We start from the raw sequence: 72,089 nt of genomic DNA on the forward strand, positions 1-72,089 counted from the left end.
TATACCTGATCACCGAAATACCATTTTTTCTTTCACGATATCAGCCAGAGGAGGATGTCAACCAGGACAGGAATGCAGTCAGCAAATACATGTACAACCAACCATATCAGAAACACAGAAAATGTAAGTTTTTTGTAACGTTCAAATATATCGAATTGGGAATCCAGAATCATGGAATTTCACTGGTATTGGTACTGACTGGTTCTGGTATAATGATATCCTTACCAGTAACTACTAGGCAACATGTCATAGGTTCTGACATTTACAGTTAAAATAAATGTCATTAATCAACAAATTCATTCTCCTGTGTCCTTTGGTTGTATTTTCAAAGACTGTCATATTACATACTGATAGATATAATCACCTCCATTTTGGTTTTAGTTCAATCTGAATTTCTTGGCAAAAAAATGCCCCGGGAAGACTAACTTGGAGAGGTGGATTCTGACTTGCTCTGGATTATTTCAAGTGGGTTTGCATGTCAGATGTGTTACAAGTAACATAGCCAAGTTTGGTGTAAAAGAGCCGACTGACAGTCTTCGTTTTATCAACTACTCTCTTGCCAGTGCTTTGCCAATGTCCCTTATGGAAAAACCAAAATGTTCCGAAACCGCTGATTATGATTTTTTTGAATAGCAGATATATGTATGAAATGTGCTACATAATGCTATTGAACTTCCATTGATTAGCCCACTATTCAAGAGTCAAATCGAAATAAAAATAATATCATTGGGATTACTTACACATTTACTTTAGTCGTGATATCATCCCTCATTCCTGATTCTTGCTTCACATGCCGATACACAGATAGCTGCGTACCAGTGCAGCAGATACAACATACACGCTGCTATGTACAGACAGCATTGTGCGCCGCAGATTACAGACCCAACCGCAAGTGTTAAGCTCACACCAGGACACTTGGGGACGTTCACCAAAATACGTTTATTTTGGAAAGCCAAATCGTGGTCCAAAGAACAAGAGGGGCCAAAACCGGGATCAGTCTGTGCTGTGCATCTAAGCAAGAATCAGGATCCAATAGGGTAGTTAGTAAACCGGGAGCAGGTTGGCCAGGAAGTCAGTCCAGGGATGCAGATGGGAGACACAGGGAGAAACCACGAGGAAGGATCATGGGTAGGTTGGACAGGAGCGGGACGGTTCTAGAGGCGCAGGAGGAGGAGGCAAAGAGAGTCGGGTGGTACGGAGCTGGAACGGATACAGAGGGTTAATTATAATGCTCGGAAATTCCATACTCACACGACGAATATGTGGCTGCGCCTTCGCCTGCCATGGCTTCTGTTCCCTCCTCCACTCCACCAGTGTCTCTTCGGCTCTCCATTTTCCCCTGCCCTTTGCCTCCTTGCCCCATGCCTTTGTGCCCCCCTGTGTTTGCTCCCCGTCCCTCTGTACCTTCTGGTCCCTTTGTGCCCCCTGGTGTTGTCCCTCTGTTGTCTCCTTTCATGTTCCTCTGTTTCCGTCTTTGGTGCTTCTGTGTCTGTCCGCACTTCCTATGGTTTGTCGGTTGTTTTTTGAGTTGTCCTCCTTGTGCCTGTTCTGTGTGTCCATGCTGTTCCCCTTGCTGCATTGATGTTCTTGTTTTTGTTTGCCCAGGTGCTGTCTCGTTATGCCCTGCGTCCCCTGTGTTGCCCCTCACTCCCCTTAGGCACACCCATAGTGTGTGCCTTTGTGGGGGGGTCCTGTCATGCCCCGCTCATTTGATCCTCCCATCTGCCCCGCCCCCCTCATTAACCGTGTTATCCCTCTGTTAATCCCTGTGTTCACATCAGTTTTTCGTTCTAGCCATGTCTACCGTAAAAAAAAATAAGGTATAGGAATGTTTAGTGTTGTTTGTGTTCCCAGAACATTATCCCACTTCTACAGCTACTACTACATCCATCCATTGTCCAAACCTCTTATCCTTCTGGGTCGAAACAGAGTCCAATATGAAGTACCACAACGCTATTGTTAAGCAATGGTGTCAAAGTTCATCATTATTATTATCGTTATTTTTATTATTAACAGATTGGGAGGTTCAAACATGCCAGAGAGAGGAAGCGCCTGCTTTACGCCTGTAATGTTTCATATGAAAAGACAGACATTCATAAAAGAAACATGGTACTACAACAAATTTCTATATCCTGGGCCAAATGCAGATGTTGTTCAGCAAATGATCCCACTATTAAGATCCCCCCCCCCCAATACATTAATGCATTAATGATAATCAGTTTAAAGCTAAATGCTGTTTCATCTCTTCAGGCATAGCCGTCGGTTGTAAATGACAGGCCCTTGCGGGGCTGGTATGTCTTCCTTTTTGGGAGAAGCAGGAATGTCTCTGCATGTGTTTTTTTCCTCACCATTGAAGGCATCATTCTGAACATTCTGGAATGATGAAAGGTGACATCTGAGATGATTGGTGCTGGGATCCATGGCGATAGAGAAGGGGCAGGAAGTGCTGACAGCTCGCGTAGGGGTGTACCAGACAACTGTCCAGTATCATTATCTGCTTAGAAGAGTAGACTGTGAGCACGCCCCTTCCCCCGTGACTCTATGGGATTCCATCATCAAAGTCACTGTGCCAGGGGCCCCGGGGCCATTTGGTTGCGAGTCAGAGAGGGCCTGTCCTATGAGGGGCTGCTCTCTGGGCCTGTCCACTGAGGGGGCGCTCTCTGGGCCTGTCCACTGAGGGGGGCGCTTTCTGGGCCTGTCCAATGAGGGGGCGCTCTCTGGGCCTATCCACTGAGGGGGCGCTCTCTGGGCCTATCCACTGAGGAGGCGCTCTCTGGGCCTTGTCCACTGAGGGGGGTGCTTTCTGGGCCTGTCCACTGAGGGGGTGCTCTCTGGGCCCGTCCACTGAGGGGGCGCTCTCTGGGCCTGTCCACTGAGGGGGTGCTCTCTGGGCCTGTCCACTGAGGGGGGCGCTTTCTGGGCCTGTCCACTGAGGGGGCGCTCTCTGGGCCTGTCCACTGAGGGGGCGCTCTCTGGGCCTGTCCACTGAGGGGGGCGCTTTCTGGGCCCGTCCACTGAGGGGGCGCTCTCTGGGCCTGTCCACTGAGGGGGGCGCTCTCTGGTCCTGCCCAATGAGGGGCTGCTCTCTGGGCCCATCCACTGAGGGGGCGCTCTCTGGTCCTGCCCAATGAGGGGCTGCTCTCTGGGCCTGTCCAGTGAGGGGGCGCTCTCTGGACCTGTCCACTGAGGGGGGCGCTCTCTGGTCCTGCCCAATGAGGGGCTGCTCTCTGGGCCCGTCCACTGAGGGGGCGCTCTCTGGTCCTGCCCAATGAGGGGCTGCTCTCTGGGTCTGTCCACTGAGGGGGCGCTCTCTGGTCCTGCCCAATGAGGGGCTGCTCTCTGGGTCTGTCCACTGAGGGGGCGCTCTCTGGTCCTGCCCAATGAGGGGCTGCTCTCTGGGCCTGTCCACTGAGGGGGCTCTCTCTAGTCCTGTCCAATGAGGGGGCGCTCTCTGGTCCTGCCCAATGAGGGGGTGCTCTCTGGGCCTGTCCAATGAGGGGGCACTCTCTGGGCCTATCCACTGAGGGGGCGCTCTCTGGGCCTATCTACTGAGGGGACGCTCTCTGGGCCTATCCACTGAGGGGACGCTCTCTGGGCCTATCCACTGAGAGGGCGCTCTCTGGGCCTGGCCACTGAGGGGGCGCTATCTGGTCCTGCCCAATGAGGGGGCGCTCTCTGGTCCTGCCCAATGAGGGGGTGCTCTCTGGGCCCATCCACTGGGTGGGCGCTCTCTGGTCCTGCCCACTGAGGGGGTGGTCTCTGGTCCCGTCCACTGAGGGGACACTCTCTGGGCCTGTCCACTGAGGGGGCGCTCTCTGGGCCTGTCCACTGAGGGGGCGCTCTCTGGTCCTGTCCAATGAGGGGGCACTCTCTGGGCCTGTCCACTGAGGGGGTGCTCTCTGGGCCTGTCCACTGAGGGGGCGCTCTCTGGTCCAGCCCAATAAGGGGGCGCTCTCTGGGCTTGTCCACTGAGGGGGCGCTCTCTGGTCCTGCCCAATGAGGGGGCACTCTCTGGGCCCATCCACTGGGTGGGCGCTCTCTGGTCCCGTACACTGAGGGGACGCTCTCTGGGCCTGTCCACTGAGGGGGCGCTCTCTGGGCCTGTCCACTGAGGGGGCGCTCTCTGGGCCTGTCCACTGAAGGGGTGCTCTCTGGGCCTATCCAATGAGGAGGCGCTCTCTGGGCCTATCCACTGAGGAGGCGCTCTCTGGGCCTATCCACTGAGGAGGCGCTCTCTGGGCCTGTCCACTGAGGGGGCGCTCTCTGAGCCTGTCCACTGAGGGGGTGCTCTCTGGGCCTGTCCACTGAGGGGGCGCTCTCTGGTCCAGCCCAATAAGGGGGTGCTCTCTGGGCTTGTCCACTGATGGGGCGCTCTCTGGTCCTGCCCAATGAGGGGGCACTCTCTGGGCCCATCCACTGGGTGGGCGCTCTCTGGTCCCGTACACTGAGGGGACGCTCTCTGGGCCTGTCCACTGAGGGGGCGCTCTCTGGGCCTGTCCACTGAGGGGGCGCTCTCTGGGCCTGTCCACTGAGGGGGCGCTCTCTGGTCCTGCCCAATGAGAGGGTGCTCTCTTGGCCTGTCTACTGACGGGGCGGTCTCTGGTCCTGTCCACCGAGGGTGTGCTCTCTGGGCCTATCCACTGAGGGGGTGCTCTCTGGGCCTGTCCAAGAAGGGGCACTCTCTGGACTTATTCACTGAGGGGGCACTCTCTGGGCAAATCCACTGAGGGGATGCTCTCTGGTCCCGTCCACTGAGGGGATGCTCTCTGGGCCTGTCCACTGGGGGGGCGCTCTCTAGTCCTGTCCAATGAGGGGGCGCTCTCTGGTCCTGCCCAATGAGGGGGTGCTCTCTGGGCCTGTCCAATGAGGGGGCACTCTCTGGGCCTATCCACTGAGAGGGCGCTCTCTGGGCCTATCTACTGAGGGGACGCTCTCTGGGCCTATCCACTGAGGGGACGCTCTCTGGGCCTATCCACTGAGAAGGCGCTCTCTGGGCCTGGCCACTGAGGGGGCGCTATCTGGTCCTGCCCAATGAGGGGGCGCTCTCTGGTCCTGCCCAATGAGGGGGTGCTCTCTGGGCCCATCCACTGGGTGGGCGCTCTCTGGTCCTGTCCACTGAGGGGGTGGTCTCTGGGCCTGTCCACTGAGGGGGCGCTCTCTGGGCCTGTCCACTGAGGGGGTGCTCTCTGGGCCTATCCAATGAGGAGGCGCTCTCTGGGCCTATCCACTGAGGAGGCGCTCTCTGGGCCTGTCCACTGAGGGGGCGCTCTCTGAGCCTGTCCACTGAGGGGGCGCTCTCTGGGCCTGTCCACTGAGGGGGCGCTCTCTGGTCCTGCCCAATGAGGGGGCACTCTCTGGGCCCATCCTCTGGGTGGGCGCTCTCTGGTCCCGTACACTGAGGGGACGCTCTCTGGGCCTGTCCACTGAGGGGGCGCTCTCTGGGCCTGTCCACTGAGGGGGTGCTCTCTGGGCCTATCCAATGAGGAGGCGCTCTCTGGGCCTATCCACTGAGGAGGCGCTCTCTGGGCCTGTCCACTGAGGGGGCGCTCTCTGAGCCTGTCCACTGAGGGGGCGCTCTCTGGGCCTGTCCACTGAGGGGGAGCTCTCTGGTCCTGCCCAATGAGGGGGCACTCTCTGGGCCCATCCTCTGGGTGGGCGCTCTCTGGTCCCGTACACTGAGGGGACGCTCTCTGGGCCTGTCCACTGAGGGGGCGCTCTCTGGGCCTGTCCACTGAGGGGGTGCTCTCTAGGCCTATCCAATGAGGAGGCGCTCTCTGGGCCTATCCAATGAGGGGGTGCTCTCTGGTCCTGCCCAATGAGAGGGTGCTCTCTTGGCCTGTCTACTGACGGGGCGGTCTCTGGGCCCGTCCACTGAGGGGGTGCTCTCTGGGGTTGCGAGGATACCTTGCTGCCAATAATAGGTTAAGAAATGTCATGACTTCCGTCTCTAAGGACAGTCTCTGACGAGAAAGCCAGAACCCCCAACCAACATCTGCACCAGGTTCAAGGATCTTGTAAGGTAGGGGGGGGCATAAAAGGGGCCATAATTTATAGGGGCTGACTTTATCATCAGTCAGTGATAGGTTTTGAATCGATGAGAGGTACTCCAGGACCATGATGGATCTGGGAGGGGGACGTCTTCCGGTATCCACTGAATTATGAGCGTGACCATATTGATAATCGTTATGATTATTCACAGCTGGTGCTTTGACAGGGGAGGGGGCAGCTATAGAGGGGGTCAATGAGGCGTGACACTTCATGTGGAACCTGGTGCAGTCCAAATGGAATGGTACTTTTAATAACTGTACTATGAATAACACTGCCGTACCTCCCTCCCCCCCCCCCAAACACACACACACCAGTGATTGTACTCAGGTATAGCTTTCAATATATTAACATACAATAGATGGATGGATAGAATTAATGGCTGGTGAGCCCCTGAATAGAGATTTTGGAACTGAAGAGCTGTCCATCTGACCATACAAGAAGATGTCAGTGACCTTTTGGAGGCCAGAAGAAACTCATTGTGTTATTGTTAATTTGAATATGTTGACATGTTCTAAGGTTAAATTGTGTTTTGTGTTGCATCTATTTATATTTCTATCTTGGGCGATCTATCTTTATAGAGTTTGGGTGATGTAGTTTCCCTGTCTGACTTTCAAGGTGAGTTCTGCTCATTGCCTTTTGAGAATCATGCTTTCCTTAAGGATCCCTGTGCTCTATGGTCACGCAGCCTTCCTGGATGCTTTTATTTGGGGTGACAACATTCTCTATTAGCATCGTAGCACATTGTTGGTGTGACTCATGCCACCTCACGCTTTCTCAGTTTCCTGTTGGCTGCAACAAATGTAAATAGTTCTCCACAGATCACAATCAGGGTGTCAGGTGAGAGATGCTGTCAAGAACAGTTTGGAAGGATGCGAGACGACGTTAATTTTAATGTGGCCTTCCAGATGTTTTCAACCATCAAGTAAGCATTCATAACACTAGGGCTACAAAGACACAGACCACATGTGTGAATCCTTCCCAACACAATCCAGTTAGCTAACCTCTTACTGTAACCTCTACTTTGTCTAATAAAAGTTTAAAAAAGTCACTCTACAGACTGATGATGCCTTTCGATGCCATTTTACTTTCCCTCTGTAATGTTCTTAATGATTGACCACACTCACACAAAGCTAAAGCCATTTTTTTTTCAGTTTCTCAACATATTCAACATATTTTTAAATCCCACGCATTTCATTCCTAGGGTTTTAGAGACACATCACCAATCAGAGCTGTAAATGTGAGACAGAGCTGTTTCAGGCTTTTATGACGGATAAAATATGAAAAGAAAAATAATGTATTGTACCCATGCCAAGAAAGACTAACTGAAGTAGTGTCATATCTCCTCCGGTCCTACAGGGGGAGCCAGAATTACAGTCATCATGCTATCCTGGGTGATGCACAGCTGACCTGAAAGTTCAGTTGACTAACGAGCTTTACTTATAGTCCAGCTGTAGAGCTTGGGGCTTTTTTGGGCTTTTTACTACCTGTTGTCAAATCTTGTCTCTCTGGTTCATGGTTTTGACACTGAAACCTGAATGATTTTTCTGCTGTTACCCTTTGGGTCCCACTTATTATATTTCTTGGTACCTGCAGCACTGTTCCGGGTGCCTTGTCCCAGTCCAGCGAAGCAAATTGGAAGCCTTCAGGCCATATTCTAATGCTGGGAAATAGAGCACACCCCTTACATTTTTCTCATAGGACTGCTTCTGATATCAGAATGTATGCAAATTCAGTATGTACTAAAAATTATGTATTATAAGAAAAATCTGGGAAAGGCAAGGCAGGCCAAGAAAGAGTTTGGCTGGCTCTGATATATCCACTATGTGTCGGGAAGGCTTGTACTTCGGTCAAGACTGACGCAGAAGCTTTCTGTCTGTGTTGTGCCTACAGTATAACCTTAACATGCCAGGAACTCTCAGGCTGTAATTTTCAAGGGTTTCTTTTTCTTTTTTTTAAGGAGGAGGATGTGTTAATCAGGTCCATAGCTCTTGGTTACACGAGAATCTAAATTTTTATTGATTGAATTTTTTTTTCCCACCGACGGATATCAGAATACACCTACTTCAAAAGCATCGGGAACACAGGAAGATATATTTTTTGAGAAATATTTAAACAACTGAGCAAGGATCAAATGTAAAGGAAATGCTTTTCACGTCTAAATTTTAAATTTTTTATGAACGTGGCCTGGAAAAAATTTCCAGAGGCAGGAGTGGAGCGATCTACACTCTTTTCCGAGCTAATAGTAGAACCCAAAGTTTAATATCGCCAATTTCATTTTTAATGAAGTCTGTAAAGTCACCTGGGCTAATATTAATCAGCATGCATGATGCAGATCTTGTGAAGATCAAATTCAAGCACATGTACTGTATGTTAAATAAACACGTGGACATTTCCCCTGGAGATTCTTGGTTCAAGTACTGGGCTAGTAGTTTCTGTTGTGCTTTTTCAGAAGGCAACTGTTCTGGTGGGCATTTTTTTGGCACCCGGGGGACCCTCGCACTGAAATGTATTTTTGTAGTGTTGTAAACATCCAGAAAAAGAATAAGAGTAACTAAAGTAGCATCATTTCTTCTCCTGGGGGGCTGACATTGCTGACATTGCAGATTCGTATGTCCTGTTTCCTTCATCCCATGTTTAACTTTGACTTACAAGGATGTTTCCAAGATAGACGTATGTGACAGATGAAAACTATTACAAAAAAACCTCCATCCAGCCATATGAACTGTAAACTAAACTGTGTCACGATGGATGAAAATGACACCATTATAAAGGCTGCTTGGCTGACAGGCTCAGAATCCTTGTTTTTCTATAAAAAGGGAGGAATGAAACAATATTTACATACTTCTTGCTGCAAATGTTTCCTCTATTGTGATTTACGATACGCTTGACAAAATCTAATTACACAGCAGGCCAACACCAGTTTAACAGAGGGGGCAAACATGCAGCAACGATGATGGTCACAGAAGCTCATTCCGATTGCAACGAGAGGAACCGCAAATGGAGGCTGGAATTGGCCTGGCAGAACATCTGATTACACTAAGGATAATTGAATTTAAGGTGTAGCGGACCATGGTCCAGGTCCACTAAGTGGTGGAGACAATGGACCACAGGACCTGTGCAGAATAATGACAGATGGGTACAGCCACCGCACTCATATAACGCTCATATGTTTGCTCATTCTGGTTTCCATCAAGGTGTAATTCGTTCACTCATGCTAATATGGCACCCCCGCAGACAGAACAAAATGGTACGTTCTGATTCATTAATCTCCCCCTGCACCGTGGCATTGTGCAGCCCCGGGCTCTACTATCTTCCTGTATCTGCCACCATCAATGTGCTCTCATCGCACCCTTCACTTTCACTTCTGTTTGTCTGGTGAGATAGGCCCTGCTCCCTCCCCCAAACACATGAATTTCTATTATAAATCAACCGATTTTTCATCCAGATTCCACACCCCTGCCCGTCTGCCGAAACTGCGGATAAAACAACCCGTTAGCGGGCTACACGAGAAATGTGAAGCCTTTGAGGAGGAAGCTCAAAGCCCCCAGATGTAGGGCAGGTGGTGGTGGGGGGGGGGGTCCTCCTTCAGCACGACACCCAGCCAGTCATGTGAAGAGACGCTGGCTCTCCACAAGCATGCTGGCATCACACGAGACCCTGAGAGGGGCACTGAGGTACAGATTTGGGGGGTTTCGGTATGTGGACAGCTCTGTCAGATCTCTGGGCTCTATGACTTATGACAGCAGTAAAATCATCCAAGTGGTCAGAAATGTAATGACTATAAAACGTGAATTAACCGCTCTGGACTTACTCCATGTTTGCTGGGTCACCATGACCTTAGAAGTATCAATTGTTATAGAAAATGGATGGATAACCCATCAGATTCCTCTGGTCAAATCGGAACCAGAACAAGGATGGTCTCCACTGTCCTGCACATGTGGTGTATTTGAATGTCACTAATAGTAAAAAAAATGAAATGTACTACAACATTCCGTTTGGTGGATGAAACTTCCGACAGACTCGACTGAGAGCAGAGTTTCCTTCAAGAACTTTAAAGTGATCTTCCTCTGGCTGGTCTGAAAGCAGAGCTGTCATCCTAGAGAGTTTAGTGACGTTTTTATACTGGAAAAAAGGAAATGGGCTCGTCACTCAGAACACACCTCCGTTCCTCATGTGAGTGGGGGATCATATGGAAGCTGCTGGAATGTGTCTGGGTATCATGGAAAGTGTCCTGGGGTTTTCAACGAGTTTCCCACCTGCCGATAGAAAAATCCTCATGACTTCAAACAAGGGCCTCAGGTCTGCTGGCAACAGAATGTCAGTCCTACTGCTTGACATGATGTGAGAATAAATTAATGATCAGTAATCCGATCAGATTTGATCTAAAACTGGAAATCGAACAAGTGAGATTTTCCTGAAGAAATTTACAGCATGTTTTAGGGTGAGAGTCAAAATTAACAGAAATAACACTGTGGGCGAATATAATTTGTACTTGTGGAATGCTGATGCAATGAATTCAGCTAATTGTCCCTCATGCTGTGGAAGAGAGACTTTCACATGTTACTCTCTCAAGGACACGTTTTGGTTTGGTTCCAGCATTGGTAGGGACCAAATCAGCCCCGAATCTCCCTCAACACACCTGGTACTCCTACTGTACCATCTATATCCAAATCTACGTTCTTGGTAAAACCATGCCGGTTTCCTTAGCATCCAACGCAAAATGTAAACAGGCCTTTCCAATGACTCGTGGCAAAAATAACATGCCATGCAGATGAGCTCCACCACAGGGCAGCGTAACCAGAAACAGCACGACAAAATATACAGTACTGACATTTATAACGGAAGTCTGAAGAAGGTCACTGTTATCTTTGGGGAACTGAAGGTCAACCAAGACGTATTTCATTAAGCGAATGAATAAGTAAATATTAGCGCTAACGATTTAATTAGCATAGTGTCATTTATGTGTGTTTTTTTTTTAATACTATTTGCTTACATTTGTTTTTATTTAATTTAAAGTTTATTCAGCTCTGGAAACTCATGATACATGTGTAAATGTCCTGGGAACATAAGGAAACATAAAATACGGTTCTTGCCCTCCTACCTCTTTAGCTTCCTGTGACGAATTATGGGAATTTTTTTTTGACTTCCTGTAAGGAAAACTTGAGGTGACAGAGAGAATTTTCAGGCAGAGGAAGCTTGCTTCAAATGTAGCTCTTTTCAAAACGGAGCTCTTTTCCCAAAATGGCTTCCTTAAAAGAATGCAGAAATAAAAGTGCGTTTCGTAAAAGTATATAATAAAGTACGATGATTCACAGTGTTGTGACCAGCTGCTTCTCTTAACAGAGACCATACAACTAGATATACATACATAAATCACCCATACTTAAATACACAAACAGACACACACACAAAACATTGCTTAAAATGAATACCAAAGTAGGCAAATAAAACAAATATGGCCTTTTTTTACAGGATCTGTGTGAAACAGGGTGAAAAGCCCCTTGTCATACAATATTCATTGGGATCCATAATGCATTTGGTGAGAGATTTTCCCTGCTGGTTATGGCTAATGGAGTCGGATGGGATCGAATCAAAGCGGGTCAGCGAATGCTTAAACAAAGTTCTGCGTGTGTGCGAGTGTCATCACGTGGGAAGGAACGCACTCCCGAAGGTGTGCTGAAGACGATCCGTGCTCCTGAGCGTGATGGCGGAGTGTCGGTGATGAGCGCTAGCATTAGCAATTAGTGTGGCATTTAGTGCAGATACTGTCGCTCGGTGGGGCTTTAACCAGCCAGGCTTCTCTTGTGCATGTTTTCCCCAAGTATTCTACTCACAATCCCTCATTCACCGGCTCTACCTGGGGGTCTCGGATCACCAGGGAGTGTCTGTATGGATGGTGAATGTCACCCCGCTGATCTGTGCCGGATGCTACCATTGAAGGATGAGGGATGCCTCATCTGTTTCGGGTCTGGAAACCACAAACCAGGAGTGGCCTGGGCCATATCTGTAACCACGGTGCGGAGTAATTAACCTCCAGGGAACACGGTAGCTGGGAGAAAAACAGCGCGGAAATTAATAGTTCACACAGTATTAGGACATGGTATCCCGGGCTGTCCCAGCAAGCTCATTAGCGTGTGAAAATCACCTCCAGGCCCGGTGTAAGTCATGGAGGATGTGGAGCTCGGTTGCACAAACACATTGGGGATGTATTGGCGCCCGTATGTGCAATAATTACTAGCTGTGGCAGCGTGGGTCTCCATGTTTTGTTGTGTTGTTGCTCTTCTGTGGCTTAATTACTGATTTTCACCGGTATACTGAGGCGGACCCTCAGTGGCAGAAAGTTCAACTGATGAAAGCTTCCAGCGCGGCTAAATTATTCATGGCGTTAGCGCCCCATCGGTGCCCCCTAGCCGCCACATCGGGCCACTGCGCCGTTCCTGTAATCGTACTCTGCTTCCCCCACCTCTCCTCTGTGTACCTAAAAAGACTGGATTAATGTGTTCGGACTGCAGGGGGGCTCCCTGCACACATGTGCCCCCCCCACTACCCTGCCTGGCCTTACACAGTGCAGTTTCTCCAGCTTCATACAACAGTCAATCTTTTGCTCTCTTTTTCTCTTTATCTCCTCCTTTAACCATGACCCGGTGGCTGTTTTCCCTTTCAGGGCTTCATCCCTCCATTCTCATGGAAATTCCGTTCCTTTGCTCAGCTCATCCATCTCTCTCTCTTTTCCTTGTCGTCTGGGAGACCTGACATCCACAAAACCTCAATCGCCCCACAAATCCGACAACGGTGGCTTTTGGAGCCAGGGAGAGAGGGAGGGCTCCCCTCCTTTCTTCTCTTCTCTATTCCTCCCTGGTCCCTTCTTACTCTCTCTCCTTTTCTTTTCTTCCTTCCTCCTCCTTCAGTCGGGAACTTGTGAATGGTGACCAATCAGGAGCCGCATACCCCTGGCTTCTGCCTCCCTGTCATCCTGAGCAAGGAGTGGGGAGAGAGGCTGGGGAGAAAGAGAGAGAGAGAGAGAGAGGGAGGGGTGAGAGAGGGGGGGAGAGAGAAGAGAGAGGGAGAAGAGGAGAAAGTGAAGGAGCGAGGGAGAGAGAGAGAAAGTGAAATAGAGAGAGGGAGTAAGAGAGCGAGAGGGAGGGAGAAACAGCAATAAGGAGAGGGAGTGAGAGAGAGCGAGGGAGAGGAGCAGCTGCACTCTCACACAGCAGCACAGTCAGTCCCGGAGTGTGACCACAGACGGGAGGCATAGCGGAGCGTGCCGTGCAGGAGGACACGGGACCAGTGCAGTAGCTGCCATGTTTCCAAACGGAGTATAGACTACAGGCGCACGGTAAGCTGACCGCCTTCTTCACTGCCATCCCTTCCCTCGTCTCCGTATATCTCAGAGGCAGAGGGTCTGTGAACAGCCATGTCCTTATCACCACGTCGAGGGGGGGGGGATGCAACTTTGCTCCCGCAGTGAACTCAAGTTGCTTGCAAGGGGTACTGCAGACAGGGACTGGTGTACACCCCCTCACCATGCTGATTTGAAAAGAAAATTGGATTACAGGATTTTTTTCTTTTCTTTAATGCAGCAGGGGGTGGGGGGGCAGCCGGAAGGGGGTCCAGCTGCGGCTGGCAGCCGGGAGTGGCGGCTCGTGTTTTGGCTCGTGGCGCGTGCTGGGACTTTATTGTCGGAGGATGTACAGATTGTCGGGGGTGGGGGGGGGGAGGCAGATACCACAGGTGCAAGACTTGTCTGAGAGTTTGGGTTTCGTGGGGCACGCATGTGGCTGGGTGAGCTGCCCTCCCTTTGGCGTCCCCCCCGCCATAGAGCAGAGAGATGGCAAGGAGAGGCGTTGATCAAACAGGCGCATCACGCTCTCCAGAAATCCCCCCCACATCCCCGGCCCCTCTGATAGGCCGGGAAAAGAATGTGAGTTAATCCTCATTTGCCCCATCCTGGCAGCTGGTTCTGCGGCGAATCTGTGGACCGTACCAGCTGGCTAACGATATGGTGATGACTGGGCACGGGGCCAGGGAGTTTGCACAGGCAGTTGCCGTACTTCAAAAGTTTAATCTGACCTGGGAGTGTGGCCATGTATCTGTGGAGGGACCACCGGGGGGCGCCGTGTGGTCTTAGGGTGGATTCTCGCGCCTTTTTTTGGAACATCCAAGCGGGCACTGGCGCTTGAGGGTGGGGGGTTGGATTGTGATGTGCCAGCGCTGGGTGGTGCAGAGTGAAAACTCGTCTCGGGAAAATGCTGGTGGATATCCTGCTTTTCTGGCTCAGAGCTTTGATGCTGCTCCTTGTACGAGCTCTCCATCAAAATCTAAGGTCTGTGCTCGTTCTGATCCTCAGTGCCACTTTCACAGCAAGCTCAGTACCTGTAAATCCAGCTAAATCGCTTGGCAAAGTTGGGGAAACACACACAGACACACATACACACACACACCCAGGGTGTAATTATATCTTTGAGGGGACTCCCCATTCATTTCTATGGGGAAAACTCTTATCCCAACATGACGACCTCACCCCCTACCCAGCCCTACTGATAAACATAAGTAACAAAAGAAAATACTAGACTGGAATTTTTACCTTTTCGATTGCATTTACAGATCTTTCTAAGAACCTTAAAAATGGTCCTCACAATGTCTGGTTTTTACTACATTGTGGGACACATACAGAGAGAGAGAGAGAGAGGGGTTCTACTGTACCAGACAAATTCACGGCTTGTACCTGGATGTAAAGTCCTCCCTGACATTTAAATAGAAGGTAAAACATGTATAATCCAAATCAGGGCCATAGCCAGGATTTTTAAAGTACTGAGGGCAAAAGTGTTAACCCTTCCTAGGTGTGCCCCGTAATGGATTGTGGGTATTGGAGTTGCAAAAAAAATACTGACGACTTGACTTCGGTGTCACCAATGGAATGTGTGGGCATGAACCGAATAATTCCTGTTATGACCTTGAAATTCCAAAAAGCTGCTTTAACTCCATATGTTTGCAGGAACACCGGTAATAATTGCACGGTCCCCAGAAGTCAGGCTATGTGTGATCGTGATTCTAAGCCGTTCTGTGAATCATTACGTTAATATGTTTCATTCAGTGATGCCCGAACCTGTGTCTTGCCCATGCACAGCTGCACTGGTGGACACACCTCTGCATCTAAAGGTACGGGCAATGACAACAGGCTTGTGATCCGTGTCGACGTCCCTGCATTGCCCAGGCACTACATCAATACCGCGCACGCCGCGGGATGTGGTGTGCACGGCAGCGTGCGGACTGGAAAGCGACTTGTGCCATTTAGAAGGTCTTGGGCTCCTCCTAGTGGCAGATCATGGCTCTGCGTGCGCTCGCTCTGCAGCTGAGAACCCAGCTGGGGACATCTCCTCTTCTTAGAACTTTGCATTTGCCGATGGAACTTTCCTTTCAGCTAATCAGCTGCTTAATTAATGAGTCACCGTGGTTACAGCTTCACCTGCAGGGGCCCGTCAGATGAACGCGGCACGCACGCGCACGTTATACAGCCCCCGTTCAGAATCGCCGTAACGTTCTGCACAAAACAGCAAGTAATTAGCAGCTCTGCGGGTCTTCACTTTCGGGGTGTGGAGAATTAATGCCTATTCATGCTGGACGTCCCAGTGGGGGCTTTTTTTTCCAGAACACCTTCTCGCTTACCTCCGACACCGTTTCATCGACCTGCTTGGCATGGACGCAGGGCTGACTCAGATCATGTCATGTCGAGGTGCTAAATGGCCCGTGAGGGTGTTGATTCCCGGCACGTGACCCATCAGAGCATCTTCTAAATATAAAACTCATCCCCTATATTATCACGTTTAATTTTTCATTCGAAACACCCCTGAACGTCGACGTTGCAGCGCGGCAGAAATGTGTCAAATTTCGTCAGGGTCTGAATTGAAATTAGCGCCATTTAGTAGCAGGGCTCGGATTTTGCTTATTATGTGTTGTTATCATGCCTGAAGATGACAGCTGTCACTGTGTTTTGATGGCGAGTCTCTCTTTCCAAACGGCTAGTTGTGCTGGCTGCCTCATTATGCCGTAACTACAGGGCTTTATGGGGTTTATGGTAACGATCCCTAAACATTTCGTCGTTTCCGTATGCAGTGTGAGTGGTTCCTAACAACATATGTACATCGACTGGCAGCAGATTAATCACCTCAGGAATGTCACGGCTCTTGGCATTTATATCAAGTTTGACAAATGTTACCGACGATCCATGTTACAGTAAGTTATTAAAAAAAAAAAAAAAAACACACACATTTGTAGTGTGTCAGACCCACGTACCGGAGTGGAGTGGGGGGGGGAGGTGAGTTTTGGAGCAGCATTTATAATGTGGTAATAAAAAATCATGGTAAAAATGACCTACAAATAATTTAATGCAAACCGACAAAACTTCATCAATAAATGCATGAAATATATCCTTTTTTGTTTTAAATATCTGAGATTTGAAAAGCAAGTGGACATGATGTAATGCCCCTTCCCTCACTCCCCCACGCACACACACACACACACACACACACGCACACACACACACGCACACACACCAACCACCACCACTGCCCTCCTGTTCAGATGCATTTCGCATTTCACGGTCAGGTGACATACCTGTAGAGAGATCATACTTGATTAGTCGGAAATGTGAGCAGGTGAAGATATCCGCTGTTCAGTATCCTTAATAAGCTTTTTATCTTCCCCTGTGGAGCCCCGTGGCCCAGACTTAAAAGTCTCAGGGAGGTAGGCTGCAGGCAGGCACACGAGAATCATGCAGCATTGCGTCTGAACACCAGGGCGGCGCTCCGGGCTTCCCCCATGGTGTAGCTCACAGGCCAGGGCAGGACTGCTGCATCTGTGTGCGTCAATAGTGAGGTGTTGGCGAGCTGGACCCACGGCTGTAATCTCCTGTACGGTGTGGGTGGATCTCTAACGGGGAGACAGGCTGGTCCCCCCCCCCCCCCAATGGGTGTGGCCAGGTTTCTCTGATACCCCCAAAAACGAACAAGAGCGCCCAAATATAGGTTAAAGAAATCAGTAACTTGGGAAATAGACAATGCAGAATCTTCATAGTTTCTTTTTCAGTTCTTTTTATTTTAGGAATTTCAGAAAGTTCCCATGGATTAACAGGCATCCGGGAACATAACCAGTTAATAAGCAGCACATTATTTACATTAAAATGGTCACGTCGCTCGGCCGATTCTGGGATTTGAACCGGAAGCCTTCCGATCTCAGACACAGTTTCATAACCTGCTGAGCATTATCATAGTTTGGGCGGGATTGGATCATAAAAATGAGATAGGGGCAGTCGCAACAAACGGATCAGAACTCAATTTTCACATAGGTTTGGCTACGCGAGTAAGACTCACAGTGACCTCGCAGGGCAGGTCTGGACAACCCTATGTGTCAGTCTAAGAAAACACAGGAGGCTGCCCTGTGAATGCGCAGATTAAATAAATAAACTCCTACAGCCCACTGGTGGAACTGCCCTTGGAGTAATTTGTTAGCTTGGTGCAGCATTTCCACTCTGACACGGGACGGGAATCACCTATTGATCCTAAACAATGATATTTCTCTTCTACAGACGCCCTGTAACCCGGCTGCATCTTAAATTTTATTTCATGAGCCCATTTAGGAAAGAAAACAGAATAAACGCTATCCGTTTGTCAGCTTGGCTGCTGATTTTATTTAAAAGCACTTCATTGATTTTATGCCCTCCCTGTTATTTAAGCATATATTTCCCTGGCCTGTGTAACGCTATGGAATCCCATCCAGGGTGTACCAGTGCCATTGGCTCTTTAGCACCTGGGATAGGCTGCAGACTCCTCCCATGACCCTCTACTGGTTAAGCAGTTTGAAGACTCACGGAATATGTCAGATACCAGAGCGATCCGTTTTTGGTCTTAGGGTGTAACAGCAACGCTTCTCCGGGGGTTAAACCAGTAAACCTGGGATACAAAACCACCTAATTTGCCATCTGCAGAACTTCTGTTGGCTTATACCTGCTGTATGTTAATAACTGTGCTCATAAGGTCACCTGACATTTCAGTTGAGCTGAACCCATGAACTATCCGGTTACTGTTCCTTAACCACTGTGTTGCCGCTCTGGCCGTGAGTCCCGGTTTAAAGAAGCTGTCTTGGATTTGTGGTTATCTCTACCCTACACTGTGATTAAATCTGCCAGATTTATTTATTTAGGGTTTATTAATCTGCAGGGTTTTTGCCAGGCCCTGCATGACTGGGACTGTAGAGGTTTGCTTCATAAAATAGTAATAATAATGAAGAACAAGAGGCCCATGATACAATGGACAAGAGACAGGAGTTGGGGGGGGGGGCTCACCATTGATGTCACCATTGGGCACTTCAGCAGCGCCCCAATTATTCCAGGGACTGTTTGACTTTCTCAATTGTGTGTTACTTTGGATAAAAGCATCCGCTTTGGTGCTCAGGGTTGTTCAGCGTATGCATGGAGATGGTTTGGGTATGACGTGATTCTCGACGAGATTTGCGGTCAGATTTTCATGAGCGTGGCTATGATTTCGTACTCCATGTATTTACATCTTATTTGTCATTTCTGTACATGTCGAGGAGCCATTTAACCATGGACCCAGCTGGATGCTTGTTTGTTAGCCAGGGTGCATCTAGAAACCTCTCTTGGGAATGTGGCCACAGTTGCTTAGCACCTAGCCGGCTTTGCTAAGGAGTTACGGCAAGGTGGACGGTCCAATTATTTCGGCCCTTCTGTGACCTTAAGGAGTCTGTTTATAGTGTCGACAAAGCAGGCAGAGCTATTTATGAGTACTGACTCAATTAAGCGCATTATACAGCAGCTGGTAATAATGATTCTGATAATTGTTCTGGTTAGCATTCAGAGAATTGTCTTTGTGGACAGCTTAGGGAAATGCACACAAAACAATGCAATCGTATGGAGTGTGTTTTTGTTAAGGATCTGCGTGAAATTCTGTGTTTATGTGTAGGAATTGACCACGGATTTGGAGCCGGATGTGTGTGGGGTCTCAAACATGTACCTGAAGATAGAGGTTAGTGCAAGTTGGAGGGTAGATTCAGAGATACTCTTCCAAGGTCACTTTTGGGGTGTCAGTTGTGCTCTAACTCCAGGTGCAGAAATCTCTGGCTCCCCTTCTGTGCTGTACAAAGTTGGAATATTCAGTATGTAATAAATTGCTAAAAACATCATCAATTGAACCGTTTTCAGTCATCACACCTTTTACATCTTTTTTTTTTTTTTTTTTTAACCCTGTTGTGCAGGGTTAAAGATGTATCATAATTTGTGCATTTTAAATAACCGTAAATGTAATATGTATTAATACGTGCTAATTTGTGTTAACATAATGGCACTAATGTGTGTCAATGTAAAAATCAAATTCTAACATTTTAATGAAACAAAAAAATTTATTTTGTAATGTAATAGCCATTAAAGTAGCACAGTGGGCAATCCTGTCGCTTCACACATTAGGGTCGGTGCGGAGTTTGCATGTTCTCCCCAAATCACAAAGTCTACCAGATGTAGTCCAAGAGCATGTGGTTAGGGTAATAGATGTGTGCAGATTACCCATAGAGTGAGGCTGTGTGCAAATGTAGGCTGTAACAGACTGGCATCCCATCCAGGATGATGCCTGGGACAGGCTCCAGGTTTACTGACACCCTGCGTACGATAATCAGTGGAAGGATTTATGTATTAAAATCAATTTAAGCTATCTATATCAGTGTTTCCCAAAACGGCCCTTGGGGACCCGCCGGCAGTCCATGTTTTTGATCCCAAGAGCTTGGAGGGAGCAAAAACGCGGATCGACTGTGGGTCCCTAAAGCCCAGATTGGGAAATACTGATTTATATTATTAGCTAGTTGACCAACGGTTATTTTATTTCATGTCTGTTGTCAAAATAGAGCACAATGACTGATGTAGCTGATTATTTCTCCAGGAGCAGTGTTGAAAACCTCAAACACTTTACACTCCTGCTGCCCCAAAACGGTAAAAACATCAGACGAAATAAAAAAAAAAAAACAAAAACAAAAAACAATCCGTCAATAAATAGCGTCTGGATCCTGCTTCTTCACAGGCCAAAGCCCTGTCACTCCCACCATTTGATGAAGGAACCGCTGTTGCGTTGGATATTCAGTCCAAGTCGACAGAACCCAGCTACTTAAAGTTTCAATTGCTTGAGCGTTTTCATTTTTACGCTTGTTTCGCACGAGCAGCATCACAGCCTTACCGTGCGTGGCCTGTTCCCGTGGTAACGCGAGCGTTATCCCCTGCTCTTTGATGTTAATTGATGCTCCCATCTGTAGGGTGACTGTCGACTGTACCCCGCGGTATTCACTACACTAAGACGCTTAGCTGCCGACTCCAAAAACTGTTTTTTTTTTTCTTTAACCTCAAAGCTTTATCTTAAACCCCCAGTGCGCGATTCCGCTTCTGTGGCACATTTTCGGTACCTATACGGCTGCGGAAGGGCAACTGCCATTTGTCTTGAGGTGAAAGAGAATGAAGCAGCAGGAGACACGTTTATCTGGCAGCCTGCGGATGCCGTGTTTAGCGAGGGAGGCTGTGTCTGCTGTTAATGCCTCCGCAAATGAAAACACTAGTGACGCCACGACTCGTCGGAGCCTTTTAATTATGAAAACAGCTGAAACAAGTGAAGGAATGAACACCGCGGGTCAGAAACTCTGAGAGTCACGTGACTCTCCTGATATACCTAGTTAGAACACCATAGCTGTGGGCCCCGAGCTGAGCAGAGGCATCCCTTGTATTCGCTTCACCACCAGGTTTCAGCGTCAGCTGGCAAGTGATGAAACAGGCGGGTAAATGAGCTATCATGGGTGTCCACTCCGCAGCTAGAGCCCCAGCCATCAAAATGACACCCCAGGTTAACACTGGGACTTCAGTATTTCCCACCGATTCACCTCAGTGCCTAAATGTCGTGAATTTCATTTTTGTAATGGTAGATATATTATTACTGTAATATATAATATTCTCTTTTTCAAGCTTATGCGTCTGTACTGAGTAGATTCTCGTTTGCATTATGTGTCTTGTTTTGCATTTTTGCCTGTACTCTACATTCCTTGCTGCTGTTTTATTTGAGTCAAAAACAATATAATGTACAAATAATATTACTAAAACAACTTACATTACAATCCGTCTCACAGTTACATTACAAGCAACCTCACAAGAGGACAAGCCTCACAGGCTTTGTGTTGAGGCAAAGGAAACCATTTATTTGTGGGAGAACTGAATTTGACCTTTGACCTCCACCTTCCCGCTGCCGTGGTACTCTCAGGATGGAATCCACATCAGGTACACGCTGGGCCTTTCGGTCCTCTTCCCACAGTTCCCTCCAATGCAATTTCAATTATTCTTTTTTTCTTAGTCTCCCCCAAATTCGCTGAGTGAATAATTCATGTTTTTTTTTTCTTTTTTGTATCTCGTTAAGCAAATTGGTTGATTAGCATTTATAGCACGATGCTAATTTGCACCTCACCTCTCCAGATTCATCAGTCGAACTGTAATACTAATTTGTCCAAAGACACAACTTGCTCCCATTGTCCATTCAAAGGAAAAGGACCCACGTTGACAGTGTAATTCCCCTATAACCCCAAAATCTCATACTCGTCTGCCTGGTCTCTCCAGAGATGCGTAATGAATGGCTGTCAGAACAGCGTTGGCACTTTGGCCTTTAGACAAACCTTTCAGAAGACACGGCCCTTCGCGAAAAGGCCTAGAGCATTTATTGGGATTCTCTTTAGAGGACCCATGCATTATGCATACGCTGCTGAATTACCTATTAAGAGGGGTCTTCCAGGGTATAGGGGGCTTCAGCTGGCCACTGAGAAAACTCTAGTCAGCTTTGTCTGCCTGGGGGTGGACCTACCGCCTGTTCCATTGTTATCACGGTCTGCTACTTTTCATTTTTTAAAATGTATATATATTCTCTACTTTTACTTTCTGGGACATTTTAAACAGATGGGCACCCCATTTGTGAGGTGTGGATCATTTGGTCTGGTGACTGCACTGACACACCATTGCCTGTGCTCTCATTTCCCATGAAGCTCTAGGTCCTGATTGCTACTAATCTAGCTCTTACAAATGGAACGGACTGCAAGGATATCTATAGTTTCCAACTATTATGGCTGTGTAAGTAATCTCTGTGATCTAAATGTTTAACATGTTTAACTGAATCAGCCAATCACCATACGTCAAGCAAATAATGTCCAGTGCAAAGATGGCCCAACAAATAGCACATATGAGGTGAACCATCAACAATGGGCTGGGAAGTAGGTGTCTGGGTTGTTTTGTGAGGGTGAGGGTAGACAAAGGACCTAACGCATTCATTGGAAGCTCAGCCTAGCTGCACTTATGCTTAGCATAGTCCTTGACAGCCATATGTCATCCATGTGCTATTTGCCTCACTTGGATGTTGCTTTGGAGAAAAGCATCTGGCAAATATCTAAATGTATATATAAATTTAGGGGTGGTCATCTTCAACAGCAGTTTGTTCTTTTTACAATTTAGCGATTTTGTCACTAAATGATTTTTACCACCCACTGTCTGCCTAAGTTGCATTCATCCTCAGGGACAAAAACTACCTACAAAACAGCAGAAATCTGCAGAAACTAGCAGCACAGCACTACCACAAATAGACAGAAAACCGAACAAGATACGAGGTACTTAATGACCACGTGAGTGTTAGCACACAAGTGCTCCTGGAGCTGCTAAGTGTTTGAGCCTGAAGAAGTGTCTCTTTCCAAAGCTGTGGCTTTGATCTTCACAGGGGTCAAAGCAACGGTCAGACGGAGGAATAAAATGCAAGATCTCGCAACGCGGAACTTCAGCACAAATTCCACGCAGAGACGACGTCCGCAGTAGCTCATTTACGAAGAAACTCTCGAAGATCCGACCGGATACCATGGTGATTAATCACTTTCTGGTGCTCCTGCTCCTCTCCTTCTCCCACCTGATTTCCACTGTGCCTCTGTCGAGTGGGAGTAACAGAAATGTGTTCAACAAGTTTGCCTCACCAACGGAGAAAGAGGGGAAGGTGTTGCAACGCACCAAGAGAGGCTGGATGTGGAATCATTTCTTTCTCCTGGAGGAGTATGCAGGCTCAGACTTCCAATATGTCGGCAAGGTAAGATCATCAAGGCTTCTAATCATTTTCCTGCATTCACGCCGAATGGTATACTCTACCCACATTTCATTTGCTTCTTAAATTTTGTATTTCGATAAATTCCTATAAGGTCTTGTGTTTTTCATCATTCCTGTAACTGTCTTATGCTGTGTCTTTGTTGTTGTTTATTGATGCTGCTGTTAAGAGTGAACCGAACAGTTTTTGTGGTACCACTTTACAATAAGGCTCCCTTTTGCCACTAGTAAATGGTAGTAACTCATTAATAAAAAGAAAACTGTGTTATATCGTGTTTAAAATTATATATTAATAATTTAGAAAGTGTTACAGTACAACCTAATTAATAACCAGATTAAAACCATTCATAAACTCTTTATATGGGTAGTCTTATTGTAAAGTGGCACAGTTTTTGTTGTATGTGCAATCATGCTATGACGATAACTCATTCTGATTCTGATTAAGCAAGGGGACAAATCAAGGGGTGAACATTTCTTAGGAATGGGCTGTCTGCAAGTCCCCTTCAGATGGTGCCCTGAGTTGACACCCCGGCCCATTATTGATAGTTAAATCCCAGCGTTACGGATGGAAGCATAGCAATTCTTTTTTTCCAAAACCTTCATCCGTTGGGTCTTATGTGTAGATAAGAGTAAAGGATGTTGAACGTCTCCCACTAGATGTCCCTGAGGCTGTTTCCGGAAATCTCACAGCTCTTATAAGTTTTACCAGAGTGAATCTTCTGTGTTGTGGCCTATTGATGTCAAAGTGAACGTAGCTGTAAAATGGGAGAGGAATTGTAGTGTACGAGTCAGACGTGTGAACGGGCTGATCAAAACCAAAGGCAAAGCACAGTGACGTCTACCTTGGGTCCTGCTTTAGTCTATTTGTATGGGATTGTCACAGAAAAATAGAGTTTCAGAAGAATCTGTCCAGATCACTGGCAAACTGAAATGTCAGGCACAGTTATAAAAAAATATCTAGTGAAGCATCATATTTCGCCTCTTTTCCAAAAAGTCTGTAAATTAACTACATGACCCCAAGGCCAGAGTGGTGTGGTGGTTAGCACTGTTACGTCACACCTTCGGTCTCTGCCCTGCCTTCATGTGTGTGGAGTTTGCATTTTCTCCCTGTCTCATCATGGGGTTTCCTCTGGGTGCCCCAGTTTCCCCACACAGTCCAAAGACCTGCGAAGGTGAATTGGAGTTACCAAATTGTCCATTGGTGTGAATGTTGTCTGTGTGCCATCCTGGGTTATTACCTGCCTTGCGCCCATAGTTTTCAGGATAGGATCTAGACTCCTACCACCCTACACAGGACCAGCAGATATAGAAGATGGATGGGATGCAGTTGTGAGTCTGTTTCCCAGGGCATATGAGACCATATTAAGTGAATGGAAAATAAAGGTCTTTGTGCTATATATGCATGGACAGAGGTATAACTTATGACTAGATTATGTCTTTAAAAGCGCAAAGACCCAGTCAGGAAGGCAGCAGAGGGATAGATCTCCTCCTGATGTTTGCTTAAAATGGAATGTTGACCTGGGAGACTGGGAGAAACCTCCGCCATTGCTTCCATTCCGAGGGGGGGCAGGGGGGGGTAATGAAATGATAATGACAGCTGACAGCCAGTTTTCAGCAAGGAAGTTGACTTTCATCATAAGCTTCCAATTCTCAATTAAACAAGTGCGTCCTGCGTGGGAAAATGCGACTGGCTACAGGGAGTTGCAGTAAAATGGAAGGAAGGAATTAATTAAAATATGCACAGAAATATGTTTAACTAATATGGAGTTTAGATTTTAGAGAACAACAGCCTATCTTGGAATCATAGAGTTTGAGGTAGGGCATGCATTGGATAGGGTGCCAGGTCTTGCTTGCCTGTTTGTGTTCTGTTGCAGGATTATAAACTGAAATTAAGTTATGAGTCCATGAGCTCTTGACCGTTAACCACCAAGGGCTCTTCGCTTTCATGCCCGGCCATTGACAGCCATCCAGTTTGATTTCCCCGCTGTGAAAAATTAAACGTGCTGGGTGCGTCTCATCTGTGGACCCGTGTTCAATCTCAGTCCAAATTAAGCTGCGGAGATAGAACAGGGGGTCTGTGAACATGGGTCTTTGTGTTGGAGATCACATCTTGAGATTTATCTTTGCTGTGTATCAAGACAGCCAGTCAAGGGTCGTCTCCAGGAAGATTGAAAAATTGGGAAGAGACTTTGGAGAGCTATGTTCTTAGCTTTCTCTGTGGAGGGATGAAGTGACGGTGTTGGAGGTCTGAATACTGAGCGTTTTCTTCATGATGTAAAATAGCAAAGAACTAGAATTTAGTAATTAATTGTCATTGTTGATGCACCACAGCACACAGTGCACAACAACGAAATGTGTTCTCTGCATTTAACCCCTATGTGATATTGCAGGGGGTAGCTAATTCAGCACCTGGGGAGCAGTGCTTGGGGGTGGTACTTTGCTCAGGGTACCTCATTGGTCGGGGATTCGAACAGGCAATTTTTCAATTAGGAGTGCACTTCCCTAACCATTAAGTCACTACTGCCCTAGAGCACTTATTCAGTTTAAAGTCATTCAACAAAGCCTATTCTGAGGAGTACAGCAGCAGACAGTGGTCTGTCTGAATTATCACCTATGAATTTAAAGCTTATTTAGTATTAGGTTATAACTGCTTCGACAATTTAAAATTTGAAACTAATTTACTTATATTCTTAATCATCTTAGCAATTATTTCTCATAATTAAAGATGTAATAAACACTGAAATCTTGATATTTCTCAAAAGATATGGATGTGGAAATACATATCTTTAATCTTTGACATAATCGAAAAAGCATAGCTTAGTGTGACAGACATCTTTCACCCCTGCTAATATGTACTATCTAATCAAGAGTAAGTACATATCTTGAAGATGTAACAAAATCAGACAAATTCAGCTGAAAAGTTTAGTACAAAGTTCAGGAGTAACTGTTTATTGATGACAGGCGTAAGCATTATCTTTTTCTGGTGTAAGGGAGGAATGAAGTGGGAAATTGCAAGTAGGAATAAGGAGTTCAAGCTTCAGAGTCAGGTGAAGGTAGAAACAAGTTTTGCCCTTAATGAGAAGACAAGACTGGTCCACAACTTTTACCAAGAGCATCAGAAGAACAATGCAATGTAACTACAGGATTATACAGTAGGACATTTCTACATTTGGTCAAGACTCTAGAGCAGGGGTCTCCAACTCAGGTTCTGGAGAGCTACTATCCAGTAGGTTTTCTGTCCCACTTGGCTTCTAATGAACCACACCTGTTCCTGGTATTTACCTGAGAGCAGATGTGGCTCATCATAAGCCAGGTAGGATAGAAGACCTACTGGATGGTAGCTCTCCAGGACCGAAGATGGAGACCCCTGCTCTAGAGTAATGGATGGAAGCAGGCACAGAGTTGGGGAGGTATTTTTAGAGCAAGGGACATAAAACTGTAGGGGCAGTTAGAGTGTTCATAGACAAATTAAGGGCTGACGTTTGACTGTGGTTCCCCAGACCGCAAGATGTTGCCACATTTTGTGGCACAAAAAATGAGCTGTGATGTAGGGCAGGCAGAGAAACTCAAACGCGCCGACAAACTTACGAACCATTTGTATAATCCTGGCTCTGTGTGAGATTGCTTAAATAAAACATCTTGTTCAATTATTTGACAGAAGGTGTGGGACAGCTATGCTCTGGATAAAAAGGGTCCGTCAGATAACTTAATTAACAGAATCTTAATTTCTGAAATGGTCCATAGATGGCTCTTATGAGATGAACATTTTAATATCCGTTTGTTTGTACCCACCTTCCTCCAGGCGGGCGATATCTCACTGCAGTGCCATCTACTGAGATCCGTGCTTAACCCTGGCCGGAGGTGATTACCAAAAGGAGGGGAGTAGAAACTGATAACTCACCTGTCTAGTCCATTATACTCCGTCAGCACCGATGCCTACCTCCTACTGGGCAGATGGCAGATGATCGTTTTGACACTAGCTGCAAATCAGGCCGAGGTGAAAATGCACGCTCCGCCAGTTTCAGCTCCGTGACCGGCAGGGAGTTTGGGCATTTCTGCCGTCTCGCTTATGGTGTGACAGACAGCGGGGAAGCAGGGTGTGTCAGCGGTCCCCCCCCCCCGGTCACAGAAGTGATAACGAATCACCCGAATAAATGCTTTCTTAACCAGTATCGGTGACGGCAGACTTCGGCAAAGCGTGATTCAATCCTAGCCCTGGAGGAGGCACAGGAGGAGAACAATATAGAGAGAATTCAAGGCAGAGTAACAAAAAAAAATGCCGTCGCATTTTTGAGAGAAACCTTCAAAATAACTACTCCACTCAGACCTTATTTTTGTGCAAAAAAAAAGAAACAAAAAAAAATTATTGCTTTTCATCAGGGATTCACTGAGTTTATATCCCCCAGCTGATTTTCCTTCATCTTTTATTTTATTTCTGCCCAGTGCAAGAAGACTGAAAATGGCATCATTGTGTTTGTATTAGTTCCAAATTCGGACAGATGGGGTTATTTTGTGCGAGGCCAGTTTTCTTTCTCGGAATCAACTAACTGCAGGGATGGAGAGCGAGGGCCTGGCCGTCCAATCGGCATGCTGCTGCTACCCAGGGGGTGGTCCAGGCTCCAGGCGGCTGTTTACCTCTCCAAAAGACATTTATCAGCACGGAATGCCTTAGGTTGCAGGCTGGGCTCCTCAGGGTAGGATGGCGAAGGTAGGGCCTGCATTGCTGTTTGCGATTCAGCAAGCTGTAGTCTCGTACCATGGGGGCAGGTTTGAAGAACCGTGACAGCACGACTTGAGACTTCATCTTAAACAAGTAAAATTGTCCACTTAGATAGGTGACATTATGGAAATGCTGCTGTTGACGCAAACCATTAGAAGTAAACAAGCCTCTTAATAAATGTGTCCAAGCAGCGTGGAACTGAGAGACTTTCATCTGTTTTTGAATAAGGAAGAAAGCGTAACGCGTACTGTGGGGTGGGTCCTGGGCAGCGTGTCAGTGAGTGAACATGAACGTGCACGTGCTCTCGACGGCAAGGATGAAGACAGGTACCTGTGAACTGCTTACCAATTAGGTTACCGGGAGGAAACCTACAGAGGGAACTGTTAAAGCTCTGCTGATATGGAGCATGGCTTCTCACAAGTCAAGTCAAGCTTTACTGTCATCCCAACCATATACAAATACAAATAAAATCATAAAAACATTCCTCTTGAACCTGTGCAAAAGTGCAACATTCATGACAGGAAAGATATGACAGTTATGGAATAATTGACTTAAGGGGGAAAACAACCTGTACAGTTATCTATAATTTAAGTGACGGGGAGCTAGAATGAAGACTACTACATACCATAACCTAATGTACAGTAATGCGACATGAAGTAACATAACGTACCATTACGACATGACACGACATGACAGCATAACATAGACAAAACCAGGCACACTAGATACGACTGGGAAATTATTTCATGGAAGTACTGTCTCTGCCAGGAGGTACAGCAAATTTAAACAGTATTCACCTCATTCTAAAGTTTCTCTGCATTCAGTCCTTTGATGCTTGTTCATCGGTTGGTTCTCCAGCATCACAGGTATGTAGGGTGATGTAAAGGAACCACATGTATGTCCGTTCATAGAAATCAAACTATAGTTATGCTCCAGAATGAAAAAGGCTGGAAGGGTGGTCATAATCACAACCATCTGATGTATGAAGTTATCTGTCCATTTTTATTTAATTTATTAATCCCTGTAACATTTGTTAGCGTTGGATGAATAGCATTCAAGTAACATTGTTGTAGCCGTGCAGGCCAGAAGATTCTGGAAGCGGGGGACAGGTGAGCACACCGGCTTGAAGCTGCAGATAATAAATATTTTAAGAGCCGCACGTTAAAACTTCGACTGCAGTGCCGGCATGTAAATAGAGCATCTCAACGGAGAATTAAATCAATGGAACAGGCGAGTCGGAAACACGGACAAGGAGGAGAGGGGCTGGACGAGCCGGGGGTGAGGGGGACGATAATTATTCCGCTGGCGTCTTGGGCTCGATCTCTGTTTTGCTATCGCCGCTGTGCAGCGTCGAGCTGTACTCGCTAAAGACCTGACCGGAATTGCCAATGACACTGGCAGTCCTCTGCCTCTGTGAGTCTGCGCCCATGTCCGAGGCCATTTCTAAAACACAAATTCGAATGGAAACAAGCAGCAATTGCCAAATAAACATCAGCACGTTCTTTTTCACCTCTAGAACAACGCATCATTAATATGAATGTACATTCTTCTCACAAACAGTCCCCAATCCAGCTTCACCAAACCCCTGTCATTCTTCATTTTTATGTACTTTCATTATCGTTAATAAAATTATTTAATGCATTTTGTAATGAAATGTCCCAAGTGTGTGATGACATTTTATACAAAGCAGGAGTCTGCCTGTACCTTTTCTGAAATCACACCCATAAATTTGCTACTGCGTGAGCGGTAGAGAGTGCTTAGCTCAATCAGCAGGACAGATTATAATGTGTTATGACCAGATCTGTCACACACGTGTAGGGCGCTTTGGACCTCAAATGGATCTTTCTGAGTAATGTCCGGTCAGAGGCATGGCCCAGACTCGCCGTGCGTGGCTCCGTTTTCTAAATGGAGGTACTGGAGAACATGCAGCAGTGAATATCGTTTTTCTGCTCGGGGTCATTGCTGTCAAGCTGAGCTATTGTTACCCTTCCTGATAACACTTAGCTACGGGAACCCGTTGAGAATGCATTGGTGGCTGATGCATGGCACACACTTCATTCTTGTAACGATTTTGCAGGGACACTTGACATCAACAATAATAAGCTTACATTAGTGCCTCGCTTGATGCTCCCCTGGATAGACAAGCAAGGCGGCTAATATATTAATTTCCTCAATTCCCAAAGAGGCGCCGAGAGTTGATCTGAATGACCAAAGACATTCATTTTGCATGAGTCACCGGTAATGATTGTAATTCTGCACCGGATTATTACGCTTTGAAATGTGTTTAAATGTGCTGCCAACACCCATGGGGTAGTCGGGTCAGTAATTAGGCCATGTATGCTTGCCAGAGGGCATCTCCTGAGCAGCAGGAATGGGGACGTGGGATGCTGTCGTCTAAACAGACGCTGCCTAGGAAAGAGAAATGGGAGGAGAAGTCTCCGTAACGGTTCTCGACTATTTTTTGTGCATCTGCTTGGTGGACTGAAATGACACAAGGCACAAGACGGCACATCCAGTTCAGCAAATTTCAGGTTTTAGGTCTCAGCTGTTTTCTACAGTCTGGAGAAACCTGCTGTCTATAATGTTGACGATGCCGCCGCTCGCAAACGATAAATGAGAGATGGAGAGAAGAAGTGCTTGTCATTTCAAAGTCTGCTGCATTTCTCTGGCTGAGGGTCCGGTGTTAAACGTTCCATCAGTCAATCATTAAATCCATTCATCCGTTAAGGTCCTGATGCTCAGATGCAGTGATCCAAGTTTCAATGGGTCCGCGGCTTATCATGAACCATGAAAGTCACGAGCAGAGGGAAAGAGCATCCTTCTCTTTTTCATCTCCTCCCACCTTTTTATTCATCTCTGCAGAGAGCTTCGGTGGAACTGCAGGCGTGACAACTTGATGTCTGAGGTGTCTTTGAAAATCAGTAGGTCTCCTGGACCACGTCACCTGTCCGCCAGCTAGCACACAGCAGCACAGAGTGAAACACAGAAGCTCGGAGAAGAAAGGGGGAAGCATCACAATGAAAATCAATGAAAAACGATAAAATGATCTCAGTGCTACCTAGAATATACCGTAAACAGAAAATTACGGAAGATTATTCAGTTTATTGCTGGCCTATTTGAACAATTTCTTTTCTTAGCGGTTTTTGGAAAGAACTTCCTGCCTTTAAGCTCACATATGATTTAGCCTTATAGTTAACACTACCGTCAGAATTCCTATACTGCTTTCTTTCTTATCATGTGCAACAGCTGCATATAAGCTTGTTAGCATAACTGGTACTTTGAATCCTCAATAGAATACTGTAGCAGAAATAAGCTAATTTGTTGTCTTAGCTGTTATGTCCTCTGTTCTCTGGGCAGGTATCCAGCGTCGCACTTTTGGATTTTTAAAGGATGCTGCTCTTACAATTGCAATTTTAGAAATTATCGCTGATGTAATCATTGAGCGAAACAAAGCATCCGTTTTAAGTTAAAAGAAGCATTTTAAGCAGCATCATGCAAGCAGCATCGTCTGGCTAACATGGTAGCATGCTAACATGTTAGTTGGCTCTACTACATGGAGAGGACTCTCTTTGCACACTGGCCATCTGGTTTTGCTAGAAAACCAAATGTTATGTCTACTGTCTACCTGAAGCACAACTAATCTTTCTGGGGATGCAAATTACTTTTTGTTCACGGCTCCTATCTAGGGACATTGCTGTAGGCAGGATATCAGCGTGAAATATACTGAAGTTGATTAGCTGCAAATCTGGGTTGCCAGAGTTCTGGATCTCGTGGATGGGGCAGTTCTTTCTTGGGGAATTACATTCCTGGTAATCTCACGTGGAACCGGGGCACATTTTTTAACATGAAAAGATAAGCTGCACATCTAAATTGTGGGGGGAAATAAATAAATAACAAGACAGGCACACTTCTCACCCACGTATTCCTAAAGCCTATTAATCAGCACCAGGCAGGCCTTCGGGTTTTGGAGGGATAAGCCAGGGAGGAATTCTGAAACAAAAGCATGAAAAGGTCACAGAGAGAGAAGCTGCCCGTCCTAACCCCCCCTACCGGCATGGACATCCATGTCTCTTTATTTCAGACCTGATTTTTATTCGTAGATCTGTCTGGCCGCGCCAGTGTAGGTCACCAGACGCATCGCGAATCGTTTTCTGCACCGAAATGAATCTCAAACTTGAGACTGGAACACGATGTTTTGCCGCAATATCATCAGCAGGAGGGTCAATGCTGAGATAAACACTCAAGATTCAGAGGGGCCTCGTCTAAAGCCTCGTAACACATTATTGGAAATTTAACCAAGGTCAGCAAGTTTATTTTTACTCATACCTTTTACTTTTATCTAAAGAACCTGTCTCTCGTTAAGTTGCGAATTTATTTTATTGGAGCAATACCATTTAAGCTCTTTGCTCCAGGATACAACAGAATGCTTTTTCTGGGACTTAATGTAGCGACCGCTGGGCCATGACCCTTACTTTTAACCTGCCACAGTGAATATATCCATCTGATTATCACATTTTCTTCAACGCTAAGGTGACATCTGATCATAATGAAACGTCGCCATCATAGCTTATAGCAGACGGTATCAATGCCCCCTGCATTTTCTTAACTTACCCCCGGCTTAACTGTGACCGTGGTAGAGATGTCGCACCTGTGACACCATGTGATTGCAGCCCTCTGCAACGTGCAGGTATTCTCGAATCAAGCCCCCTTATCAAAAATGACCTGCTTGCATTTGCCTTTATATGCCATCAAAGTCACCCTAAGGCGCTTCCCACAAAAGGCAGCAAAATACGGTTTGGCCTTGAAAGCGCAAATAATATTTTATGGACCATTTTCAGATGAGCTTTGATCTCTCTCCCAATGCCATAGACATTGAGTCACAAAGTTCACACACAATATAAAGTTTTAATCATAGCAGCCAGGGGTGATACCTTACAAATATCTACGCAGGCGTAAAAATTTAGATTTGCACTCATATCCACATGGCTGAACGGGGACTGGGGAGGGTCTGATTTCACACTGTGGGTACACGCATGTTGTGAGCTGTGTAGTCTTGTTTCAGCAATGACTACCTTCGCTAGAAGACTCAATCAGTATAAGAATTGGTGCAATCATTTTGAGCGCAATACCATCGGGCACACGTGCATGTTGCTAAGGAACAAGTGGAAAGTATTTTTCTCCGAATATAATAACGTACTTTTTCTTTTTAGATGATCTCTCACATCGATTAAAGAATAGGGTGTTTCTGTTAAGACTATGACATGGTAAAAACAAATAGTGCTTTTCTTTAATTATGCACATTCTTTTTTGTAATCCAAAATAAGGTTATTTGCATTTTGTTAATGCAAGCTAGCAGAACGTGCATAATAAGCTTGTGGTCTTAATTAATTGATTCATTTTAATTATATTCTGTGTCAGACATAGCCGGTTAAACATGAGGTTTATGATTTTACACTGTAGCTAAAGAAACAGGTTAAGTACCGTATTAGAAAGACATGTCAGATTATTTGAATCTGTTCCACACTTGTTTGTGCCTAATTCTCATTACAAGCATCTGTTTTCTAATGTAAAATCGGGCTGGACTAAAAAGAACAGACTTTTAAAGTTTCTGGAATATTCCGCAGCTTCACTCAGACCAGGACCGAGGCGATGGCACGGTGAAGTACGTCCTATACGGGGATGGGGCCGGCTCCCTGTTCCTGATCGACGAGAACTCGGGGGACATCCACGCCACCAAGAGGCTGGACCGCGAGGAGAAGGCCTTCTACACGCTCCGTGCCCAGGCCGTGAGCAAGCGCACAGGCCGGCCACTCGAACCCGAGTCCGAGTTCATCATCAAGATCCACGACATCAACGACAATGAACCCAAGTTCTCCAAGGAGACGTACTTGGCCAGCGTCCCCGAGATGTCCGATGTCGGTGAGTGAGCTTGGTTCTGCCGGTCAACCATGTTGGTAGATCCTGACGCCTCTTGCATCCGTCTGTTTGTAAGATAAGCCTCTCAGGAATCGCATCTGCGTGTGAAGGCTGCATCTGAGGCTAAGATAATATCTATGACTGTCATGTTTTATTGAAGGTGATGTTTGCTGGTTGGTGATGCAGATTAATTTCTCTGGGGGACCTTAAGCTGACTTGGCAAGGAAGTTATCCTAATCCAACACTTGAGCTATATTATCATGATTTGAAAGAGAAATTAGGGAATTTGAAATGAGGTAGCAGCAATAATCCACTAATTAAGGGAAACTTTCAGAGAGGGTGGTCCAGGAACCCTAGCGATAAGTCCGGATTTTTCCAACTAGAGGGCAGGATAAAATATCGATTGAAATTCAAACCTGTTATTTTATTACATGGTTACATGTCTGGTAATGATATTAAAATTTAGTGAGCAGATTCTGGTGTTAACATTTGTCGGGGTGCGGTGTGATCGAGAGTGAGGATGATTTTGCCAAGGCCCTAGGCTAGCCTATGCATTATTTTATCCCCTAGCAGTGAGGTAGGTGAGCACAGACTGGCTCCGCACAAACTCGATGTACCAATCCAGTTGGTGGTTTTAGGGCTGCTCTGTTTCCCCTCCGATTTTAATTCTACAAAACACAAAAAAGGAACTTCCCCATGCCGAGATTACTGCATTCAAAGGGCCTTCCCTTTGTAAAGCTTTCCAATTTGCAAAACGTACAGAGGGTCCAGCTCTGGCTGAGGGGGGAATTTAATTAATGGGCACGTTGGTGTAATGGACGTTTTGTCTTATCTGGCTGAGCAGGGCTTCAGACACGAACACAATCTCTCACATGCCACGCATCAAGCCGTCCGCAAGGGGCTTTTTTCTCCTCTGAAACCTTGCATCTTGCGTTTACAGCACGCAGGCTTTGCGCATCCGCTTCCTTTAAAGCTACGCCATTCGCAATCTGCTGCCAGAAAGCGCAGTAAACCTAGGGGCACGGAGCGGGAATTTACGAGACGATTTATAATGAGGACTGGGTGTTGGGATTACCTGGACTGATGGTATTATTGCTAATTGACGAACCACAAATGAGGCACGTTTGCATCACATACAGGAGTGAAGGTGAGGGGGGGGCGGGGGGGGGGGGGCATAATTCATACGGAAGAGTCAGTCTTATTATTAGCCAAAGGCCTGTTTTGAATCAGTGAGGGATACAGTCCTGTCACCATTCATGTTAGTCAACTACAGTTATGTCTGTAAATTACTGTATAATAATATGTGAGTTTGTCAGAAATACTGGTTTCATGGGCTCCTGTGATGTGATGGGCTCCTGCCCCCCCATAATGGATAAGCAGTTATAGATGATGGATGGATGGATGGATTTTTATTTTCAAAGTTTCCATATTTTCCTCCTTCAGAGAGCAGGCTTTTCGCGCTGTTAGATGTACGCAAGAACAGGCTACCATGTCGCGCTTGTTTCTGTGGCTGCGATGGGGGTCAGAAACTGACAGCTCCGTGACGGAGGGGAAGTTTGGTATGTAGATTTCCCGGTTCATCTGGAAAGAGCCCCACATCCAAAACGACGGCCGGCGAGCCAGGATGCAGAATGTGCTCTTCAAAGAGCCAATCTGTACCTTTTCCCACCCAGTTACGACCATGCGGGAATCTCACACTGGTCGACAGATGTTTCGGATGTTCATTAGCGCGGCGTGGCAGAGTGTGGCTGCCGCCAGCATGGGTCTGCCGAGTGACAGAGATGGCGCTGGGTTCTGGCACGAAATAATAATAAAAAAACAAACCTCCCAGCCATCTTCTGCTTTTAAAGACCGCAAATCCAAGAGAAAGAAAAATGATACCGTAAGTCAGAGCATTCACAGCTCACCTGCTGTACCAAGTACACCTCCGGCTTAAAAATAACTACTGCAGTCATTTAACTAGTAAATCTACATAATTTTTTCCAGAGAGGAGGGAATGTGCTCTAACCTTCCAGTGTTGAGTGTTTGCCTGTGAGTGTGTGTTTAAACGCCTTTTGCTGAAGGAGAGAGATGAAGTGCAGAAACAGCACAACATAAACTAATGAAATTCTCTCTGAGAATATCACATATAATCACCATTTACCACAGACGCGAGGAGCTCGCCTTATCGGTTTTGATATCACATCTACCGCGATCGAATGAGTCGGTAATCAGTTTTACACCTATGCATCTTAACTTTCCTGTCTGTTTCTGCCGACTTGTGTTGAAATTAAATCAAATCCCGTATATGCAATGACTCTAAATTTATTCTGATTACTTTGCCTCCCTTACTTTACCAAGTAAAATTTAAATAATGAATCTAAGTGCACTAAAAAGGGCTTGTTCCCACAGGGTTGTGGGTTCGATTCCCGCCATGGCACAGCATTTGTATCTGTGTGGGTGGAGCGAGCAATTACGGACTCGTTATAGGTTATGTCCTGTGTGCTCTGGCTCTCTCTCGCAGTTATAAACTCACAGCTTGTGTCCGTATCGCTTCCAGAATATTCCCCATCTCATGTTCTGTACTTCCTGAAAGAATTCCTGAACCCAGTATCAGGTTTAGTGACATGATTGTAAGCATGAAATCAGGGGTGGGTTTGTGGTTTGTGATTTCCGGGGCCCCACGCAAAAAGTCACTTGTTTCCCCCTGTAGTGTCATGATGGCTTGTGGCCAACAGGAGGCTCCCAAACCTCAGGGGCCTGCACAAATATGTGTGGTTTGAGTGGTGGTATACATTTCTTCTATAAGTAATATATAAGGATATAAGATCCCCTAGTCTTTTAGGGAATGTGTCCAATCAGAACCATTCTGCAAGGAAATGTCAGCATTTTAAACACCAAAAATAGAGAACAGCTGCTTATGTACTGACAAAAATAGACACAATCAAGTAGCAGACCTCAGAAATTCCAGTTATAAACTCACAAACAATGAGTGTCTATTTAAAGATAATTTAATCAGTGTGACTGGATTGATGACAAATGGCAGATCACGTTACAATATAATAGTTATGAATTCCCACAGGATACGTTCCAAGAAAACCATCTAGGAATCTGCTTCTGTTTGTGTGTGGATTATGTTTATATTACATTGTGGGGACCTGTTATTTTGACATTACCAAGGGCCATTTTTCAGTTCCCAACGATGATCAGTGAGTTTTGTTTTGTTTGGTTACTTTTGGTCAAGGTTAGGGCTGGTTAGGGGTTAAGGTTGTCATGTTGGGATTAGAGTTTTCCCCATTAAAATTAATCGAGAGTCCCCACGAAGATATAATTACAAACCTTTGGGTGTCTGTAGATCTGTTTTTTTTCCAGAATGGGGCTGATGACCTGCAATTTGCATGCCCTGGAAAGCAGTGCACTCTCACATGTAGGCTGCTGCGGTTTACCCTTCCACACATCTAAGGAATTCTAGGATGCTGATGACTGAATCTAACCCTTACATACATATTGTGGAGTGTCAGAATTACATTAAGAATGCAAACACGTCGGCATAAACCAGGCAGGATTAGAGGCGTCTACATGATCAAATGCAGTACAAATTGCAAAACAATTATCCTGCATTCATGTCACCGATTTAAAAGTTTTGCCATTGTGGCCAAAGAAGATTAAGTTTCTGTTGAACATAATTAAGTTCCGGGGCTCCACCTTGCCTTTTGATTTTCCGGAAACTTCCGTAATTAATCTGTAGTTATCTCTGGATCTTCTGGTAAATTTATTTAAAGAGAAGCGCAAGGGTACCTTCAGGCTCACTGTATGTACATATTTAGGTGCACTTTCGTTTGTGCCTGGACTATGTATTTATTTCTTGATTTTTCCTTTTTGCCCTATTATATTATAAAATAAATAAATAAAATGGCACAAAAGAATCAATCTTGCACACGTATATGCGATTTCACGGTTCAGGGGGTTTATTGTGTGGCGGAAAAACAGATATAGTGGCAGTCACGGCGCTTGCCTTGCTTGATGATGCCTGACGGGTGATCTATTGTGCGGGAATTCGCCGGATGCAGTGCTCTCTAGCGCTATGTCAGTGTGTGACAATCTACATAATGTCCCTGCTCTGAAAAAAACCCTTGTTTGTCAGTCTAAGCTTGTCATGTTTTCCCTTTTTTGCTTTTACTTATTTAATTTAAATCAATCTTTTTTTTTCTGTTACGCCAGCATTTCATTTCCCAACCTCCTCTCGGTTCTCAGGTACCGTGATCCCGTCGGCCCGGAAACCGCCTCCTGTCCGCGGTGCGTAATTTCGCGTCAATCTCTTTTACTTCAGGCAGAATATAGGATGCCGACAGGCTCCCATCATATCTCGCATGAGCGGAATAGGAAGAAAGAAACGGTACTGCTTGCATTCTCGGTGGATTAAAGTCATCGCGCGTGACCTACGGCTGTCGTCAGTCCAATTTCAAGCCGGCATGGACTTGGGGGAATTGACGAGAAGGGCTCGGCGTGGAGAGCGGCTCGCACGCGACAGCCGCGTGAATCTGCGCCAGGTGGCGCGTGTAGGTGGAGTCACTCCATCACGTCGCAAATCAGCGGCATATGGTAATTAGTTTGTTTGCGCCTGCACTGAATATTCAATTACGCATTCTGTTTTGTTGGGGAATGCACAGCGGCAGTAATTTTGACCGCTTCTGATTTGCATTAGTTATTGCCAAGACGGAAACCTTGAGCTGTTGTCCTCAGCGTCAATGACATCCCCCCTCCACCCACACACACACACACACACACAGACACACACACCCATCCGCCCCCATTCTGACAACCCACCCACCCTCGCTCCGCATCCTGATTAGCTGGCATCCCGTCCAGAAGGCCTCGACGTGAAAAGGAAGCAAATCATTATCAGGGGACCAGGTGTCTGACGCATTAAAGGTTTCGTAGTCGGGCAAAGGTCTCACTCACATGCTTCCTATATACGCACTTCAAGAAGGTGTTTCTTTTTAAATACACAGGTTAATAATTCCAGTCTAATTTAAGCACTGAACCATACTGGCGCACTAATGTATCCTGTAACCTGGAGTGAACTTTGCAACAGTTCGGTCATTTAACAACTGTTCTTATTGCTTGATGCTGTAAATAGCTTTGCTTTTTAGCACAAAAAATAAGCAATCGTAATACTTCAGAGCTCAAGTGTACCTGGCAATGTTTCTTTTAGCTACTGCTGGATTCAAACCGTTCTCTGCTAATAGTGCAATTCTGATGCAAAATCCCCATGAGGTTGAAAATAGTGTTCGTAGCATCTGTTTAATCTGGATTGACGACAAACACACACGCCCCCATGGTGGAACTGATGAGGGGGGTGTCTGTAGGCTATTATGGGGAATATTCCAGGGCAAATAAGTGAAAAAAAAGGCAGAAGTGAGAGAGCATTGTGGATGGTGACAAGACGTGAGGTGATGCAGTTTGTTTCAGGGCCTGTCGGTGGAAAGCAATAGCTGAGGATTATAAAGCGAAACACAGAGAGCTGCTGTTGGAACAGGTGATGCAGCACTGCCGGTCATGTCAGCATGAGTCAAGGTTTTCCAGAAAGCCTTTAAATGTAGCTTTCCGTCACCTCCCACCGGCTACTGATAAAGCTTATTATTATTTACCACTAGTAGGGGCGGCACAGCAAACATCTTAATGGCTTTCACACAAGTTTTTTATATATATATAAAAAAAATATATAATAATAATAATAATAATAATAAAATAATAATAATAAGCTCTATTTATATAGCACCTTTCATACACTCGAGGACACTTAACAATTCAACGAAAAGCACGTTTAAGAAGACAATACAAGTTACATACAAAAAGATAAGAATATATGTGTAACAGGAGCCTGAAATTGATAATAGATTTTTCCTCACGAAGAGGAAGAGCGTTCAAAATTTTAGCTGCTATTTCACTAAAATCTCTGCCACCTATAGCAGATAACCTCTACCTGTACAGTGAGGAAGCTGGCATGCGATGACCTCAGTACACGGGCTGGAGTGTAAGGAAGCAGGATCAGTATAATTCGATTTATGATTCTTGAAGAAACAACCAAATGAGTAAATCATAGAGGACAGGAGTGATGTGAGCAGATTGTTTTTTGCGTGTGTACGTAAGTAAACGAGCAGCAGAATTCTGAACATAATGTAATATATTGATGTATTTAATGGGGAGGCTGTAAAATAATGCAATGCAATAATCCAGATGGGTGGTCTTCTTCTCAGAACATCCTGTCCACTGGTGTAGAGAGGATGACAGGCAGGTGGCCAGACTCGATAAGGGGAAACAGAAAACCGGAAGCACATTTAACCCTGATTCTCTGAGAAGGTGTTTCTCTTTGAGGGGTCTTAGGATCTCCTTGTATTTCATTGACCACAGGTAGTGCACTTGTGGTACATATTAGCAGAAGAATATTTAAAAAATTATAGCTGTCTAGTAATCCATTTAGTTATAATGGAAAAAATTCATATTTATTATATTATTTTTAAAATCTGTTTCCATGTGACAGCCGCGACTTTACAGACATTTCACGATCAGCAGTTTTTTTGTGGGGAGTCAGTGATTTTATTTTCGCATAGCGCTAAGCAGGATGTTTAAAACCTCGATACTCCCTCATAACAAATTCTGTAAAACTTTTATAGCTAACAACGGACTTATTGAATAACTCAGACCAAGGTCAATGTCAGCACATTGAAGTTTTCTTGGTGTTTTAGTGTGGCCGGTTCCTTCTCTGCACAATAAAAGCATTGGATATCCAGAGCTTTGGGGAGGTTAAAGGCAGAAAAGCATCTCAGCTACTTTGACTATTCCTGATGCCTTTCAGACCGCATGAGTCCCCAATGTTTTACGTCAAAAGGTAAAAGCAAGAACTACAAATCGGACAGTATTTAATATCAAATTCATACAGATATAGTGATCTTTATACAGTAACTGACCTCTATTCATTTATTTCATGAACATTTGTATAAAAAAAGTGGCATTTTGATAAATCGTGGTCATGTTTCTGAGGAATGTGCGTGGATTCTGAAGGTGCTGATCTCACAGACTTTATAATGCACTGGTAAAACCAGGTCACAGACAATCCTGTAATCTGTAATCTTTCCACACATGCATATCTCTGACTCCAGCGCCCGCTTAATGTGCATCTGAGCAGCGCCAGTTTGCCCCCAGATAATCCTCCTGTTATCACCCTTCTCTTCTGTTCCAGGTACGTTCGTGGTGCAGGTTACCGCCATGGATGCTGACGATGAGCAATATGGAAACAGCGCAAAGCTTGTTTACAGCATCCTCCAGGGACAGCCGTACTTCTCCATCGAGTCAGAAACAGGTACTTCCATAGAACACGCAACAAATAATCCGGAACAATTCTGATATACTTCAGCAGTGAGTGTTAATCTGTATTTGGAACTTTGATAAAGGTTCAGATATTGGATGTATATAAACCCATGTTTATGGGGTCCCCACCTACTTACGGTATTCTCCTGAGATAAGTTTCTCAGGCATGAGGGGAGATGAGTTGTGGCGAAGTCTGAAAATGTCAGACGCGGAAGTATACCATATAAGGAGTGGTGTCAAGGAAATGAATAATGCAGAATACATGTTAGCTTGCCAAGCATAAAAATGACAAAAAAGCAAAGCTGTACAGTTGCTCCCAAGGCAGTGGAAAAGGATGGATACAAACACACACGCACATGTAGGTTATTCCTAACCTTATGGGGACCACTCATTCACTTCTATGGGAAAAATGCTAACGCTAACTATGACAACCTTAACTCCTACCCAGCTCTAACCATAACCCTAAGTAACCAAGCAAAATGCTTATTTTTGATAAAATAGGAAACCAGGAAACCGGTCCCCATAAGGGAAAGAAATGGATATTTATCGTGTTATGGATACATTGTGTCCCCATAAGGATATGTATACCCACTCGCGCACACACACAGACACACACAGAGGTTTGTAATAATCACAACAATGACGGCCTTGATCCCTATCCAGCCCTAACCTTAACCATAAGTAACCAAACTAAATACGAGACTTCTGGCATTTTTGTTTTTTTGATTGCAGTAACAGATCTTTGTGGGGACCTGAAAAATGGTCCCCACAACATCAAAATATCAGTGCTTTATTACATTTGGTCCCCACAGTATAATATAAACCTAATACACACACACACACACTCACACACACACAAATATATATATATATATATATATATATATATATATATATATATATATATAATGTATGTGTGTGTATGAATATAATAAAGTCAGTACTTTCAAGTTTATTGATTTTGAAAATCACATACAATATAAAACCTCATACAGACTCCCAGAATGTAATTTCACACTAAGAGGAGAGAAGCAATTCCATTTTACAAACTCCACATCCTAACAGGTTGTACAGAAGCAGGTACGGATACGGACATGTAACGGAGCTTCGCCTCCGTCTCACTCTATTCCTAGTTTTGTTGTTTCAGAAGAAATACTCCAAATATGTTCTCTCAAAATACTACATGGAGAATAGCACGAGAAAGCATTTAATAAATGTAACAATCTGAGCGCTCTTTTGGATTTTAATACATTTACATATTATTTATTTTGCAGATGCTTTTATCCATAGCGACGCATATTCTTGAGAAAGCAGGGTGAGATGGTCCCTAGCGCAAATTTAAGGGCTTTTCTCAGGGACCCAATGGAGACATCACTCTGCCAACCCTGGGATTTGAGCTGGCAACCTTCTGATATTATAACGTGTCATTAATATAGCACACATTTGTGGCTAAGAGACTAGTTACATTTGCATGAGGCTGAGACCCCGAATAATCATGTTAATTCCAACGGTGACACACATTTCAATGAAAATGCTAATATACGTTAATGCTAATGCTAACTCTCACACATCCCTCAGGGAAACCTAACTGACACTGATTCAGACAGCCGTCATGTGACCTTTCTCTGTCCACCATGCTAGTGATCTCTAGGGAAAATCTGGGGCACTTAGCCAGCACTGATTCAGACAGCTGTGTCAGCTGACCCTTCTGTGTCCATTCCTCGGCCAGGCATCATCCGGACGGCTCTATCCAACATGAACCGGGAGAACAGGGAGAAGTACCAAGTGGTGATCCAGGCCAAGGACATGGCGGGTCAGATGGGGGGTCTCTCAGGAACCACCACCATAAACATCACCCTCTCGGACGTCAACGACAGCCCGCCGCGATTCCCGCATAGTGAGTCACGGCCAGGGGACCTGTAGTATTAACCTACATCAGTATGGGCAGTTGTAGGCAGTTTACTAGGGTGGGGGAGCATAAGAGGGGTCATAATTCATACAGAGGAACCAACCTTATAACAAGCCAATGATATGTTTTGAATCTGTGAGTGACAGGGGAGGGGGCACTCCGGGGGCCAATCAGCTTTCAGCTGGGGCCAGTGACTCCTGCACATCAGTAATTAATTTATAATGCTAGTTTTATCTACGTGTAAATGTTCATAAAGTGGTTTGAACTAGTGTTTGTTGCTGATTGTTATAGATGCCTGGAACAAAGGAAAAACATAGATTTTCAATTTATTATAGCACTGTTCACAACAGAGTCATCCCAGTCCACTTGTCAAGAGGGTGTTGCAATCCATTACAACACCGTCTATACAAAATGGTGCAAGATTTCAAAAGAACTGGTGCATCTGCTGTGTGCAATTATTTCGGAGAAGGTGCGAGATAAAATAACTGATGTTGACAGGTAGTGAAAATAAAAACACTTTTTAATTAGAGAATGAAGAATGAGAGAAAAAAATGTAGTAAATATCTCGAGTCCATTAAGTGATTCTGCCCCAAATTTTTGCACCCCCCCCCCCCATTCCCCCAGTATTGCATGGCATGTCTGATTGATAACAGGAGAGAGTTGCCGGACAGTTTCACACATGCCTGCCAGCAGTGATCCCTCTTAGGCCGAAATGCGAGTACCGCAATCCCTTATTTTCTCAAAAGACATCGCTGAAAAAAGGGAAACTTAATAAGTTTGACATTTACCTCACAGGTACGACACATTCGCAAGCAGGAGATGCAATACAGAGCATAAACACTTATATTCGTGTGGAATGACAGTATAATTTAGACCCTGGAGCAAATCCTCCATGCGTATCTGTAAAATGAATGAAATCAGTCCTTAGAGGAGACGGGTGTCGCCGGGAAAGCTGAGTTACGGTTTCTGAAGGTGTCGGGGATGATAAACTGTCATTATTTCCGCTCGGAGTGGGAGAAGGCAGAACCAGGCTCTTGGAGAAATGACAGGCTTCCTTTGAGGCAGAATCAGACAATTAATCTCCGAACCAAAACATGTGAATAGTGTCTCTTATAAGGTGTCCTGATTTTTTTTTATGGAAACCTCCCACTGGGTTTAAAGTACTAACAGTGCTGTCTGATTTTAAAATCCCCAGCAGGTTCTTCCTCTCATGCTTCACTTGTACACCGTATAAAAGAACTGGATAAGAACACAGACATACATGACACATTAGCATGTCATCATTTCATAGCCTACCCTTATGATGCCTGGGAAACGTCGTTGATGTTTGTTGCGTTTGTTTCTCCGAAGGCAAACGGAAACGGCAGTGGTGTGTATTCAACAGCATGTGCGATAGCTCGATGAAGCATGAAATTATTTTTAACAATAGACAAGGTAACAGCATTTCAGTCTCCGTTACAAAATAATCCCGCTGTTTGCTCATTTCTTAAGGTTCTTACCATCTGTCCGTTTTGGAATCGGTGGAGATCGGGTCAACGGTGGGACGGATAAAAGCCAACGATGCGGACATTGGGGAGAACGCGGAAATCCACTACAGCATCATGGATGGTGATGGGCAGGACATGTTCACCATCGTCACTGACCGAATAACTCAGGAAGGCATCATCACTGTTAAGAAGGTAGAGTTCCACTGTCATTCATATGCCTTGTTTTTTTATTTCCTTTCACATAATAATTCTTCTGCAAATATCTCCAGGGTGTTTTTCTAAGTGGGTCTTGCAGAATCCTATAAATCTCACCCATAATGCCCTTATCGTTTCATAAAGGTCCTTAATTCAGTACTCAGTAGGGGCTTCTTATATCTTGCTTGCTAGGATTTCATGTGGTTTTGAAATCAAGCTCAGTGTCCTTTCCCAGGTTCCCTCTGAAGTATGACAGAAATGTTTAAACAGGATCAACGCATAGTCATTGATGTAAAAACTGACAATTTACCAGCTTGTTTGATGTCAGTTACATTAAGATTAAGTTATAGATACATTAAGATTAGGATTAAAAAGTTTATTATCATATGTATGGTAAATGCGACTGGGCACAGTTGACACAGATCAAACATAAGACACAATATCAAACACAGAGTGCAATGTAAATGTATAAACATATAGAGCTTAAACAAATATGCATAAAATATACAGAGGTGGTGATTTCAGGCCTAGAAAGTACAAATCCATACCAAGATTTTGTTTCAACCAACCAGTTGAGTGCTCTGTGGCTATGACTTTCATATATCTTTGAATATATGAAATATATATATATTTCATATATATTTGAATATGGGTCATATATCTTTTTACTGATAGTTTCCACTGTTGACTCCTCTGCTGCCATACCTATCAGAGATCAGACATGCTACCCTTGGTAAAATAATTTAAAAAATTAAAAATGGCAAATTACTATCATTATCTAAATGATCTGATGACTGTGTATGTGTAACGTCACCATGGACAGACTCATAGTGATTACATGAGTAGGACATCGAAGCAGTGCTTTGTTTATTCACTGTTGCAGTGAAACATTAATGTCAGCCACGGTTATCGCCCCTAAATCGGTATCAAGGGGATCGATGATGATTAGCTGGCGTTAGCTGGTGTTGCAGAAGGTAATGCGGATATTTGCCAGTATGAGTGCAAAGAGGGTGTCCAGCCCTAGTTACCCTTGAGTGAAGCAGTCAGTCTGAATGTCTGCTGCAAAAAAAAAAAGTCCACCTCCTGTAGATAAATTCAAGCTGCTTCGGACGTTGGTTTTATTTTGTGCTTCTCATGGCCAGTCACTGGACTATGAAAGCAAGAGGATATACACCTTGAAAGTGGAGGCCAGCAACACCCATCTGGACCACCGGTTCCTGCACCTGGGTCCATTCAAGGACACGGCAACGGTGAAGGTGACGACGCAGGACGTGGACGAGCCGCCGGTGTTCAGCAGGAACCCCTACATCATCGAGGTGCATGAGGATACGGCGGCAGGGAGCCTCATCGGGGGCGTGACTGCCTGGGACCCAGACTCGGCCAATCACCCGGTCAAGTGAGTTGTGTAGTTTAAAAGCCCCGCCTCTTGGTCCTGCATTAAGATTCATGTAGTATCCGGCTTGTCATTAAGTCCCACATTAGCACCTATCTTTGGTTTGAATTGCTCCAGGATAAAAGATCTTAGGTAGCTGGTTCTCATATCTCTGGGTTCATCAGCAGTGCTTACTGCTATTCCAACCACGCCTGCGTGGGCCCCCTGTTGGCCATGAACAGTCACTATACTAAATCTTAAATAAACAGGTTCCTTATTAAGGAGAAGCTGAAGCAGCCTGTTCTGCGGAGCAGCTAGCTAGCTGCAATCTTGTAACGTGCTAGCTATTTATTTAGTGTTTGAAACATGCGGGGGACAAGGGGAGGCAGGGGATCTGGAAGAACTTTCTGAGTGAGGCCCTGGGAGCAACAAACCTGCCCCTGCCCAGGATGCTAAATTAACGATGGATGTAACAAAAACTGTTATCACCATGCTGAAGGTGTATTATTGTAAGTTTGAATTGCTTTGGACACAAAATCCCTGCTGTGGAAATTAAATGATCACGATGGAGGTACTTATACAGACTAAAAGTGCATAATAACCACTGAGGTGACTGTGAAAATCCCCCATTGCCAGTGGATTTATCTCAGTTTGTTGCAGAAAGCTAGGGAGTTATACATTCATAGGTCATTTATGACATCCCATTTCTGCGGTACCAAAAATACCACACCGGCAAACAACGATAAGAGCGGTTCTTTATTTTGAAGGTAAGCTCCTAGCTCGGACAGGCGTGGTAATGGCTTTTGTCTTAGTATTTATGAAGCCAGTTCATCACAGATTAAACTCGGAAAGTCGTTTGCTATGATATAGTGTTGCATTTCTTTGATTTCGCAAGTCTATTCCGACGGGATCTTAAAAAATGTAAAATATCGTTTATGAAAGTCAAAGGAAGAGTGACTCTGAGGAGTATGTCTGTTTCCTGGGGTTTTTTCATGTCGGCTTTTACTTGGAGCAGTTCCATCGACGCTATTACGAAGCTTTGAGCCTGGGAATTGCGAGATCGACCCGGCCAATCTCTCAAGCAGGGCCCCCGGTGAATCGGGATGACTCGGATGCACCAGGGCGCCCGAAGTCGATCTCCGCGCCGGGATTAGTGTGGATTCCCCGGACTAAGGCCACATGGTGTGTCTTGTAGACACCTGTTTTTTAACAGAAAGATATGGAGACATAAAGAAAAAGCCCAATAGGACGCGGTGATGTTATCGCATGAGATTTTTCCAGACGGACTTTGATGAAGGTGGTCCTGAGATAAATGAGAGGATTCGTACATCAGTGTAGGTCACAGCAGCCTGAGGGGGCTCGTTACATCCTCTGGGACCTCGACACGATGAGCTCTGCTCCAGTTTGACCCAACCCACCCGGCCGTCGTCGTCGATGAGCCTCCGTTTCGGAGGCCTGACACTTCTCATCTGGCGATTTAATGATCGTGCGTGCGTTGCTTTGCAAATTGTATCCAGCGGAGCATGCCCGGCGATTGTTTTAAATGTCAAAGGAATGCGTAAGCTGACATTGATAAATGGCTCAGAGAAATATGATGCATTCATTAATCTCTGACCAGACGGTAAACAGCGCCATCAGTGTGAATAAAGTCATGTGTCTGCTTATATATCACACTGCGACAGTGCGACGGTAAACGACATTAAACAATGTCTGTGGTGGACTGTCGGAAGTAACTGCTGGGGAAAATAATTAGCATACTGCCAGATATCAGATCCTGTTCTGTGTGGTTTATTATTCATGAGAGGAATGGTGATTGAAACCTGCAGGGGGCGGGATCGCCACGTTCTGCCAATCACCCGATGCAAACCAATAAGGCAACCGGTAGGAGGTCGATTCAAACCCACTAGTAATTCAAAGCAATCAATCACTGCCACCACGGCTTCTAGAGATTTCTTTCTCTTGTCACTGCTTTCTAAATCTGTTGCCAGCAAATATGATCAATTGTTAATCCATGTGTCTCAACAATACCAGGGCTCCTGTGAAAAATGTGATTTCATATATCACTCAGTGGTTCATATTTATATGATTATTTCCATATATGCTATGTGGAACTTAGAATTTTCCATAAGTAATTTACCGTAAGTTCTAATACCAGGCTATTCTCATTTGGAACCAGTAGAAGCCAGATCATTTGGAGAATTATTGTAATAAATAATGCAGCAGGAATAGATGTATGTAATCATTCTCCTGGACAGCCAACCAAACAGCCTGTCACTTCAATAGTCATGACCATTTACGTACAGGCACCTCAGTTATATTACTCATACCACTGCATGAGCATTGTCAGATTCTCAGAAAGTAAATTGTCGTTGGCAGGTACTCCATCGACCGGCACACTGATCTGGACCGGCTGTTTAATATCGAATCTAGCAATGGGACTATCACAACGTTACAGGCCCTGGACAGAGAAATGTCAAAATGGCACAACATTTCAGTCGTGGCCACGGAAATAAGTGAGTGTCCTCTTTTTTTTCCTTCTTGTTAACAGATCACCATCGTGGTGTGATTAAACAGTTCTGTATCGTGATACACCCTGTAATAAAGCAAACATATTCATCCCGCTCTTCATTAATCCATCAAGCCTCCGTATCCAAGTCGCCTGAAGGTCGAATGCCGCCCTGGTAACCGAGCTGTCGATCGAGGCATTATCCTTGAGATACGCCTTGAATGCCTGAATGCGATTCTGTTTCAATCAGTAATCGCGTCCCATCATCCTCCAGATAATCCCCGTCAGACCACTCGAGTTCCCGTCTTCATTAAGGTCCTGGACGTCAACGACAATGCTCCGGAGTTCGCGATGTTTTACGAAACCTTTGTGTGTGAAAACGTCAAAGCGGGTCAGGTAAGGAATCCACCAAGGACTCTTGTTTTTTTTCCCCCAAACATCCCACTCCCTGCGCTCATAAATATACACTACATCGTGCATTCCCTCCATCGGCACCCGCTGCACTAATTATGGAGCTGCGATTCATTCGGTCCTCCGGCGTCGTGATGACACCATCATCGTCAGAGCGATGAAGCATGTCGATTTGGCCGAGCCGTACTTTGCTCTTGTTTACAGATCAGATTTTGATTTGTACAATTAGCATAGGATCCGCCGTGCAGATTTGAGAGCTGTATAATCCCCCCCCCCCACACAGCTGATACAGACAATAAGCGCTGTGGACACGGATGAACCTCTCGTTGGGCACAAGTTCGCCTTCAGCCTGAGTTCCACCAATCCCAACTTCACGATTTTTGACAACGAAGGTGAGCACACCTGCGTATGTTTGCTATTTGACTGTTTTTTTCTTCAAGAATCTCAGAGGACGTCGAATGTAGAATGACAGGACCGCACAGCCGGCTCAAGTCATGAGAAGCGTAGATGCATTGTCTACGTCAGATTTATTGCAAAAATAAAGTAGTATAGTCTGGGAGTACTGACGGTAAACAGGACAGTATAAAGTATTAACATTATACTTATATATGATCATAGTCTCATTGCTATTCATTTCGTCACTGTCCAATAAAAACCACGAATGACCTCTTTCTGACTATTGTGACTTTTCACTGTAGACGGAATACTCCCATTGTCCTGCTTACTGATAGTGCTTGACATATAATTGGCCAATGCATTGTTTTATAAAGTCATATATTTAACCAGCATTTATGTTTTTCCTAGTTAACAGGTATTCATAATAGTAATTGGTATGGATTACATTATATTACTAATGTTCGCTGAACTTTGATAGCCAGATAACTAGCTAATTAACACCATTGTTAATTATAAATATAAAGCTAGTTTTAGGTAATACTTTTAGCTTATGATAGGGGTGCATCTGTGGTGCTAAATGTGTCTCATGGCGTTGTGTTTAATTCGTAAAGTTGTTTCTGAGAAAATACCTTTGTTTGTCACTCCTGAATAACAGGTTTTTGGAGATGTTTTTGGAAACATTTCATGACGATATAGTACTAATCACAGAATTGTTGTTACTGAATCAATAACCAACCGAAGCACTTTAATGAGAAGAATCGTAAAGCACCTGTTTAAGTACCAGCAGGGGTCACTGTTGCATATATTTCTTCCCCAGATAACACAGCCCGGATCCTTACCAGACGGGGTGGATTCAGTCGGAGAGAGACTAGCGTCTACCTGCTGCCGGTCATCATCTCGGACAACGATTACCCTATCCAGAGCAGCACGAGCACTCTAACCATTGGCGTGTGTGCATGTGACAGCCGGGGAAATATGCAGTCATGCAGCACGGAGGCGCTGCTGCGCTCAGCCGGGCTCAGCACGGGAGCCCTGGTGGCCATCTTGCTCTGTGTCATCATCCTCCTCAGTGAGTCTCATCTCGCCCTCGACTCCCGCTGATTTCACTCACTCTTCTCCTCAAACGGCTAAAACATGTGTGGGTGTGTTGTGAGACTGGTACTGTGCTCTGAATCCATGGTGACATCAGGTGTAAAGATCTCCTACCTTCTCGAACCCCAGGTTCAGGTCTGGAGGACTCCCACTTCGAAGCTTCCCACGTCCCTCTCCAGAGTTCTGAATGACGCAAAATGGAATCCTGCCTGGCAGTAATTCTCCATGGAGGAATATCTCAAGTTATACATTTCCTAAAAAGCAATTATGACGCATTCCCCATTTAGGATCATCTCAAGTAATGAATTTGCCGGAAAGTAAAAGCAATCGTGACTCTATTTTCCGTTTAGGAACAATTCAAGTTACGAATTAGCAAAGAAAGAAAAAAGAAGAGCGATGACTCAGTGTAGCCTTTGCAGTAATGCTGCACGGCGGCAGGGTATTGGGACAGACGTCACACCACACCACCCCAGCCCACCAGAGTACAGTCTCTTGAAGGCAAATTCAAAGGGGAATGCCAAGCTCAGCAATGACTGATTACAGGAGCGGGCTTTTTGTGGCAGGTGGTCTGAAGTCAGAGGATGGGGTGCTTACCTACATGACCCCTCCCCCCACCAAGGCGATCCCGCTGGCTGGCAGATTCCTCAGACCTAACATTTCACAGCCTGTTTGCACATCGTTGGATCTGCCGTGCTCAGGGGCCCCAGCTTAATGCTGATTGGCCACCAGAGTTTCCCATTCCCCGTCACTCCCTGATTCGAAACATTTCATTGGCTAATGATAAGGTCGGCCTCACTGCATGAATTACGGCCATCTGTTACACGGTGGTAGTCGACTCCTGGTGGTGGGCTGCGGCATTTGTGTAGGGTATTTCACGCACCATGAGCACACAGAAGCGTGAGCCAACCCCTTTCCTCCTCTTCATTTCACACACTGGTGCCTGGCTATACCTGCGACCCATATCTATACTGACATCTTCAGCCCACCGCTGCTGCTGCCCTGCCTGTGGATAGCTTATTGACAGCCCCCCTCCAGCCCCTTGTAAAGACCCCCCCCCTCCCCCATCAACAGGAGATTCATAGCAACGGCCCGTTCTCCTCGAGTGATCCGATCTGTGTTATCGCTGGTGTGTACGTGCGCCGGCATATGCGGCAGTTAACAGTGTCCACCACTCCTGTGAAAATATTGCCAGGGCTGCTCATCAGTCTGTGGCGGCCCTGCCTGCCCCAGGCACCCCTGAAGAATCGTCCAATTCCGTCGTATCCAGCAGCGACAAAAGGCAGCCGGGGCGTAACCACGGCAGCCTTGCCTCCTGCCTCCGGTTAGAAAGGCCGACACACTGATTTCTAAGGAAGGCTCCCCGGCTCGCTCGACCTTGTAATTAACACCTGAGTGGACAGCCGTGGATCCTTCTAGAAGCCATGGACAGGGGAAAACAAGCATTCAGAAATATGGGAGGGGAGCATCTGTGGTCTGTCACAAAACAATACAATGCTATAAAAGAGGGAAAGTAAATAGAAAGCTGCTTTATCACAAGTGCAAGGTTTGAATGGCTTGAATGCCTGTCTGAATTGAAACACTGTTTCAGTGCGGACGTGCTGTGATAAAAATATGGAGCAAGCCTCTCGGCTTATACTGTACTTTAAAATTCATGAGCTGAGCCAGCTGGCTGGGAAATGAATTTATCAGTAATAGCAGATTAGTCTTTCCTCCATGAATCCGCAATGCTCCTAAACGTAGTGCCGTGTGTTTTTGAAATATGGGCTCCAGCATCTTTTCCCCAGCGTGACGTGTCAATAAAGACTCTGTTGTGCGCTTTGATGCATTTCATCTCCAGACCTCTAGGGGGCGCTGTGGGCGCTTTAGGACAAAGCAAGCCCCTAACTACTACCTCATATCCTCCCCAGTGATCGTGGTCCTGTTCGCCGCCCTGAGGAGGCAGAAGAAGAAGGAGCCGCTGATCATCTCCAAGGAAGACGTGCGAGACAACGTGGTGAGCTACAACGACGAGGGCGGCGGCGAGGAGGACACACAGGCCTTTGACATCGGCACGCTGCGCAACCCCGAGGTGATGGAAGCTAACAAGCACCGTAGGGACATCATCCCCGAGATGCTGTTCCCCTTCCGCCGGGCGTCGCCCATCAAGGACAACGCGGACGTGCGTGACTTCATCAGCGCAAGGCTGCAGGACAACGACGCTGACCCCACTGCGCCGCCCTATGACTCGCTGGCCACGTATGCCTACGAGGGCAACGGCTCCCTCGCCGAATCGCTCAGCTCGCTGGAGTCCGCCGCAACAGAGGGCGACCAGGAATATGATTATCTTAGCACCTGGGGGCCACAGTTTAAAAAGCTAGCAGACATGTATATGGGAAAGGACAGTGACAATGATACTTAGCTACAAGCAGATGTAAGTAAGTTCCATTCAGCCTATCCCTACAAAAAAAAAAGGATAAAATGGATAGATAGTTGGGACATCTCTTTTTACTTAATAGAAACCGTGGAGACTTGTACTATCCTGCCAGGATCACATTTTTTCACATGAGGGTTTTTTACATAATCGCATTTTTTGTGTTTTTCTTTTATTTAAGCAGTAAAATTGCCTTCAGATTTTAGGGTTGTCTGTGGTGTGGAAAATGTGTTTTGTAACCGAAAAGCGCAAAAGTGATCTTGTACACTATCAGTGTTTGTTTATGGAGAAAATGATTTAAAAAGGAAAAAAAAACAGACCCACACTTTGAGAAACTGGACTTACTATAGATAAATGTATAAAACGTTTTAATATGGGAGACATACGTTATTCATGAAGCGATGTTCATGTGGACAGTGGATAATTTTAATTGTCAATCTCTTAGTCCATTTCATCACATAGATGTAAATTGTAATAAGGTGTAAGTTATAGACTAATTGTCATACACTGAATTCATGTTGTTTGGATGCCTAGTCATATTGTTTTATATTTATATTTTTATATTTATTTTTAATAAAAAAATCTGAACATCTGTTGCTCTTGTTTTATTTTTGGCTATACTTTGTTTCCAATATATGCATAGAGAGTTTAACATCGGATGTGAAGTGTTTGTTTACCAAGGTAACTGACCTGAAAGAAGAAAAGTATTTATAACTCAATGAACCAGAGGAGGCTGTGTTATTAATGTGGCTATTAAATGAATTAGTATGTCAATATTAATTGGGATTAATTTATATCTTGAAGGAAAATCAAAAAATGCTGGAGGCTTACTTCCTTGCTGACCAGGTGCATTTGCTATGCTGAAATATTAAATATCACTTCCTATTCATACACGCCATTTCCTAAAAACAGCTACTAAACTTTACAGCCCCAGAGCACTGCAGATAAGTACACAATAAGACCCGTAAAAAAGGAATCCATTTATAGTATAAGTGACTTCTTGCTAGCTAGACTTTCCATATTTTGCTGACTTGAGCAAACAGACCTATTTTTTAGTGCTATAAACTTTACGGCTGGCCCACATTACCCTTTGTGTAAAGAAATGTTTGACTTTTCTCTGAACTATCCTGCTCCCCAATGAGCTTTCATTTGTAGCTGTCTATTCTTGGACCAATACCTCTGGCAAAATGGCCTCCATAGGTGCCGTTAGCGTCACGCTTACACTGTTCCACATAGCCAGAATACATTTCCTTCCCTGTACCGTAACATTTACTCAAGACTGATGCAAAGTGGCAGCGTTAACCCATCGACAGAATCACATCAGCCTTTCAAGAGGTGCCATTAACTTTTGTTGTTCTTCGGTCGACGAGTCAGAAAGCAGCATAGAACCTCTTTGACGTGCAGTGAATTGTAGCTAATATTTTACCTGTTGGATTGTTTACCACTTCATCTTATATATGAAGTCCCTGGCAAGCTTTGCAGAGATGAAAGCACCTCTTTTAAATCACCGGCAATAGATAAAACCTGGTGTCCATGATTTTGTTCATTTGCGTGATGCATTAAGGAAAAAATCTGGGGCAAATTAATCAAAACTATTGTTTGTAGGGTTCTCTAGTCATCACTCAGAATACCCCCATTTTAATTATGCTACAGCCTGAGGCCACAGGGTTTAGGAAGCCAATGAATAAGGTATTTTGGGAAGAATGTTAGACATTGTTCAGGCAAGCAGGGTCACTGCATCAGCAGGGTGACTGTAGCAGACTAATTGATGGTGTTGAAATTCATTGTGGATCCCATGCCCTAAATGGGTGTGCTTTTAATTTTCTTCGCACCACATTTAACCCAGAGACATTTACCGGGTGCCCACTTCCATAAGGAAAGTCTGCATTCGGATTATACAGACCTGAATGCATTCTGTTTGCATGGGGCACCAGGCCAATGGATCAGATTACAGATGAAATTACAGAGAAATGTAGTCACTGACCACGGTGTCTGTGGCATTTCCGCTGACGAGGAAATCAGGTCTCACCACTGTCTTCTTGAAAAGCAAAATTAGCCAGATGGAGCTGCTGATATCCCAGACGTGTCCTGTGCGGCGAACGCGATCAGCCGCAAATAGACAAAGCAGCATCCCTTCCACTCACTGGCACGTCCCCGTGGGAAGTGAGTCTGTTTTCCATTTGAAACAGATCTTCTTACAGTTGAGCACACAGAACATTGTCTTTTCTGTTGTACCATTTTGTATTCTAGATGTAAAATGAAGCCGCAAATCTTTAAATATTATGATACAAGAAAAGAACTAAAAGTTCACAGTTCTTTGCAATCAGATTTAAGGTTATAGAGAATCCATCGTCAATTCCCAACAGGTGCAAATCAGAGAAAATTACTCCGATACACGACAAGATAAGGGACCAATGTTTTCACGCCTTCATAAAGCGTTTGAAACATTCTGACATGTTGGCAAACAGAATGGTAAACATGAAAAACTCCAGCTGAAAAATAATTGCTTCAATAAAGCAGGTAATAAGCCTTCAGTACACAAACCCGAAGTAGATCTCACTAAATATTTTTAAATATTAAAACATCACAGCTTCTCTTAACTTTGACCTCTGAGTGCTTGCGTCCTGTGATGGGTTGGTGCCTGGTCCTGGGTCGTTCAATGCCTTGCACCCATAACCTTCAAGATAGTTGCCAGGCATCCAAAGCCTATGAACAGGACAATTGGTTACAAAAAAATGGATGGATGGATGGATGGATATTGTGCAATAAATTCAATTTCATCAGCACGTCTTAGATCCCATTCTTTTTAAATAAAAATCTTGAATCGAGCTCTGGTCTTTCCAATGGCAGATGGTGGCTTCGAAGAGTTTTCTCCTACGCTAAATAATTCCTGCTGTTGCTGTGAATGACTTCCAGTTTTATAAACTGTATCCTTGAAAATCCCCTTGGCTTACCATGAAACTCGTTACTATGTGCCTGCGTCAAGTTTGATGTCAGTTCGAGTTGGAGATGTCTCTCACAATGGGAACAGATTCCATTAGAAACAATTGGTACGACAAGAAAACGGATGTCCCTGCGACACCCAACAATGATAAAAGGATGGAAGATGATGCATAGCTGTATATATTACATACTCTATATGAACAAAAGTATTGGGACACACCTCTTAATCATCAAATTCAGGTGTTTCATTCAGACCCATTGCCACAGGTGTAAAAAATCAAGCACCTAACCATGCAGTCAGGTTTACAAACATTTGTGAAAGAATGAGTCAAGAGTGGTACTGTCAGTGTAAGCCACCTTTTGTAAAATTTAGAATGGGATGTGATAAACACTCCTGTGGGTGTAATGACCATGTGTCCATACAGTGTATATATAAAAACAGAAGGACAATGATGTATTTTCTCACCAACAGACCACAAAATGTCAGGGTGGGAAACCGCATATCATCCACTCTCACACTGAACACCGAAGTACCACAGGGCTCTATCCTTAGCCCAGCCCTTTTTACCCTATTCACACATGATTTCATAGCCATCCGCACCTCCAACACCGTCATGAAATTTGCAGATGACTTGGGGCCTGTATCACAAAGATAGATAGTGGGACTGATAACAGGAAATCATGAGATCCATTACAGAGAGGAGGTGCAACGCTTGGTACAGTGGTGCTCAGACAGCAACCTTGTCTTGAATACATTCAAGACAAAGGAGATTGTTATGGACTTTAGGAGAGCCAGGAAAATAACATCTCCCCCCCTCCCCATAAGTGGAGAGGAAGCGGAGAGGGTTAACGGCATAAAATTCCTGGGGATCTACATCTCAAAGAACCTGAAATGGACTGCTAACACCTCTCACTTAGTGAAGAAAGCTCAACAAAGCCTTTTCTTCTTAAGAACACTCAAAAAAGCCAGACTTCCCACTCAGCTCCTTGTTAACTTCTACAAGCGCACAATAGAGAGCATTCTCGGCTGCAGTGCTACAGTGTGGTACTCCAGCTAGACTGTCGAGAACCGGAGAGACTTGGCCCGGATAGTTAAGATTGTGCAGAGGATTGTGGGTACCAAGCTCCCAGATCTGAACAATGTTTATGCTAGCCGACTATGTAGGAAGGCTAGCAACACCATCAAGGACCCCACCCACCTGGGTTACAAACTGTTTGTCCCCCGCCCTTCGGGTAAAACATTCAGGACCATCAAGTCAGGAACAAACAGACTGAGGAGCAGCTTTTTCTCCGAGTGCAGTGGCCTCCGTCACCCCCCTTCCCACTACAGAACACTGACCATTAATCACTTCCACATCGCTGCTGATATGCACTTGGTCACTTTCAATCACATTGACTTGTAAATACCTATAATCTGTGAATATATTTTTTTTCATCCAGCACACTGTAGACTGCACTAGGGAATATGTTAATATATATATATATATATATATATATATATATATATATATATATATATATATATAGGGTCAAGATGGGAGACACCTCCAAAGGTGGCTGAGAATGATAAGGCTAAGATCCTGTGGGACTTCCAGATACAGACTGACAAACTGGTAATGGCTAACCAACCGGACATAGTAGTGGTGGACAAGCAGAGGAAGAAGGCCGTAGTGATAGACGTAGCAATCCCAAGCGATGGTAACATCAGGAAGAAGGAACATGAGAAGCTCGAGAAATACCAAGGACTGAGAGAAGAGCTAGAAAAGATGTGGAAGGTGAAGGTAACAGTGGTCCCAGTGGTAATTGGAACACTCGGGGCAGTAACGCCCAAACTGGGAGAGTGGCTCCAACAGATTCCAGGAATGACATCTGAGATCTCTGTCCAGAAGAGCGCAATCCTAGGAACAGCTAAGATACTGCGCAGGACCCTCAAGCTCCCAGGCCTCTGGTAGAGGACCCGAGCTTGAAGGACAAAAGACCGCCCACAGGAGGGCGAGTGGGGATTTTTTATTTTTTATATATATATATATATATATATATATATATATATATATATATATATTATTGTCTTTTACTAATAGTTATCTTAGGTTTACTATATTTACACCATGTCTATGAGATTGTATTTTATATTAATGTGGTACATTAATGTATACCTCTTTGCTGCTGAGCCGTGAGCTACCTAACAAGTTGTATTTCTGATACAATGACAACAAAGTGTCTTATCTATCTCATGATGATGCTGATGGTAGATAGATAGATAGATAGATAGATAGATAGATAGATAGATAGATAGATAGATAATAATAATAATAATAATAATAATAATAATAATAATAATACAGTAATTAATAATAAAATTGTAATTCGATAAAGAAAATATTCTGGCAATTTATTCAGGTATGTATGTATATATGTATGTAGATATGTAGATATGTACATACTGTATGTATGTATGTTGCCCCAGAAAAAGATGCTTTTGTGTGAAATCTAATCAGGCATCAGTGGAGTGAAACTACGAGGTGTCCCTCCTTGGCGACCCGGCCATGCTGGAAATGAAGCGGTCAGCCAATGCTGGCTAATTCTTAAGGGAACGGAGCCACGGAGTAATTTCCTAACGGCCGAACCTCATCTGTCTGAGAAATATTGTAATTCCATGAATGGATAAAAAAAAAAACTGTTCACCTCTGCATCCATGTAGGCGGGGGGGGGGGCAGCAGTGCGATATACTGTTTAACATTTTAACATTTGCCTGCACTCACAGAATTTGTTGATCAATACTAAATCCTAACATAAGAAACAGTGCTCACTGTTTATGTTTTTTTGCAGTAGCTTTTCCAGCAAGAGGTATTTTCATTCCTGGCTCATTTTTCTCCTGGCTCAGTTATTGATTTGCCAACGTAGTGCACAAATAGGATATTTATTTAAATCCTAGAGGACACGGGTGCTTTATTTTAGAAGAAATCTGATGTAAGGTGACACCTGGACTAAACCATTAATATGCTTTTTATGCTCATGAATTATGGAGTAACATTTTAAGACAGGAAGGCGCCAAGCATCACGGACAGAAACCAGAAATTGACGTGTAACGGTTCAAGTAGCTACAGCCCTGGGCTTGCGTTAACTTTGCGATTCCGAGGGCACCGGGTGTCCTCTGTTAAATGGCCCGATAAATGGCTCTGGGTCATTGATGGTTGATGGTTGTCTAATAGCCTTCTATGATGGTGAATAACAAATTCAGTGTAGTAGTAGTAGTGTAGGAGTATGCAGACATTACACTGAGACTGATATCAATGGGTACTAGAGAAAAATAAGATGGAAGAGAAACAAGCAACCACATTGTCTGTTTCACACGAAGCAGGTTTAGATCACAGATACTGATCCCTATAATGCATGGACCAGACATTTGACCTGTTAATTCTTACAGTGCACAGGCCAGACTTTTGTCCTGTAAACTTCTGTCCTGTAAACCAGCGATTTCCAGTTCTTTCAAAACACACACCTACTCTCCAAGCTAAGTCTTTAAATCTTTTCTATATATATATAGAAAAACCATATATATATATATATATATATATATATATATATATATGGTTTATTTCAGATGCTGTAGATGCTGTACCGTTTTCATTAAATCACAAGCTGACTGTCTCCGACTTCTTTCCTAGAGATGAAGCCTACTTCCCATTTCCTTAACCACTCTCCTGAGTACGGTCATGCTGTCCTATTATATTTCAGTTGATAGAGGCACCATCTTCATATTTCATCATCAGACAGAAACATGCATAGTCAGGATCGTCAGGATAATCAATGCCCCCTGCCCTCAAAACCTCCTCTTCCTTCTGCCAGCATTCAGAACCTGAAGAAAAAGACTTCACCAGCAATCTTCTGGGATATTGCTGCCAGCAGTTTGCTGACACAGCAACGAGTCGGTGAAATTGCATGCAAGCTAGCCTTAGAAATTCAGATGTTCTGAAGCTGTAACTTTTCACAACAGTCATAGATTGACTCACATCAATTGGCAACCCATTGGCACGTGATTGTTTTAGATTTTTGAGCATTCAGGCATGCATAAGTAGCTTCAGGTCAGTACCATCTGTGCATATAAATTCAGTACACATATTCCACAAAAACGCTAAGTCGAAATGCTCAATAGGAATTCATAACGCCAGAAGAAGAAAGGTCACCACATGTAACAGAAAAACTAAGAGATTAACGAGTAACACTGTCAAGTTGAGAGCTGAAAAGGTCAGACTGAATTCCCAGTGTAATAGAATGCAGATATTCACATATTGCATCTGTTTTAGTTCACCTCCGACCATCGGAAGTGAGATTTAGAGGGGCAAGACAACTTACAACCTAATTTACTTTCCAAAACAATGTGCGATATAATCCTGCTATTAGATGGTGATAATGTATATTTAGACTTGTCCTGCTTACCGACCCCTACTCTCCATATAATCTCCTATAAAACTTTTGACCTTATCTCTGACCTGCAGTCTTAAAATCTGCACATATGTCTTTACCTCCTTCCCATGGGCTAATTAACAGATACAAGCAGCTTAAAAGGATGGAAAATAATATTCATCATCTCCAGATTCTGATTTGTCCGGTTGAGTTCTGAATTTATATTTACGTTATGATTGAAAAGGAAAAATGCAAACTCAAAAAAACGTACATTATTTTTTAAGTGTTGAGGAAATGTGTATCCATGTAGAAACAGCACTGTTCAGGAAGGTCCAGTCCAACAGGGGGAGCCAGGCGAGCAAGGTCATGGTTGTCAAGGACTCATGACCTTTGACCCAACCTGGAAGCGCTGCCAATTAACGAGCAGCACTGACTATATAAAGAGCTTGGCTGTAATGCTCACTGAAATTGTTCTCTAGTGCTGCCCTTCATATCTTGGTTGCTGTGTTTGCAGTCTGTGTGTCTCTGGTTTTAGCTCTTGTTTCCTGTTTTTGCACTTTTGATTCTGGTAAAGTTGTGAATGAATCCACAGCTGTAGGCCATACAGAATGTTGAGCTTCAGTCTGTGAGGGAAAGATGCCTGATGAAGGCAGATCTTACTTAAGTGTGGAGGGCACAGCTTAGGATGGCTGGTCCCAGTCCATCGTAGCAGGGGTGTATGCATCATTTTGATGTCTACATTAGAGCAGTTAATTTATAAAATATAAAGGCTGTAATGTTTAGTTTAACTTTGTACTAATGAGATGGTAATTACTCTGCATAGTAATCTACTGCTAAGTAAAATGCCCTAAATAATTTTAGTTTGAGCTGATAAGTTCATGCCTTGAAAAACAGGGCCTTGTTGGAAACCATGTTAACAGTCAAACGTGTGAAGTTTTGAAAAACGGCTAAGGTAGAATGTTCTGCTATGGCAAATGCTGACGAAACGAACCTGATCAATCATTAATGAGGCAGTCAGTTTGGTGCCTTCAGAAGCAAGATGTAATCAAGGGTAATGGCTGCCTGATGTGTGCTCGTGATTCTCCTACTCAAGGAGAACAATGGTGGCCTCCCTACTCCTGGATCACACACTCTTTTAAGTACAGGGGTGGGCTGTAAACCCTTTCTTTGTTTAATTATTAAAAAAGCGTGATGAAATATTTCCATGGTTTGTCAGGTTTTGGAGAATTCGTAGCAATTAAAACTGTGTGAATCATTTTCTAATCTTGCCATGTTTTACACCTAAAATTCTTCAGAAGTCAGACCATATCTTAATCTAACTTATTTTTAAGCATTCACTCTTTCATGTTTTCAGGCAGAACGACCCTAAAAATCAAGCACATACATGTAGTAAAAGGAATTGGGATGTGAATGTCAACCTATCCCTTAATTTTGAGTAGCTATAAAAGTTTGAGTGATGACTATAAGGACGGCACTGGATCCAACATCTGCCACATGTATCAACACCTGTTACGTGATACGTGCATGAATTTCAAATCGCATTGCATCTCTCACTTGTTCAAAAGGCTCCATGTTCAAGTTTGAAGGTCTTTCAGACATTCCACAATCTTGGCATGCTACTGAACAAAGTGGTCAGCCAACGGTACTCAATCTGCTTAAGTAGCTGGATTTTAACAGGATGTGGATCAGTAAAATTTTGCACCGTGTGAAGTGTGAAGGTCCTGAACTGGCAACAGAAACCTGATACCTTCAGTTCACTTTGGGGAAGGGGGAGAGTGTAAGAAATTAATCAGTGAATGAGTTTGAAGGAATATTTTGACGACGGTTGAAGCATCTCTCCTCTCAGTAAAATGCAAAAAGAATTCATGCATTTTCAGGGAAAAGGTATTTTCAACAAGGAGAACTGCATTAAATCAGTACCTGTTTTAGCGAATAAGGCTGTTATGCGTGTCAGTGAGTTCATTAAAGACACTCATTTAAAAGAAAACGTTCTGTAAGCAATCATTTAAAATCAGATATGATGAGAATAAGGCTCACAGGACGATTCCTTTGCATTTCACCATATCTGTGGCCGATTTAATTTGATTGAAATAATTAGATTTATGCAAATCACTGCTTAGCTAGTTTAATTTTCTATCTAAAATGCAGTTACGATATGAGCTTTCTTTCACAAACAACTGTAATTCATGATCTTTTGTCTGTTCTCAATTAATAATAACCATCTACTGAAGTCATGCTTGTTTAGTTAGATTTTGAAAGTGTTAGATTCAAGAAATGTGCTTTATAAACCCGAAAAAGACATGACACAGAGAGTTGTTGGCTCTGTCATTGTAGTATTTCAAGGTGTAGAGTTTTAGTAACATAGCTGCTTTGACTTGGGGCCTGTATCACAAAGATTGATAACTTACTGGATTTTAGGTACTCCATTTTAAGAGGACCATATATTCGTTCGATTACATTTAGCCCAGACTAAATCCAAACCTCATTCTATAATTCTAATAATGCTTGCCAAAAAATCCAGCTTCTTCATACAGGCCCCTGAGCAAGGGCTTGTGTTTCATAAAGTTAGTAGGTACCTAATACAACAGCGTTTGCTGTCCTCAGCCAGGCGTTTAGTTATTTGATATTAGTGCCTCTTGATAGATGGGTGTGCAGAAACCACAAGCAACTTGTAAACGGACTCTCTTAAACCTGTCTTAACATCAACCAAGGGAAGTTTCTCTTTGCCAAGCTGGTGGCATTCATCTCTAGCTTTTCGACCGTCAGGCCATTAGCTAGCATCAGCTTTTACCTCCTGCGAAAACCCATTTCTACGTTTTCACCTGGGACTCCCCGACCCATATTTCACAACAATGAACAAGCGTCTCCTTCAGCTCCCACCACCTTGTTTATGACTCGTACGAACTCTGTCGCGCCGTAAAGCTAATTTTGGTAATGAATGGTTGAGTCACACTCCTTGATGAATCTTTTTTCTGGGCCTGTTTTGTACTCACCCCAATTTTTAAATCAGGATGCTCATTTTTTGACAGTCTAGTCTGCTGTTGACTTTACCTACTGAAGCTTTGAGTGCTCTAAACTCAGCTTCAGCCCCTTGCTTCAGTAAACCATCCATTATCCATCTGTAGGAAGAGCTCATTAGTCACATGTCAATTCGCAATGATTGTGATGCCTCATTATATCAGTGGCTTCATTTCCATGAACTGGGACCTCATGACTATAGATTAGCAAAACCCCCTCTGGGTGTTTAACAATGGACTACGTGATCACCCCCCCCCTCCCCCATCCCTCAAGTCCACAAGTCTCTCAAAGTGTCCTTGGACCAATGTATAACACTCTTATTCAGATGACCGTTCAGCCAGTCGGGACCCGTAAGGTAAAGTAAAAGGAGGAAAAATAGAAGAATGAGTCAATAAAATGATTTCCTATACTGCTGGAGAGGTGATTATTCTATTAAGGACAGAATTCAAACAGGCGACCTTCCAGTTTTGGGCATTGAGATCTAACCCACTGAGCACACAGCGTCCGTGAGGCGAGGCAAAAGAATTTCGAGGCAGGCATTGTTGATCTTGCAACTTACACAATGAACCCTTTTAAACGACCACTAATCCAGTTTGTGTCGATCCAGACCCTGGAATCATGAATAATTGAAGCAGTCCTGTGCTTGCCTTGAAGCAGTGAACTGTGACATTTTGGATAACAGATATCACCAGCCTTGTACGACTAGAAAGTTGTCGGCACTTGTATGGAACAAGGACGTCAACGGTTGTTACCACAGAGGTGTGGGGACATGATCCTTCATCCATCTTGAAGGATCTTCACGCTTCCAGCTGACCTTAGCTCTAGGTAGACAGCCTTGCCTGTGAAACTCTCTACAGCCTTCATCAAAGCCATCTCAGAAAGTAGCTGCCAATGTTAATTCTGTATTTATTTTTATTGGCAAGGGTATTTGAGGACAAAATAATACCAGCATCTGAAGGGCTAAACTATCTCTGTCCGGTAAGTAGGCTTAACTAGTCAAAAAAAAAAAAAACCCACCATAGCCAGAAACGCTAATTAGTGAAGCAATTAAAAATTTTGTATTGTCGATGCTTTTTCAAGGTCACGCTACTCACAAAGCTAGTTTGCAGATGTCCCGGCTTCGTATGCACGGAAACTAGGGCTGGAGTTACAGAAAAGCGCAAATTCCCTGTTATTAAAACCTTAAATGTCACTGACTCGATCTTTTGTACCGCGTCTGTCAAGGTGACACGTTAGGGGAGGAATAGGGGTTGCAAACAAAAGGCCGGGCCACCGGTATGGGGACGACGACATGGAGGCAAGAGACATCCACTAATTAGTGCCTCTATGAAGTGCATTGCCAAAATATAAAGGAAAGCAGAGATGCCTTCTGTAGAGAAGCTGAAATCTCCCCTCCCCCAATGTACGAGACCCTCTGTGTGGTCTCTCTCCTACCCGATGCCCCCTTTCCTATTAATATCCTCTGGCTCCTATGCAGGCTTGAAAGCATCTGGCCCTCTGTGATTGCGGGGCCTCCTCCCACCTCGCCTAAAAGCAAACAGTAGTGTAGCGGTTAAGGACCCGGGCCTTACGCCAGTGCTTGCCGGTTCAAGTCCCAGCATGAATGAATGACTTTACCTGGATCGCGCTACTGAGATCCAGCTGTGTAATTGGGCATACATGCAGCATCGAACATAAAGCTTACAGGATTGTGCAGTTCTGGGAAAAGGCAGTCTGGATCTTAGTGGATTTATGGGATTTTGCCTTGAAAAGCACACGTCTATATTTACATTTATCTGAAAGTATAATATGTCTCCTCTGTACAATGGACGCCGAAACTGACTGGGACGGTATCTAAGATGGCCTAGTAGATAGATGTTCTGCTATGTACTTATTGTGCTTTACACTCCATTGACCAGAATCTTGAAAACTTTCATGTCCCTTTGCAGATTTTTTCTTTCTGTTGTGAGCTGCGGCTTGTTTTTTATTAATAGATGCTCTATGGACTTTTTCTTTGTTTCTTCTCCCCGTTAATCGAGCCACGTATACAGGAAGTGGCCGGTTCAAGGTCCAATAGTTTGTGTTGAAGCAGCTTCTTTTCACCTCTGGCCGCTTGTAGGCAGGAAACTGCTGTTCTGCCAATGGCCTAGAGGGTTTCAAGGTAAAGCGGAGAAATGGAGAAATGTAATTTAAAATCGCCAAAGATTGAACAAGAATGTCAAACGAGACCGTCGGAGCCTGTCTCTTATTAGCTCTCATCATTCCAGCTGGTTTTCACAGTGCAACCCTACTCAGACTTAATCGCAGTCAGCTGGGCCTCCAAGATTCGAGATTTCCTATAAAGCCCAACATGCAATCATTTATACTTCATCACAGATATCGCAGAGAGGCTCAGATATGATAGAGAATACCTGCCTGTCGTAGACGTCCCGTGTCTTTCATTATGTGGCCGCAGAGGTAAATAAGTCACTCGACACACGTCATTCACGGCTAGTGAATTAACCTGCTTATAACATGGTTACTACACATTTGGCTCACCATTTTGTACCAAAAAGCATTATTTTCACGTTAAATTCTCAATTGGGTTCTACTTCTGTAATTTTAAATGATGTGAATTAAAGATTATGCATAGAAGAGTACATTGATTTACTGCTGAGATTTACCTGACTGCCACTATGTACATGGTAATAGAAAACCAGTCAACACCCTTCTGACCAATCAGATTCAAGAATTCAACAGCACTGTGGTATAGGTGTAATTTAATAAATGTGTTTTACATTCAAAGCTGAGTCTCTGGGGTCACAGTACTTGTGAAGGTGCTGGAGTGTACAGTAAACCATCCATCCATCCATTTTCCAAACCGCTTATCCTATTGGGTTGTGGGAGGGTCCAGAAGCAATGGGCACGAGGCAGGGAACAACCCAGGATGGGGGCCAGCCCATCGCAGGGCACACTCACACACCATTCACTCACACATGCACACCTACGGACAATTTAGCAACTCCAATTAGCTTCAGCATGTTTTTGGACTGTGGGGGGAAACCGGAGTACCCGGAGGAAACCCCACGACGACATGGGGAGAACATGCAAACTCCGTACACATGTGACCCAGGCGGAGACTCGAACCTGGGTCCCAGAGGTGTGAGGTGACAGTGCTAACCACTGTACCACCATGCACCAATAATATAACATATTACATTATTAATATACTACAATATAGCAATACATTACAAGGATGTAGATTCTTAAAGAGTCTCTAGGGTTCTTTGTCAAATCTGTTCTTTTACAACTGAGCTGGATTATGAGAAATGCAACAACGCGGCAAATCTAAACGTATCAAGTTTGCTCACATTAACCGGGTAAACTTATCCTTGAGACTTTCATGTCGTTTAGCTGATAGTGACATCTGGACCCGTTTCTTTTTAATGAGCATTTTATGATTTATGATGTACTGCTAGTGGGTAAACAAGTTATTAAATGATATTGTGTCAGAGTGAGTTACACCAGAGTTACAGTTTAGAGATCAAACTTAATCTTCTGCAGTTCCAGGCTTCCAGTACTTTTCATGACACATGGACTGAACTCTGGTTATGTGGTACAGCGTCTTGTCTTGTATATGAGAAAACAATCTTGTTACTTCAAAGGCTGCTGCTTCGAGATGCCCAGCCTGCTCTATTTGGACTGCCGCCTTCCTGATTGGGCGTTCCGGTCACGATGCCACGTTCGGACGCCGTAGTGGGGCTCCTCGCCGCCTTTGCGGGCTAACCTTAAAAGCGGGTAGCTCTCTGATTCGGAGTCTCTGTAACGAGCCTGGAAAGGAAAGGGCGGGAATGAAGTGCGGCCACTCCTGTCAGCCTAATTGCACGTCACGCGTCACAGCGATGCAGGCGGCGCCGATGAGAAAAGCCAAAGGAATCAAAGTTTATCATCAATTATTCAGGTGGAATAGCAGCATCTCTCGGCGTTGTGATGAGATGGGCCACCTGAGGCGCTCCTCTCTGACGAATAGGCCTGGGTATGGGATTGGGATTTGGTTTGAGGGGGAGGGGCGGGGGGGCTCTGTTTTGTCACCCTGGGCCCCCTGAGCGGATCACATGAAACGCAGGCGGCGCCCCTGCTGTTCGGCTTGCGGATTTGAGTCCGAGAGGCATTGCCGTGTCCTAGATCTCCATGGCGATGCGTTATTAGCAATTGGCTGCTATTGGCTGTTTAGGGAGTCGCTATTAACCATTAGGGAGTCGCTATTAACCATTAGGGAGTCGCTATTAACCATTAGGGAATCGCTATTAACTATTAGGGAATCACTCTTTCCCGAGCAGTGGAGGTGCAACCCTGCTAGTTCGTTTCCGCTGAGATTCCAGGGTGTGTTTCATGCGTCGTGTCACAGCGCCCTGCATCTCTCTCACCGCATAGAAATAGGCCTCCTTAAGGGGGGAGGCCTAGCAAAAAGGCATGTACTACCAGAATAATACCCACAATACTCCTAACTTTTGTAATTGTGTCAGCTATTGCAATCATTCAAATTGTGCTTTTATATCTAGTGATCAAGCAGAACAACTAATTTGCACTTTTGATTTACCCCCAACCCATTGCTGAGAATACCTAACCGACCCCCCCCCCCCCCCCCCCAAGTGGCACTGGTCACTTCAACCTTGATCGATTCATTAATTTCCACTTTATTTCTTCCTTTTTTATACTGCTGTATTTGCACCATGTATATAAACCATAAATCTCTGTATCCAGCCCCCCAGTTTTGCACTGTGCAGTGTTTTGTCCTGTGAGCCTGCCCCCCTTCCCATCACTTGCTGTCTGTATGTCACACCGTGGTCCTGGGGGAACGTTATCGCCCACCCCTATATCCCTGTTTATGGATAGTATGGCAAAATCGAACTTGACTTTACATGTACTCAAATATCCTTCATAATAAAACCTGTTAGTAGCTGTTCTGTACCATACATCTTCAAACACTTTGTAACTAATTAAGAAGGAGAAAATGAAATTGGGATCTACACGCCGGCCCTTGTTGTGGCCCCACTGCATCAATATGCCATCTTTTAAGGGCGAGTTCCACGTGAAGCGGTTTAAAATGCAGACATCACGTCATATTTATTACAAGACAATGAGCTATTTGTCCGGTTGAGTGAGGATATGCTGTAAATTACTGTACGGTTGGGCCAGAAATGATGGTGATGAAAAATGGGGGATTGGGATACTTCGTTCCCTAGGTGCCTTATGACCATATCCTCTGCCTGTTCGAGATGAATTCAATTACAGAGCCTGTTGATTGGTTTAATGGTCTTTATAAGAGAGACAGACTCATCAACAATAACAATGAAACTCGGTGAATAATTGCCTTTCCATCTATATTTAGCCAAGCTCTACTTCAGCAAATCACCTCTGTGCATTGGAATTAAGAACAGAGAGTAATGTGTGGTGTGTGTATGACTTCTGGACTTTGCATTTTGTTCTTGTTCCAAAGCCTAAAATCCCAAACCATTTAAATTTAATTTTTTTTCCTCCTGTTTTTCTCTCGCCCTATAAATTCATGCAGTGACTTGAATAAGGTTCGACGGACGATCAGCCCCAACTGCCTGTATACTGTACAGTGAGGTTTCTCAGTTAATGAGTGCCTTCAGAGCTGGGATGCTGCCATCAAGGACCAAGACTGTCTCACAACAATGGTGGGAGATCCAGGGTTATCGAATATCTCTTTCGGCATATTCCAGTCCGTCATTAAGTGTGAGCTGTGTTCCGAGACATGCAAGATCCGTCTAGAGTGGGCCAACCTCCCAGACACGGGAGAGGAGAAAAGTCAGAAAGGGCTCTGGAAAAGCTGGAGTAGTTTCCACGAGGTCTACGGAGGTCTTTGTCGGAGATGTGTAAGCAGCAGCTCAGTGGTTCATGGGTTTAGCAGGAAGAGAGGAGGAAGAGGAGGGGAAAATGGCCTATGTGAAATCCCATCTATAAACATAAGGGAGTCCTTTTAGCTAAAAGAGAGAACAGGATATTTTTACGTACTTGGTGATTTTTGTTTATTCAGTACTCGGGACAAGTGTTGATTATAATTTAACAGGCCATTTTCTCCAGTTTCTACTCCAATCCAGTTATTAGACATACCACTGCCATACACTAACACTGTGACTGTAATCGGGAGGTTACTGCTTCGAATCCCAGGTTCGGCCAAGTGATTATGGCGTGGGGTGACTTTGAGGTGACTTTGACTTAACCACCCCCCCCCCCACCCCCCCCGAATTTCTCCGGGGACTGGATGACTCTGCTTTGCATAAAAGGCTCTGCTAAATGTGACATGCAATTCCTTGATTGACTAAGATACCCCCGGCCCCCAGTGTGAATGTTTGAGTAGCTTGGTTGACAGAATCACATGACCATGGTTCTTTGGAAATGGTCTTGGGGGAGGGGGGGTCCTATTTCTGAGTGAACTAGACATGTGTTCTGAGTAACAAATGCTGTTTTGGGGGGGGCAAGGGGAAAGAATATGCGCTACAGTGCACAGGCAATCACATCGCTGCCTGGGTGCCACGCTTTGACAGAAATGCAGCTCTGCTCCGTGCTTGCTGTCAGAAATGAAAGCAGATCGCTTTACAATAGAGGCTCACTGGGAAGCAGGAAAATAAAGTGAATGTCCTGCTGGCCCCCCCTACTGGAAGGAATGGTGCCCTCTTTTCCCTGCTCAGACTTGGACTGTACATTTAAATTTCATTTATTCAGCAGATGCTTTTATGCAAAGCCTTGCTTCGAGGGCCCAATGGTGAAATCACTTGGCCTACCCAGAGATTTGAACCAGTGACCTTCTGTTGAGCCACACACTGCTCTCAATGGCATCTATTAGATACGAGCCAGTTCCTTGTCCACTGTACTACAGGTAATCCTTTATGCTTGAACTATGCAAAAAAAGACCTTAACATTTTACTCCCAGGCAGAAGGCGATACATGCCAGGTGGTCATATATGTATAAAAAGCAAAGAATAATGCTAGAGCAAAACGACCCAGCTGTTCCAGTGAGTGTCTCCAAGACGAGCTGATGAAAACACCATTTCCCAGCAGCCACTGCTGCCTGATGCTTCCTTAATCTGTTGCGGTCTAATTGCCTTCAAATATGTCCGCTTGCGTCACAACTTTAGAAATGATAGCATAAGAGCAACATCACTGGTGAGTGGACTCTTGGGAAAATGTGACTACTCATATATGTGTAAATATATTAACTGAGGCCACCATCGTGCATTTATAAGGTGGCATGTACACTCGATCTGTTTTAGGGCATAATGAAAATCAGATTTAATGGCTTTACTTTATTGTACACCTGTGAATAGCCCAGTAATGAAGTCTCAGATCCGGTTGTCTAGGTCTTCGTCTGAATTTAACTACAGATTTAAAATCCTATCACACCTGTAAGTTTCTCTTTGGAACCCATTCAAAAGCCAGTCCATCTGTCCATCCGTCGATCCAACAAGCCAGACATCCTCTTATACTGGTCACCTTCCCTGGGCTGGGTACCAGTAGCAGAAAAAAACTTGGGTCAATCCCCCAAACTACAAATCTTGAAAATCTTGCTTCAATGTCATTCAGAAATCCATCTTTATCAATCCCTATCACCTTTGTGAGCGGAGCCCGAACACATCCTTCATGCTGCATCCAGACACAGAAAAGACATTAAATTCAAGTGTTTCTCTTTTGTGGGCTTTTACTTCAGACGCGCGTGGCTTCAATGAAGAGACTCACAGTGCCGCTCACCGAACAATAACGAGAAGTAAGTTAATACTTCCCTCTCCTCGAACAGATAAACAACATTTTCAGATCCGTTACTTAATATGCAAGTCTGGTAGAGGATTAAGAGAAAAGGCAGGGATCTTGAATGCGAAACACTTGCAGCCACAAATTAATTCCAAGCACAGCGCGAACAAACCAATGCGGTGACAAGCGGCTAAGTTTAGCACAATCATAGTCGGAATAACTTCTGAATGACTGTCTAAATGGGCTAAACAAATTGCCTCATATTTCAGCTCCATCCCGGCAATTTCCCTCTTCTCGAGGGGCTTAATTGCTGTTTTGAATGCTGAATGTTGTCTTTCATCGGCCCGCACCTCTGCCGGAGCACAGCAGACGTGTTTTCGGCATGTCTGAGAAGGGCGTGAACACTGCCGAAGAGTGTGGCTGCCCGCAAGGCAGTTCCCAGCTTGTGTTTGGGCTCAGCCTGTGTGTGGATGGCTCCCGATTCCTGATTAAACTGAATGGAGAGGAGTGGAGATGAATGTGAGGTTGGGGAGCCATTAAAATAACCCATGAGTGTGTTTGCCTCTTTCCAAAGCACATTTTTCTTTATTTTTATTGTCTCCATAATTTTTCCAATCAGTCACTAAATCAAACTTTTATTGGTCACATACGCAGTTATACTCAGTACAATGTGCAGTGAAATGCCTGATTGTCTAGTTCCAAGACTATGCAACAGGAAGCAATAGTATAAAGAGACATTAGACGTTAAACATTCGATAAGAAGCATACATATCAAGTGATAGGTGCTGCAAAGAACCTAAACAATAAATAGGCCAGTATTTACCTATGAAAGCTGTGCATGGAAATGTTGAGTGAGCTGAAGAGGAGCATTTGGTTACACCTTGGTCTAGACGATGTCCTCATTCAGATCAATTTCTTCACTACCTCAAGCTACGTCGGTGATGTAACATTTCTAAAATGAATGGGGAGAGAAAAAGTGGCTTCTCTGACTGTCTTAGCGTCTCACTTGACTGAATT

At 44.7% G+C, this 72,089-nt stretch overlaps 2 protein-coding genes across 4 annotated transcripts; one reads left to right on the forward strand and one right to left on the reverse strand.

Moving 5' to 3' along the window:
- Positions 1-5,192: 5,192 nt before the first annotated feature.
- Positions 5,193-13,464, reverse strand: LOC125739873 (proline-rich proteoglycan 2-like). The gene is made up of 2 exons (XM_049010397.1): positions 13,395-13,464; positions 5,193-5,752 (listed from the first exon to the last, which is right to left on the reverse strand). Exons 1-2 carry the CDS (start codon positions 13,462-13,464, stop codon positions 5,193-5,195), a joined length of 630 nt encoding a protein of 209 aa, XP_048866354.1.
- LOC125740814 (cadherin-10-like) lies at positions 13,132-53,501 on the forward strand. 3 transcript variants are annotated; one of them, XM_049012477.1, is made up of 12 exons: positions 13,132-13,384; positions 22,839-23,195; positions 33,554-33,848; positions 41,068-41,187; positions 42,925-43,092; positions 44,596-44,783; positions 45,929-46,182; positions 48,535-48,671; positions 48,939-49,060; positions 49,359-49,467; positions 50,289-50,540; positions 50,693-52,447. In XM_049012477.1, exons 2-12 carry the CDS (start codon positions 22,974-22,976, stop codon positions 50,752-50,754), a joined length of 1,929 nt encoding a protein of 642 aa, XP_048868434.1. In that variant the 5' UTR covers positions 13,132-13,384; positions 22,839-22,973; the 3' UTR covers positions 50,755-52,447. The 3 variants fall into 3 exon arrangements, with proteins under 3 accessions (XP_048868434.1, XP_048868432.1, XP_048868435.1); XM_049012475.1 differs by lacking the exon at positions 50,693-52,447 and adding an exon at positions 52,471-53,501 and having other exon boundaries at positions 13,134-13,384; XM_049012478.1 differs by lacking the exons at positions 13,132-13,384; positions 22,839-23,195; positions 33,554-33,848; positions 50,693-52,447 and adding exons at positions 40,643-40,716; positions 52,471-53,501.
- Positions 53,502-72,089: the final 18,588 nt, after the last annotated feature.

The sequence above is a fragment of the Brienomyrus brachyistius genome, chromosome 4 (genome assembly GCF_023856365.1).
Source record: "Brienomyrus brachyistius isolate T26 chromosome 4, BBRACH_0.4, whole genome shotgun sequence".
NCBI classification, from domain to species: domain Eukaryota; kingdom Metazoa; phylum Chordata; class Actinopteri; order Osteoglossiformes; family Mormyridae; genus Brienomyrus; species Brienomyrus brachyistius.

Bases quoted from the DNA above. Each gene is read 5' to 3' on its own strand.
- LOC125739873 (XM_049010397.1), bottom strand. From the start codon at position 13,464: ATGGCTGTTCACAGACCCTCTGCCTCTGAGATATACGGAGACGAGGGA. The intron at 5,753-13,394 runs GTCAGCTTACCG...CTCATTGGATAG, and splicing joins GGATGGCAGTGAAGAAGGCG to GCCTAGAGAGCACCCCCTCA.
- LOC125740814 (XM_049012475.1), top strand. From the start codon at position 22,974: ATGGTGATTAATCACTTTCTGGTGCTCCTGCTCCTCTCCTTCTCCCAC. The intron at 33,849-41,067 runs GTGAGTGAGCTT...CTTCTGTTCCAG, and splicing joins CCCCGAGATGTCCGATGTCG to GTACGTTCGTGGTGCAGGTT. The intron at 43,093-44,595 runs GTGAGTCACGGC...TCATTTCTTAAG, and splicing joins CCCGCCGCGATTCCCGCATA to GTTCTTACCATCTGTCCGTT.